This window comes from Barbus barbus (assembly GCF_936440315.1).
Source record: "Barbus barbus genome assembly, chromosome: 43".
NCBI lineage: Eukaryota > Metazoa > Chordata > Actinopteri > Cypriniformes > Cyprinidae > Barbus > Barbus barbus.
Genome location: NC_136721.1, coordinates 2,768,558 through 2,840,646, shown reverse-complemented (window position 1 = coordinate 2,840,646; position 72,089 = coordinate 2,768,558). Strand labels below are relative to the sequence as shown.

Sequence of the window (72,089 nt, the reverse complement as noted above, 5' to 3'; positions counted from 1 at the left end):
AGGGATTGTAGATGGGGGAGTGAATAACCAACACTCTCTCCACTCTCAATACCATGACTGAGGTGAGAGCCTTGAGCAAGGCACCAAACCCCCAACTGCTCCCTGGGCGCCGCAGCAATGGCTGCCCACTGGTCCGGGTATGTTCACTACTGTGTGTACACTTGGATGGGTTAAATGCAGAGCACAAATTCCGAGTATGGGTCACCATACTTGGCCACACACCACTTGCCTTTCCCCATTTTATAATATATATTTGTTTGTTTAATATATATTTTAATTTTAAATTTTAATTTTATATAATTTATAGTTTAATTCATTTAATATATTTATGTTGTATATATATATATATATATATATATATCCAACAACAAAACACCTGTCTTCCCCTGCACAGAAGTCGACACGATGAGACAGCTCTCAGCTCACTCAGGGCGGGTCTAAGGTAAGACTGTCTTGTCAGTCAACTATTGTGGGGGGGCCTGTACAGAACTACTTAATTCTGACAGGGCTCTCAGAACAGCCTGATTTGAGAAAGGGGATTTTAAAATAGGGATTTTAATCAAAACTACTGGGTGGATTTTTATCATTATTGGATGGATGTGTACACACACTTCCAACACACATTTATGTTCAAACAACTTGGGACCTCATTGTATGATGTGGGACTTGTGTAAATAATAATTGTAAATAATAATTACAGCTGAGTTCAATCATATTCAATTACATGGGCAAACAGGGCTTCCAGTTTGCATTTCATAATGAAAAAAATAAAATACCATTCCTCCTTTTTCAAGTTGACTTGCAAAGTCTAAATTATTAAAGCCATTCTTGTTAACATTCATTCTATTATGCCATGAGAACAGAAACATATTTTGTTAAATAAACCAAACTAAAAATGCTCAGTCAAGCATTCACAATTCAAGAATTGTCTAGCTTGAAAAGTAATTATTAGTGACCCTGGCACCCAGCGATGGTTTTCCTCCATCAGGGAACGAGGGTTACGTACGTAACCGAGATGTTCCCTATCTGTCGGTCACTACGAGTTATGTCGTGACGACATTAGGGGTCCATGGAAAGCGCCACAACCTGAACCCCGCCACAACCTTAGGCATGCAAATGTTGGCAAGCCAGCGCGTGACAGACAGATGCCATGCAAAGGTCGCAACCTTCCCATCGCCCAAGCGCAAATTCGCTGACCTTGGTACCCGCAGGGACCAGAGGTGAGTACATCAGTGCTGGAGATAGCCAAGCCGCTATTCCTTTCCCCACAGAGTCTGGAAGGGATTTCGACCTTCAATGAAAGATAGCTTCAAGTCTTTCCTATTTGTTGTTACAGCTTGGCAGTAATGACGGGGAAGCGGTCCTTCCGGAGAAGGGCGCTACGGAGACCACATCCTGCCCGTAGGGAGGTCCATGTGGAGACACTGATATGGACTGACCCGTGATTGTAGATAACAATGCTGGTTGATGTACGAGACAGCCGCAGTGTTGTCCGTGCGGACCAACAGTGCTAGCCAAGCTAGCATGCTAGGCTGGACCGCTGCAAAGCTAGTAGCACTGCCACCAAATCGAGGCAGTCGATGTGCCAAAGCAGTCGAGGCCCTGTCCAGAACCCCGAAGCTGTCTGCCCGTTGGAGGCGTCCATCTACAACATGCCGAGACACTTGTTCTAAGGGCACTCCAATCCGTAGAAAGACAAGGTCCGTCCAGGGGCTGAATGAGCAGCAATGTGTTGGCGTGAGGGTTACGCAAACTATGCTGCAGCGCCATGCCATCTCGGGACTCTATCGGCGTGCCGAATGAAACGCTGGGCACGCCGTAAGACAGCACAGCAGAATCACCGGGGAGCCGCACAGAGCAGCTGCTGCGGGGAGAGTGAAAGATCCGTGGGGACTGGCCCGGTGGAAAGGCTCTCACTGTAACCCTCAGATCGCCCAGAGCACTAGCCAGAGCCCCTCCCATCCCCATGAGGAGAGAGGCGCGATCGCAGCGCTGCCATGGTTACACGCTCAAAACAAACGCATAAACCATCCACAAACGCAGCTTCAGCGTGCTGGATGCCCAGACAACGATTGTGGCTGTCGACAGAGGATAGGAAACAACCACAACCAAGAGGACACGGCCGGACCAACCGTGATTTTCTCTTTTAGGAAATCTGCTCTCTTAGTTGAAGTGCCCATGGGAATCGCTGCAGACAGGGACATCGCTGTTCGCACCATGACGCCAACCAGAACAGCTTCCAGACAGATGATGAATGGCTTTATGGAGATCAACACATTCAAGCAAAAATCGGATGAGTGGATGCACCTGTCGCCTATTTATACTGGGTGTGGCTCAGGTATGCAAAATCCACCAGCCAATATTCATTGGCGTTTTCTCTTCATATCAGAGGTGATTGGGGCTCCCAAGTAAATCCCCTAATGTCGTCACGACATAACTCGTAGTGACCGACAGATAGGGAATCGTGGTTACAGTCATAACCTGAGATATTTTCTGCATTTAAAGTCTTTTATGCTAATTAAAACCTATGTGCCGGAACACTTAGGCAAAATAAAGGATATATTTTTTTTACTGGTTTTATAATCTGATTCTTACATTTCTCCACTTCACAAGTTTTGCTGTTGTTTTTATGCTAACATGTTGTGTCATAAGGATGAAAAATTGTTGCTAGAGGAAATTTGGCTTGCTGGTGACTTCTAATTAACAGCCTTGCTCTGTGATTTCAAGCTAGCAAATCTGTTCTAAAATGTTTAAGGGTTTTTTTCTTTAAGGGTTTAGGAATGTCTTTGAGCCCCTTGTCCAATGAAATGATGCTAGTGATTGTACCAAACCTCTGTCAGACCTGTGTTTCCACTTATTTGTGAGCCGCATACAGTAATGATGAAACAGACTAATTAACTACATAACCTACCCAAAAAACATGCCACATCACATTTCTTTTTTCCATAAATGTTTGGCCATTATTTCTAAAAAATAAAGCAATATTCCATTCTGCTATAGCAGAAGCAGAAGTCATTACCTCCATAATTTAGCCATGTACTAAAAATATTTTTTCTTTAAACAGTTTTTGTTGATAACAGGGATAACTTCTTTGTTGTTATTTTTCGCTTTCCCTAATTTACAGTATGTCTAACTTGTTAGGTGTTTTCAACTTGAAGCATTGCTGTGCGGACTGATTTGTATGACATCAAAATCCTGTGAGAGCGATTCAAAAACATATGGAGCCTCTCTATAGCTCTCACTGTACTTTGATGTCACACACCGATCAGTCCACACAAATAAGTCACAATACATAAGGTTTTCATTTCCCACACTCTGATGAAGGTTTGCTAGCCACGATGTGTGGGTGTGTGGCATTAGTACTTGTTTTTAATATTCCTAGCCATGATATAATAAAGGCTTTTTAACCCTTGTGCATCAATAAAAAAAAGTTACACTTAGGTCCATAGTGGACAAAAATGCCCATGTCAAAAAAAACGGTCATAAAAATTGGAAGGTTGTTTGCAAGCAAACTTATGTTTGGTCTCATTTTAAAGAAGACCCATGGCAGAATATTGTTGAAGTAAAAAAAGTTTAAACCAAACAAAAGTTATACAGGTTTAAGTTTATGAAAATGATTTATGAACAATATTGTATTTTTTATTTTATGAATATTTTATATATGAAACATGTTGAACTCTATACCTGCTAGAAAATCAAAGCCATAAATCTAAACAAGTTGGGTTCCAAGTGTGAGGTTGATATCTCAAAAAATCATCTTTCAGTAAAATTTAATTTGGGCGCAGTACCAAATTTTCCCCATTAGATGCCAGCAAAACTCCGCTGGTGCACACAGTGCTTGGATTTGTGATTTGCAGTAGAGTTTCTCTCTCAAATTTTACAAGAACAGACATGCACATATATACAATTTTTTTTATGACACCCATACAAACCACACTCTGACATCTATACCAACACACCTACACAATTATAGCTGCATTATTTATCCAATTGGCTCTATAATATGCAGAAGCAGAAAACAGGAATAAAGTGAGTATTTGCTTTATAGACCCTTTATAGACCAAACCTGAAAAATGGCACCATCTGGTAAAAAAATTCTAAAAAAAATAAATTTTGAAGCCTTACCAACAGAATGAAAGCCTATTAACAAAAATTGCATCATTTTACAGTTAAACGGCACTACGATTAAAAATAGCAGTTTTAATGGGTTTCAGTTGGGACATTTTTGTCCAAAAGGTGCTGAGTGTTTCACTTTTTTGTACCTAGTATAAAATAGATTTATTAAAGGAAATGAGGGTGGAATATTAAAATTCCAGTAAAAATAGATACCTGAGCCAAAATTTATGCAGTCAGCATTAACCCAGGCAAAATTATCCAAAAGAAACCTAAAATGTCCATAAGGGTGCACAAGGGTTAAACAATTTTTGGACTTGACTGCCTTGGCTTAAAAAAATTGTGCAATTATTTATCCCATTTCCAAAGAGCACCAACAGATATGGACATCTACACCTAAGAAGAACTCTCTGCATTCCTTTTTTATTTATTTGCCAGTCAGCTCAAGGTATTCATTTGGCTCTAGACTAATTACTATATATGGCATTCAGGTTGTGTACTTCCGTTGTTGCATGCACACAATGAGCAAATGCCATTGAGATGAATGAGAATGCTAATGGATAGCTGTTCCAGATCATCTAGACCTTCTTGAAAAAAGCATGAAAAAAGGCATGAAAAAAGGTCCCACTTTATATTAGGTGGCCTTAACTACTATGTACTTACATTTAAATGAATCATTTGATACAATACACTTGTTGTATACATACATGTTTTTACTTTGTACTTATATTTTTTAAAAATACCTATATGTAGTTACATCTGTAATTAATTTCTGTAATTACATTTATAATTACACTGTTGACCTAAACCTTAGACCTTAACCCACCCTTAAACCTACCCATACCACCAAATCTGTCCCTAACCTTACCCGTATCCCTCCTCAATAGCAGCAAAAGTGTTTTGCAATACAATATGACCACAATAAATACATTGTACTTATTTTTGATGTAAGTACATAGTAGTTAAGGCCACCTAATATAAAGTGTGACCAAAAATATATATATGAGCCGGATTGGATACTGGTACCTGGCCGTTCCATAGGGGCTCTGTATGCTTTTACTCCTCAAAACTTGCTGCTTCAAATAGAGACTTTTGTGTGAAATATTGCTAAAATGACAGCTTTCATGGGTGGACATTTCCTGATCTAACAGTAGATCTAACAGATCTATATAGTCTACTATTACTATAATGATCTCAATATTAATTAATTACTAAATTAGGCAATGAGTCGGTTAATATTATATGTTCTATACTGCAATTTCAAAGTTTCTCTAAAGCATTCTGTGTTTCACACACAGTTCTTTTGGCTCCTCTGCAGCTCCCCCTTACGTCTGACTACTTGAGATAGGAATACCTAAGGCCCCTGCTTGCAGCATTAGCCCCAGAATTCTCCACAAGCAAAGTACATTTACAAGACCGGGTCTTAGTGACCTAGATTTGTCAGGTTGGATTCATCAAGTCACTTGCATTACAGCCGCCATGTCAAGAAGTAATACTCATATTCACAACATGACAACTCATTTTAGAGCAAGTTGTGCAGATTCATATTCTGTCTTGGATTGGGGGAGGCATGGACAGGTCATAGTTAAGAACGTGGGCTAGTGAACTTCGAAAAGTGAGGGATATGTTATCTGTGGCCTGCGGCGTATTCAATTCACTGTCACTCCTGTTGCGCTTCACATCTTAAACCCGGTATGTCAAGAAACCTCAGTTGTATTGGTTTTAACTGGACTACTTTTTGAGTTCAAAATGGTTCTCTCTTTCTGTTGCTCTCCTCCCGGTAATTTCTTATTGTACCTTGACACAATTTTTTATTGGTCCCTTGTGGCCTGGGGCATATTTCAAACAGAGGCCAAAACAGTGGATGACAAATTGCTCCAAGGTATTGTTTATTCACTCTCTTGCTTTTACAGCAATTTCAGCCAATTATTTTGAAGTCTGACACTTAAAGCGCAATCAGCGGTGGATCATTATCTGGCGGGAGTGATAGCCAGCAGCCTCCTTCCCTGGTTTGCCCAATTTGGCAGGGAGATTGCAATTAAGGGAGCACAACTCTTCCCTGTCTCAAACTATCTTCACCCAGTTATCGCTCTTGAAATGTTGACTGTCCCTTACAACTTCTAAGCATGAGAGATTGTGCTTGAATACGGATAAGGCAGCCTGGAACTTATAACCAATCCATCCTGATGACATGCACAGTTGAGACATCTGATTTCTGGCAGAGTTTGATGTTCTCTCGGTGTGATTTACGAGGTAATGCTGTTGTTCAGAACACTCACAGGTGAGAAAGGGAAAAAATGCAGACCACGCAAGCTGGTCTTTCCACAATGTCACCTAACCTGTTGGAGATAGCATTTGGATATAGATGTTAAACCTTGGATTATTTGTGCAACAATAACCTCAGGCATCCCGCTGCTAAGACAGGCGTCCCTCATGGAACAAAATCCAACAGCTGTGCAATGTCCTTGGGCTGAGGGAAGTCAGGAGAGGACGACAAGGAGTGGGAGGAGCATACTTGAATAAACAACCAATGAATATTCACTATTGTTGTATCCATGTCATGCTCCCCAGCCGTTCAGTAAACATACTCATTTCCCATCAAAAGAGCCCAATAGTATTATATAATAGACATTTGTATTCTACCGATGAGCGAACAACTTTTGCACTTCCAGAAATAAAATATGAAAACCCATTTGTTTTGCAAAATATTAAAAATTTGTTTGCATCCACTGAGATTTTTAAAATGTCTCAGATTACTGGAACTCATCAAGCACAGAGTTCCCATAAAACCTGCTTACAGCAGTCTAAACAGAAGACTAATTACTCTCACAACTGTCACACACATTACTAATTACTTATCAGATCATTAGCCCATTGTCAGAGCTGAATAAAGATTTTGATATTACAGATTAAACTTGGTACGAGAAACTCAACTTCTAATGATGACAGCCTATTGGTAGAAGTAGTATGGTCTGTAGTGTTGAAGTTACTACAGCTCTCTTGCCCTACGTCTTCCTTCGGGAATAGCATGCATGATTCTGCTCCATGACTGCTTTGCAAACATGACTGATGTTTAGCTGACTATCCTTGAGTGATTCCTGAATACAAAACCTCTTCGAAACTACTTTTTTAACTTGGCAAGTTGTGGTTGCCCACAGGTGTCCAGTTTTACTGTGGGCCTCAGAGAGGCTAGATTAGGATTTTTATTTTTTTATACCAATTTACAAAAAAAAAGTCCAAAGGAACTATGAATATCTACTGTTGAGTCAACCTGTCAAATGCTTTGCTTTTTGCTTTCACTGTAATTTTATGCATTTCAAAAGAAGCATCACATGAATGCTTTTCACTTGAAAAGGAAATCAATCTTTTTTACCTTGTTTTGGAAGATAGATTAAAACTGCTTCAGGTCAGTGGTACAGTTGTTTCATTTTCAGCAGCAGCAATTTTTACCCGGCTACAGTCTCATGTTAAACTGCCCTCTACAATATCATCAAAAATAAAAACATTTAGCAAGATCTTGGATGTGTAACAAGGAACTCTTGATGCACCAAAGTAATTTTATCTAGGTAAGAGCGGACCAGAAAGAAGACGCTTGAACGGAAGTCTACAAACACAACACAGAGCAATAGCAGCATCTTCTGGTAGGATGTATCTACTAGCTACAACCCAGCACTGTGAGCAAATGTCATTTAAAAAAAAAAAAAAAGGAAAAGAATTACACCTTCAGGGACTAAATGCAAATTTTGAAGCACTCAATCATCAATCAAAATGCAACAGGAGATCTTTAGCTACATCTTCATAATTATTGTCCCAGAGGAAAAAAAAATTAGATCCTTTTAACATCTGAAATGCTTCTCCTAGACATGAATATCAAATTAAGTATTTTGCCTCACACTTGTTTCACATGAAAAATACTTCAAAAGCCACACATTTTGTTTTAGAAGATTTAGAAGAGCTCTCAAGAAAATGACGCATTGTGCTCAGACTTTTCTCCTTCGCTAGAGACTGGTGCTCCCATATTTTTCTCATCTCAAGTTCATTAAAGATCTCAACAAAACCACATACTCTGCTCAGATGTTACATTTTTAAAACAAGTGGGTATTTTAATCTTTCCTTGTAAAAAGGGAACAAAAGAACAAAAAAAGTTTATATAATGAAGTCTTGAAAGAAATTACAGCAAAATAATACCTCCCATGTTTTTCACGCTACATTCTCATTTTTGACTATTTTCTGCTCAGAACTTTCTCATGAAATTTGTGTCTACTTTTATTGCTCCTGGAGAATTTTAGAAGAAACCAGTCAAGACACTGTTGAAGCTAAAACGAGATCTGAAAACCCCCTCTAAGTCTTCTGAGTTTAGGAAAAGGTACCTCTGAGCAATGAATATTTACTCTGAGGTGCCATGTTTGTGGGAAAGATGTAGAGAAAATAGGTGAATGTCAGCAATAAGTAGAATATAAGTGTAATAAGAGAATATGATAGATCAAAAATCACAGACTGCAGGACTATAATACCTTAACCAACTTAAAAATTAACAAAATGACTAACAGTATGGAATTAAAGACATAAAGTTGGCCACTGCTCAGTAAGTGATCATATGGGTGTCAGAAGATAATTTTCAAATGACTTTAATTGTGTTTGGTAATTCTGTGTTGATTTGTTTCTCTGCATACCACTGCACACTGACAACCACCATGACTTGTGTGACATCTCATGCATCCAACCGCCAGAGGGAGCCCTCTCTGGAATATTGACAGAACCCTTCTCTGCACCACCCACTTCCTGTTTACAGCATATTCAAACCAGGGGCCTGTACTATGAAGCCGGTTTAGCTGGCTAGCCAGGTAAGTTTCAGTTTAGTTTGCACCAACTCTAGGTTTTAGGTACCATGAAAGTGGTTTGGCTTTTAGCAGTGTTCATTGCCACAGTAACTTATGCTCCTCAGCTAACCTGCTCTGGGACAGGCTATGTTCTGGTTTAGAGATCTCAAAACGAAATTTGACGAATCAGCTTCAAACAAAGTGACACATGTCTGACACAATAAAACCATTCCTCCAGTTTATGTTACTCTACAGGACTCTAAAGGACGCTACATAGTAAAACGTTTTTAGAGATTACTAGCCTACTAACAGACTCTGCTTATTGTATTGTCGTTTTCCTTTTGGGTAAGAACTTCTTGTCTGTTTTGACCACTGCTTTTGTTTAATTGCCTTTTGGAGTGTTATTGTCTTCTTGATTTGGATTGGATTTGTTTACCCTTTTGGTTCTTCAGTAAATGACTGCACATGGATTCTACAACCTCTCATACTGTACTGGACTATACTGTAAGAAGACTTCACTAGAACTGAATCCAGCCATTTCAAAGCTTCAAAAGCAGCTTTCTCCTGCCAAAGTAAGATGATAAAAGAATTTCAAGACCAACTTACCAATCTTGCTTATCGGTAGAATGTTTGTTGATCAATGTGCTTACCAACTGAATCCCCTGACGCAATGTAGATTATTCACATATGAATGACAGCAGCTAGCGTGGTGATACCAAACTCTGCTACTTCGCTTTGCTTCGTAGACAGAGTCTGGAAGGGCATAATTGACAAGCATTTACTTTCTCTTGGGGGGGGGGTGCGCTTGTCTGAAGTTTAAAATCATTGGTGTACCCGTAAGCCAATCACATAACGTTTGGTTATGACGTATGTTATGCACCGACTCAGCCGCCTCGAACTTCCGCTGTAAACACAGGTATGCGGCGAAAACAAAACCATTGAGTGAAATACCGGAGTGAAGATGGCTGTGAACGACTTTTGCAGATGGCATGGCAATATTCAAGGACTGGAAAAGAAAGGAGACACTGACCTGTCAAAAGGGTGCCAGTTCGAGCTTGACAGATAAAAGAGACCGAGATACACCCTCTAAAACTCCAAGGAACTACATAGATTTCTGGGATTTGCCCATTTCAACAGATGGTCAGAAACTATAGAAACCATCAGAAATGGCACTATAGCACTACTTACCTCACTTCTCAAGGGCAATCCTAAGAGGTTACAATGGATAGAATCAGCACAAACTTCATTCAACAATCTTAACTCTTTCACCGCAAGCATTTTTAAAGAAGTTGTGTAAATGTAGACTATGTAACTGATCACCTTAACTCTAATTAGCATACTATCATTTCCCTCAAAGGTTTCCCCACAGCAATCGAAATCTTTTCACAGTTTTCACAAAAGTTTTCACAATCTGGATTACCAGGTGACACCGCTTCGGCCTGGGGACCCCGGTTCACATCCAGAATATGGCAAGCCTTTTGCAAACATATAACATTAAAACAAATGAAGCATGTGCAATTCTGTCATTAATGTAATTTACATTACACAGTTAAATGATCTTGGAAGTCATCTGTAACCCTGGTAGATGGAATTTCTTTTTTATTCCTTTAACCCAATTTTGCTTCTCTGTTTGTGGTGAGATCATTTTAAGATGCTAATCTCTGGTACAGTTTTCATTCCAATGATCCAGTAAGTGAACGCATTCAAACAATCAGTCCAAAACAGCGCTAGGGTAAAGAAAACCAGGCTGATTACATCAGAAACAGCATGAGAGAATATAATTGTTTTTTTAAGTGAATTCAATCCAGTGATTCTGTGATTGTTTGTAAAGAGTGTGAGTCCTCACACATCACGTTGTGTGAAAAACAGGCTGAACAGAACATCAAAGTATCCCACAGATGTATGGCCAGATGATATGCAAACTACGTTTTTCGGATGGATAAAGCAAACTAGCGTTTCACTAATAAAGTTTTTATGGATAAGGACTGCAATCAAGGCAAAGATGTTTGCAGTGATGTACAGAAGTTGTACTGTATGCATGCATGATATATTGATACACAAACAAACCATGTATGCTGTTGATGCCTTGATCGCACATTGTATTTATGCACAGACACATTTCAGTACAATTCAATACATTCTGTGTAATGTAGTAGGTATATGCAGTCAGGTAAAGGTGGTTGGATTAGGGGTTTTTCTTTTTTCTTTTTTTGGCATCTCCATGTGGTCTGTTCGGCAACTAGACATGTAAACAAGTTCTTTGCTGCTGTACTGTACACATAATGTAAACTGTGAATTCTTAAAGGTGACCATTTATGTCTCTTTTTACAAGATGTAAAATAAGTATCTGATGTCCCTAGAGTGTGTATGTTAAGTTTTAGCTCAAAATAGCCAACAGATTATATTTTATAGTTTGTTAAATTTGCCACTTTTAGGGTATGAGCCAAAGCGTGCCATTTTTGTGTTTGTCCCTTTAAATGCTGGTACTCCTTGCCCCCTTTTCAGCACTGAAAATGTTGGAAACTCACAAGTGGTCGACTTCACATTTGCAGTTTTTACACACATTTGCACATTTTCAACATTAATTTGCAATTTTTAACTACCACATTCCAATTTATGATTATTCTGGTAGCACATGAAAGCAGCATGATGCTGTCTTCAAACATCTTATAAAAGTAATTTTTTTATAATATGTCCCCTTTAAAAGTTTTTTTTTCCTCATGTGTTCTGGTGTGCATAGATTTATGAATTATATGGACACTGGAGCATGATCTGGAGCCCCAAGCACAAAGGCATGATTTAGCACGTTATAGATTTCCACACTGGATTTTTATGACCTATAAATCCTGAGACATTGAAGCCAGTCTTGTTTATAAAACCAAGTGCTATAAAATCTGCTAATCTCAGTGAACTAAAATAAATATAATTAATTACATTTTATGCTTCATTGAGGGCATCACTACAGGGTTAAAGGTCAACAGTGATTTGAACATGTGCCAAACAGGAGTCAACTGCGGCACAAGTGATGATGCGAACCAAATGTGTAGGTTTAATGTACAGTGGACATGTCCACAGGGTTTGACTCAGAACCAGGCAGAACTGAGCTTCTCCTTTGAGCGCACTAGCAGCAAAGCAGTTGAGCTGAAAGTGCCATAACCGCCAAAGCCCTTGAGCAAGAGGGCAAGACTTGCTGAAATATTTATCAGTGAGAGCCACATTCACAGTTTAAATGCTGAATATGGCACATCAAATAGGGTAAACTGAAGCTCAACCGTATATGCTTGATGCAAGAGAACAATCCTCATTGGTTCTTATGGAAGCTCAAACTGGTTTGCAAGCACACACAAGCATGCATGCACAAGCTTTTTGTTTACCATATTTGAAGTGCTATATGAATGTGTATTGATCAATGTGCAAACCTTGAATTAAATGTGTTAATATATTTGCATCATATAAAGTGATTGTCTCTTCAGAAGACTTAGATTGAAATGGATTACTCTTACAATGTTTTTATATACTGTATATTCTGAAGCTTGAAAATTTTGGTTGCATGGATTTTCAAACAGATGGACAAAAATGGTAAGAGAATATATAAAATATCATTATTTGTGTTCCAAAGATGAACATAAGTCTTATAGGTTTGCAATGGTATGTGGCTGCGGAAGGTCACAGTAGACACGTCAGTGCTGGAAGCTTCTTCAGCATTCTGATCCTCTTATTCAGTGCCTCTCAAATCTGTTCTGGGGACCCCACACCACTTTTTGAAGTCCCCAGGACAGATTTTAGAAGCTCTGCTCTAATTGGGCTCCAATAAAGTGTCCTCAAACACACTTCAGCCAGCATTGCCAGTCTGGACCTGTTCCAGACAAAATATAAAAGGGGCCAGTCAAGACAAAGTACATCAGTGTTAAGAATTAGAACAAGGCTACTTTCTGTCTAGTCCCAGAAACTTTTTAAGTTTTAAATGCACAGATACAAACAGACTCTCCCTTTACAGAGATTGTCACCTTAAAAAAAAGTGTGTAATAGATCTAACTTTCCGATGTAAGATCCTTTTCTTCTTTACACCATCCATCATTATTTAATTCAACAATACTGAATGCAAACAATTAGCATACAGTACATGAGCAGGCTGCCCAATGGCTCTCTGATTAAATGAATGTTTTAGGATTGAGCTACTGTAAATCTCCCCCATACTCTATTCCTCATGGACAGACATGCAAATAATAGATGGCTGTGGAATCCGTTCTAATGAGAGACTACATTCTGATTCTCACAAATATAGAACAGGCCTAACAGAGCACTCACGTATTGTGTGCTGGCCTAAAAACCTTCTGATGTGCTGACCACAACATGCAACATGGCCAAATTTCATGGATTACATGGTGTTTAGCTCACAATACTTCACATTTGAGAGGTTGAGGCTCTCTGGAAGAGCAGTAGTTTCTGAACCAGGTCCCCAATGGTTCCCTGCAACTTTCCTGTCTGCCTGCAGAGTAAGGCTGGGAGACCTGTCTTAAAGGATTCACCAGAGCAGAAATAAAGACAAAACCATTGTGTAGATAGTTTGGTCTAGTTTAGAGAACACAAATATGAAAAGGGAGAGTGTTAAGAATTTCACTGGGCACTTTTATTGTTTTTAGCCTTAATTTAAGCACTCATGAAAGTACACTATGGACAGGGCTGGAAATTAGTCCAGGGAGTGAATTTAGAGGAGGGGCAGCCTTCCAGAGAATGAGATGAGGAAACATGTGCTTCCCATACCCAATTTCATGAGTTTAAAATATAGCTGAGTTTATTGGCGTAGGTTCTTGATGCCTGAACATGCACATTATTGTATGCACAACTTTTTGAATGATTCTGCTTTGTCAGTATTACAGCTAACTCTAGCAGTAGTTTAGTAACCACTGTGATTTCGGAGAGGATCTATCGGCTTAATGTTTTAGAATAGCTGAAGTTACTGTTTACAAGCTCTTGGTGACCGTACCTCTCAATTCTTCAGGCAGAACAGAGCTGTTTTAAGCTTCTGTTTTAAGCCCCTCAGGATCAGTGGATTAGCACAAAATCATGATTTTACACAAATTATGGTAATTAATTTCAGGATATCTGACAAACCTGAAAGTAAATGTCTGATTTTACATTTTAAACCACAGCCATGGTGACAAATAGTATTTTTAAATTCTACAAATATTATCAAATAATTTATATATTTTTCAAATATTTTTTAACAAGATTATTTATTTATTCTATTGCGCAATATGACATGCATAAACTATATGCAAAACCAGGGTTTGCAGAATTACAAATTTAAAAAAAAGAAGGTACACTGTACGCCTATAGGATACTGCTCCCTCTTTTCCTTGCTCAATAAAGCAAAAAGTGTATGACCCTAAATATACTCAGCTGCCCTATTGAGATATAAAAGAATTTCTCAATAAATTCTGGCCATACCTTAATTGTTCTTGGTTTTGCTTTATTAATTCTCACAGTTGAGCCCCCGAACAGGGCAATATTTTTGAGTTCTAAAAGCCACATTTTGTCTGCCCAAAATGTAGGTTAATTTTAAACATGACTTTCTTGGCAGCAGTTAGTACAGTGTGAAAAATCCTATGTTAATTTAGCATTCAAATTAAGGTCAGCATCATCATTCAACAAACAAAGACTTGGCTGTCTAGAAATAACCCTCTCATAACTGACATTTATGAAAGATTTGGCAATCATAGAGTAGACAGATATAATTTTGTGGAACACGTGTAGTAGCATAAGCCTGTGGAGAAGTTTGTTGTATAAAAGTTGATGGGCAGGGTTTTTAGACATTATAGGTATACTTTCCCATATCCAGTCGCAGTGGAGTGTGCTGGAGGCATGATTGAGTAATCTGTTATAGATAAATGACACAGCTCTTGAGAGAAATTCACACAGTCCATTAAAGAATGAGAGTCCAGGTTACAGTTCCATGATATTCTATACTCTATAACCTTCTAAACCTTAAATACAAAAAAAAATAATAGGAATGTCCAGGAAGATCATAACAATCTTTCAAATCCTGAAAGGGCTTTAGGCACTGATTAGAAGCAAAAACAAAGGCAATACCATGCAATTTGCTTTAAAAAAAAAAAAACAGGTTTATTGAAACAATCCAAAATAATGTTTCCTTCATTTCATCTTCTTTTTCTGTTTTCTCATCCTTTCCCACTACACACTGAATTGCAATCATCAAATTCCATTATCATCATCTTCCTTAACTGCCTCATCACCCTGATCCAGTCACAAACCAGTTTATGCCGTTGACACTAACCGATTGAATCCTCACTCGTGTCAGGCTATGTCTACTTAATCGGGATACATTTGAAAACAGCGTTTTCCTTTTAAAACACTCTCCATTCACACTTCCATTTCCAAGGATTTTCCAACAGTTTCTCATGCACACTGAAATGTCAGAAAACGTAAAAATTCACTTTATTGCGCATGCATAAAGCCTATAAAAAAAATTCACTGAGATGATACAGACGGAGCAGACATGATACGTTTTCATATAATTCTTCTAAATATCTCACCATTCACCGATGCGTTCAGGTAGCACTCACTCACGATTGTATGCCTGATCTAAAACGCAACTGCCCTCATGTTTTGCCAAAAACAGCAATCGCGAGTCAAATTTTATCTTTGCAGGACTGTGATATGAAGAGTGTACAAAGTAATAAATCTGTAGCAATAGCGTAAAAGTAAATAGTATGGAATAAGCACAATACCGGTATAAATAAATATATATAGGCTATATTGACATAATATGTCACATGACTAAACATGCATCATCAAAAGCTTCCGTTTTCACAGTCCACCCTACAGTGTAAAAACAGTGTTTTCAAATTTATCCACTTTTATCCATTTTCCTTGACAAAAACACCATCTCAGTGTAGATGGAAGACCAAAACAGAGAGAAAATAATGCGTTTTCAAACTAAAATGTATTAGTGTGGACAAGGCCTCAGCCAACAGATCCTGCGACCACCATAAAACCCTGCCTGCTGATCAATTTATATGATTTTTTCAAGAAGTTAGTGGCGGTCATCTGATTTTACTTTTGCAATGACCCAAACGCTAACTTACGAAGCGGTATGAGACCTTAAAATCCACCTGTCCTGTTATCCTACCCACCCTTGAAGAAACAGCACCCTCATTCTTGTCAGTGTTACGTGTTTGATATTTTTGGGGACGTTTCGTAACATTTAAGTGAGACACAACTGACGCTGGAACAAACCATGGAAGAAAATGACCGGGAGGCAAGTAAGCACATTTAACAAGTTCAATTTATTTTTGAGATGTACTATTACAATGATTAAAGAAATGTTATTTAAATAAATCATTGGAAAAAGGAGAAACATTAGTGACACCAAATCAAAGAAATTATCAAAAGCAAAACAACCCTAATTACTAAACCCCATCCCAACTAAGAAAAATGTAGAAATAAGCTTCGGCATATACGACACCCAAACTAAACTACTCTCATTACTAACAAAAATACACAGATGGCTGTCACTCCTTACCTGACACTAACAAGAAAAGGAAACTAAACTTAAATACAAAAGCTTACCTATCTCCTTTTCCCAGAGTTATTCTAACATGTCGCAGGTGACAAAGGCCATACTGGTCTGACTTAGATAATCTGTATTACACAGCATGTTAAGATAATAATTAAAGTAGCCTAATAATCATTCAGTACCAGGTGTTCTCAAGTTCTGACAAACAAGGAGTCTAGGTAACAACTGAAAAGTCTCAAATTAAGAATAACGAAAAGAGTAACGGATCAACTACACAATTCAGCAGAACTTAAACTAAACCAAATTAACTCAGTTGAACAACAGAATGAACGCGGTTGACGAAAATGGACAGCCGCCCGCTGGCTGGAACGCAGGACAAACAGCCAAGGAAACCCGGCCCCTTTTTATGACAGGTAGGTCCAACGTAATTGGTCGACAGGTGAACTGAGTCAGCCAATAGACGAAACCTAAGAATCAAGAAGAAGAAAACTATACGACAAAGAGGAAAAAAGAACAAAAAATACAAGGGCAGACAAATACAAACAAGGAACGTAACATCAGTATTATTACATGGTTCTCTGGAATACTTGATTTTAATTGGTCAACTATAGCACTAAGAGGTCAAATATTTTTTTTTTATCCTAGTTTCTGACATTCTGTTGCTTATTTCATATATTGTGTATGTACATTTCGTTTCCAGCTCCAAACCTAATCAAACCCACTTGAACCAGCTAATCGAGGTGTTCAGGGTGTGTTGGAGCAGGGTCTGCAGGAGCAGGGTTGGAGATTCCTGCCCTACCTCTTTCTTATGTCGCAACTCATAACTATCAGATGAGACAAGGGAGACCCTCCTCAAATATTGGATGAGAAAATAAAAGATGAAAGTATTGTGAAATATGGCATTAAAAAGTGTATAAATCACTAGTTCTTCTAAAAAGACATTGTCCAACACCAGTGGTTCTTGCCTCCCTTTAATCCATTGAGTTTTAATAAAACCACTAAGGCGTGCCAGGGTGAAAATCACATGAGTGGAGGCAATGCATCCATCATGCTATGATTAGCCTATTACTCTGTTCACATGATTCACACGGCCAAGAATCTGTCAGAATGAAAAAATAAAGATGTTAATATGAAGACAAATTAAAAAGTAAATAAACAACTCACCCACAGATATCACTGCTTTATGTTGCGTCAGAATCAAATCTGAAATGGCTTGAAAACCAACTTGGAATTTGTTGTTATGATTATTATTTTGCAATAAATGTAAAAATACTTAAAAGGCACTAGCATGATAAGAACTGTAATTGATTTAAATAAATAGACCATTTACTGTTCATTTTTTTGGAGGTGAATAATGCCTATTTAACCTTGAAAATGTGTCAACATTAAATATAACAGGAACATGAATTCGCATTAGATTAAAAATAGTAAAGACTTTGCCTCCACGTTTCAGAATGTTGCACGCCACTGGAACCTATACTAACTAACTATAATATAACTGGCCTTGGAGGACAGTAATCATTTTAATTTACAGAATATAGTGAGCATGAAGCCTTTAACAGATGGCAAGAAGCTCAGCAGTCCTCTGTTAAAGCAAAAATTAAATATGTCTCAGAAGAACAAGTACCATAAAAAACACAAAAAGAGGTGGATGAGAGAGATGTTTTATTTTAGATCGTGTAAGCTAACTCATCCATAGAAAAAAGCAATTTTGAATGTTTATTATGATTTTTAATAATAAAGGTTATAAATTATTGTATGTAAATGTAATATTGTTTCAGTGTTAGTATAACACAATTTCAACTCAAATCATTATTTCTTGTTCATTTATTTATTTGGTATACATCCATGTAATAAGCAGAGTGATACAAACCCAGGTCTGGCTCATCCTGACTTTGTGATAATGATGGGCTTAATGTACAGTATAACCTATAGCAGCTGGTGTAACATTATGCATCTTTAAAAATCTATTATAAACAGAACGCAACTCTTGATGAGAGCAATTCTCAATTATGTTTAAAAACATATATATAATGTCTTTCAGTAACACACTGCTTACCACTAACACTCTGCACAAGTAAATCAAAGCCTGATAACTCTGCCTTCATAAGTGTAGGCAGAAGTTTGAAAAAAAATCAATGACATCACTCAGCATTTCTTTGCTCCACGGGAGCAGACGTTTCCTCGAGATGGGGTGTTCCACTATATTGAATTTAATTTGTCAAAAATGCCTGATACAGCAAAACATCTTTTACTTATCTGCTTGGTAAAGTCCCTTTTTATATGAGCAACTTAACCTGAGAATAGTCTGCCAGAATATCCTTCTTTTCACTCACTGTAAAATTCATTTTTATGCAGCTGCTGCTTCCCCCATGGAACCCACTGAAGGCGCTCATACAAAAATGCCAAAAAGGAACAATATGTGTGCTGCGCATTGACTGTCATCAGTATTATAGGGCTACATTAATGGTGCATTGTGCTGTCTAATGCAACATCATTTTGGTAGATGCATTCTATTTGTCTACTGTAAACCAGTACATCATTTATAAAGCCCTGTAACAGCAGACCATGTTTAATTTACCCACACCCAACACAACTTTAGTGAATGATATATTTGATATTTATTTATTATTTTGAGACTTAACCTCATAATACTTGTTGATACCTTAACCTATATATATTTTATAGAATGTCCCAAGCATACCTATAGGCATATAAAATGGCGCATCAAACTAATTCATAAGAGTAAATGTCAATAATAAATCAGCTCCATTGTGTATACCAAGTAATCAAGGACTTAGAACTTCCAGTTAAACCCATTGCAAGGGTCCTGCCGGTCATGCAATGTAAGCAATGATATGCATCCGAGTCCACAACATGAAAGGAAAGTAGTGAGAGAAGGGCATAAAAAGTGAAAAAGAGTGTATTATCTGCAATCACTCAATTATTTATTGCCTCTTTAAACCACACCCACTAACATGTTATATGGGCAGACAGAAATTACAACTACAACAACACTGGACTAAAAATAGCATTACCTTTCAAAGGATTCTACAGAGCCCTGGACGTGACATACAGTGGAAAAATTAAAGACAACATTGTCACAAATTATGAATTTGTTCCCATGACTTGTTCATTTGTTCCCTAGTTTAGTTAAATTGTGGCTCACTGTACTACTTCATTCGCTTGTTTTAATTTAGTTAAATTGCGATCATGAGGGAATTTTTCCACTTACATTCCACTGTGGAATCTTTGGTAAACCGGTCGTACTTTGATGTAAGTTTTCCAAGCAGACTTCATGCAGCAACATGTAAACGTGTTCATTTTAACAGCTTTAACCAGTAGGTGGCGCTATGCTCATGTACCCTCAGATTAAAGGTACCAAGTTTGGTCTAAATATACTAAAGTGTTGCAGAGATACAGCCTAATGTCCATTTTGGTGTGCTCTTTGTCACATTTGTTGATGCGCTATACGTAAACTGTTTGGTCTATTGAAAATCTTTTCATAACTTTTTGAAGGTTTGAAAAAGGTTGAAGATGTTCTGAGACAATTTTGGTGAAAATCAGACAAACTTTCTAGGACAAGTTTAAAAAGTAGGTTTTTCTGAAAATTCAAAATGGCGGGAAAAATGTATTGATGGAAAATGACATCAAAGGGTTAATTCGTCATGAGCCAATAAGAGGACACAATTATTTTGTTTCTAGCCTTTGTGGTTCAGAGGTTATTTGCATAAACATGAGTAGCAATTTTTGGGCACTAGAGGGTTTGGCTTAAAGACCACAAATTTGCTGTGTTTAATGTGCAGACTATCCTCCATCTGTGTGCCAAATTTAATAACTTTCCTGTAAGTGGTTCTATGGGCTACCATAGATTCAGTAGTGGAAAAAGATAGAAAGAAGTGGAACAAAACACTAAAAATTACAATAGGTGCCTTTGCACCCATCTTTTTTGCATTCTGATTTTGATATCCAAAGGCACAAGACTTTACGTTTTTCCTTATTCAGTGGATCTCTCCTGTTTTCTTCCACTTGTTACCACTCTTCGTCTTCCATGATAGTGTGTGCAGTATTGCAGTGATGTAACTGTGATGTGTTTTCCCAAATGGTCTATTGGTAAAGTCATCACTTCACTGCATCTGCTGTCAGAAGCTCCGGTTGCTAACAGTCAGTGTCCTTAGACACACTAAAAGGACTGAACACACACATTGGCTTGTGCACTGACTCGGTCAAAATTCTGCATTAGGATGTATTGAACATAGAATCAACAACTCTGTTAAATGACCCCAAAAGAAATGCTGTCCCATCACCACTAGCCCACAACAATTAGCCAATCAAGATTCAGTACTCACTACCAAACCCACCCTCCCAACTATGTAACTACGGCTCTTGCCTATAACTGCCACATTCATCTTTTTTGTACCAATGCATACTATGATTTATTGAATCAGCACAGGTTATTACACAGAAGGGCGCTGGGGTGGTGATGTATTCTGTGATTCCTCTGAGTCGGCTGTTATGATCATCAAAATAAGAACTCTTTGTATTAGGCAAATAAATCTTGGAGCAGAATTGAAGATGTAAATACTCTCCAAGTGTGGGAGGTAAGGAGGAGTGGATCAGGAGCAGGACTGACATGAGCAATGAGCGTGCCCACCCTGCATAGTGATGTTAATTGAAACACTCAGGGAATTACATATCTGAAATGATTGACAGCTGTAGAACAGATTTAGGATGCAGAACTCTAGATGTACTTGTTTGATGAAATAAATATTTCAAGCTTGTCCCTATACCACTCTCTTTGAAATCAAAATCTATTTGCATAGTACTTCTTTCTTAAAATCATGACAATACATTTATGTTTGTCACATCATGAGTTATTATGAGTCACCTTACCATGTAAACCTGGCCAGCCTCTCATATGTGAACTACTCATACATGCCTTTTATCTGTGGTTCAGTGGTTTTCAAACCGGTCCTACGAGCACCCCCAGCACATTTTCTGTGTCTCCCTCATCTATCACACCTGAGCTCATTAGTAGAGACGTCAAGCCCTGAAATGGGTGCGTCAGATATAGGGAGACATACAAAATGTGAGGTGCCAGGGGTGCTTGCAGGACCGGTTTGAAAACCACTGATCTACATAAACGTTTCTTTTTTTTTTTTTTTATAGACTCTCAAATGTACAGTACAATTATGGCCATATCAACAGCATCTAAAATGTAAAGGTGTTTAAGGTATGTACAACTTTATAAGTCTTTGCAAATCCCTTATATTATAAACATATTTGCATACATTTTGTATAAACAAAGGGTACCAAGAGAAGGCAAGGGAGGTAGTGCCCCTCAAAAAATTTAATAAGAAAATAACTCACAGTACAAAAAAACAACACAAATATTGAAAATACAATATTTAAAAAGTGTATAAATCACAAATTTGTCCAACACTTTCCAACAGCGGCCCCAGTGGTTAAAGTTACAGTGGGAGGCAGCATCTCTTTTGCCTCCCCAAGCCATTTGAGTTTTAACAGGCCCCCTAATGCGCAATGACCTAGAATACTCTCTAGCAATGGCAGCTCTTCGTTGTCTTCATTGCCATTTAGGAATCTGGGTGTGCTCTTTGATAGCATTCTTTCATTTGAAAGCCACATCTCTAGCATCTCAAGGCTAGATTATTATAATGCTTTATTGGGTGGTTGCCCTGCGTGCATAATAAACAAACTCCAGCTGGTCCGAAATGCAGCAGCTAGAGTTCTCCAGGTCTCCAACAGCTGTACTTTTCCCTGGTCTACTTGAGTACCCTATTTGGACATAACATGCCCTAGAAACTTGACTCTTTTCTTGAATAGAGAGCGTGTCTATCGTCAAATGTCCAAGTACCACCCCCATTAGGCATTGAAATGTTGCGGAGGCATTGCATAACCTAAATGGCCTGCAGGTCCACTCAAATAACCCAAATAGGGTAGTCACTGCTGTCTTTATTTGATCATGGCATTTCTTAGGGCATCAAATTATTACTCCACTTGAGGGAGAGCGTACGCATTTTTACAGGTTACCTGATTCAGCCTTCTGCAATCACAGAAAAATCCTTCTCAACAACAATTATTGTAGGGAAAACACATGGACTGCAACTTAAGGATGCGCTGGGAAAAAAGGTCCTGTGCATGTTGATTTCTTGAAACACTAGTGGTTGGATATGCCTGTGGTGTCATTTTATGGGCTGGGCATCACCAGTAGAGATGCAATGAGTAAAGGCAATGGTTTGGCCAATAGTCACTCTCTGGCTTAAAAAATACATTGTTTCTCTAGAAATGCCATCAATTTCAACACACGTTTGGCCAACAAAAGATCCAGATTAACCTCTCTTGGGATTGGTAAAGGGATAATCCATCATGAGAACTGGATTGCTCATTTTTAACCAGTACACAGAGAGCATCCTGTTACTCCTCAGAAATGATCGGGTCTTTCAGGTAGATCCCTGCCGGTTTAATGAACTTCATCGAGCCTAGCTCTGAGTGGAAGCCTAACTAACTTTCTAGTGACATTTAATATCCAAACTGGCACCTTCTTTTGCCTGGGTCACGGCATTAGCAACCAGAACCCCACTTGGCAGACTTACCCCTGTTGTGGACTCCACTAAGCTTGACAATGGCTCTTAACTGGAGTTCGGCAACACCCTTGTACAATTACCCAAGTGTATGGCAGAATGGTAACTTTCTTGCACCCTGCCACCTTGACATAACCTATTCTACCTGTTGGAGCAATATTGTTTGTCTCCCTCTGAGTGTTTGCCAGTACCCTCTTCACACAGGCATCCTCTCCAGACACTCTATGGCGGTTTAGCTTGGTCACCTCTTTGTGTGCCATAAGTAGTCCCATAAGGTCCCCCAATATGTTCATGCCAATGATGCCAGGAACTCCCACCTCTCCTTGCTGTTCTGAATCCTTAAAAACAAACACACATTTGCATGAAACCTGCCCCATACACTCCACACTGGTCTCCAGACAATCAAACACTGGGATCTCCAATCCATTTTTGCATAAATAGCAAGCAGGTATCGAATGCCTGACTAGTATCTGGGTGGCTCCAGGCCTCAGATGAGGCAGACTGAAGATGAATCAATGCTGACATATCTACACCCGTACTATCACCATGCTGACTCAATATGGTCAGAGTCCTTCTCGATTTTGGTCACAACAGCGATTTGTGTGGCCAGGCTGGCCACAGTAGTATCAAATATATCTACCATTACTATCATTCAGTGGGGACTGGAAGCTACATTTACGACTTTCCCTTGGCTCTACCCTCATTTCTTTACCTAGGTGGACCATTTTAAACAGCTCCTCTTGAGGGGCTGCTAATTTTTTTAATAACCCTATGCAGGCTTTTTAAGCTGAGTAAAGGTGATTTTTCCACAGCAGTAAAAGGACTCACTGTGGCTTTGGTCTTGCTACTACTTAAAGCTGGGGCTGGCACATTATTTTCACCTTCCTCTGACCAGGTGATTCCAGCTTCTTTCCCATCTATGAAAGACATTTCCCTTTTCTTAACAGTCCTTTTTCATTTCCGAGTGTTCAAACAAACCCAATACTAGCTGTTCCTTATCAACAACTTCTGGTTGAGGTGCATGACTGTGGTCTCTTTTCAAAATCATCTCCAACTTTTCCTTGAGAGCACAAGCATATGTCCTAACAGTTTCTGAGTGGTTTCAATTAACCCATTTTGGCCTTTTTGACATATCAGTGATAAAATACGTTTGTACTGTAGCTCTGAAATTAGTCAGCCCCCACCACAGCAGCATAGGAGGTTAATCACTAAGGCTAACTTTGAGGCAACTGACTGCAGAACTTTGCATGATACAGTGCAGAACATTAAAACGTCCACCTGCTATCTTGACCCACATATTTCTTTAAAAGTGTGTTTAGTTGTCTGGGATCTGACCTACTAGAGTAAATTCTTCACTTCATTCTGACATTTTTCCAAGGTCTTTTAAAAAATTTGTTTTTAGGTATCTCCTAAAGAGCAACAACCCAGATAACTCCATTTTGAACAACAATAGATTTATCACAAATTCCCACTTAATTGGGAAGGTAACAGAGAAAGTTGCTTTCAATCAGTTTCAACCTTGGTATTATTTGATCTAATTGCGGTATTTGATACTGTTGACCAGAACATATTCCTCAACAGGCTGGAAAAAGTGGGTAAAGCTGTCTGAGACAGTGCTTAGATGATTCAGATCATGTTTAGAAGGCACAGGCTACTTTGTGATCATAAGGAATTACGAATTTAACTAGACTGCCACAACACACGGAGTTTCACAAGGCTCAATCCTTGCACCTCTACTGTTTAATTTGTATATGCTCCCACTAGGCTACATAATTCGAAACAACATTACTTATCACGGATATGCAGATGACATTCAAATCTACCTTTGTCTATCACCGAATGACTTCAATCCCATAGACTGCCTGTGCCAGTGCCTAAATGAAATAAACAGCTGGATGTGCAAAACTTTATTCAGTTAAATAAAGACAAAGTCATTGCTTTTGGCAATAAAGATGAAATACCAAAGGTGAATGCATACCTTGACTCCAGGGGTCTAAAAAGCGATGTCAGAAAACTTGGTGTCATTCTGGATTCTGAGCTTAACTTCAGAAGCCACATCAAAGCAATTATTAAATCAGCCTATTACCATCTAAAAAAACATATCCAGATCCTTTGTGACCAAGCAAGACCTAGAGAAACTTACTCATGCATTCATTACCAGCAGAATAGATTCCTTCGATGGACTTATTACTGGCCTTCCCAAAAAGTCTAGTTGCAGCTAATACAAAACGCTTCGGCCAAGCATCTGACCAAAACCAGGAAAACTGAACATATCACACCAGTCCTTAGGTTATTACACTGGCTTACAGTTTTATTCAGAATCCATTTTAAAATACTTTTAATTGTATATAAATCCCATAATGGCCCTGGACCAAAATACCTAGCAGATATGTTGGCTGGTCAGATATAAATGAAATAGCGCTCTCAGATGGAAAAGATCAAGTCAATTAACAACACCTACGGTTCATACAAAACATGGTGAGATGCTGTTAAGCTATTATACCACCTGCAGCTGGAATCAGCTTCCAGTGGATGTCAGATGTGCCCTGTTAGTCACTTCCTTTAAGTCCAGATTGAAACACATTTGTTTGACTGTGTATTTCCTAATTAAATACTGTTTATGTGCTGTACTGATTGCTCTGCATCTCCTGTTTATGTTCTATTAATGTATAATCTTAATTTAATTTGAGCTAATATATTTATTTTACTATTTTTTTATTCTCTTTATCATTATGATTTACCACTATGTATGAAATGTGCTATATAAATAAACTTGCCTTACCTAAAACAGTTGTGTAAAAAAGCAATTAGCAACGAGATGAACATTGCAATACTACATTATATTCATAATCTGAGGTCATTTTCACAGTCGATAGATGTAAGATGGCACCGGTTATGAGAGAAAGCAAGTCTGCAGTGTGATACATGAGACACGAGAGTAGTGAAACTGTTTGGCAAAACTGTCTAACTTCTATCTACATAGTTTACAATACCTTTTAAATGTACATTTTTGAGAAAATAAAAAATAATAATTCAACAAATGCACAAAATATTAAGTATTTATAAGCCTTTTTATTTTGTGTTGATTGGTTTTAAAATGCTTTCCTTTGGAGGTTTACTCAGAGTTGAGGTCTGAAATCCTTCACTTGCTCACTATTCACTATATAGTGTTATAACCAATTCCTTACAACATTGTGAGTTAACAATGCAACCTCAGTGAATTAGTTGAAGAAATAAATGACATTAAGCAATTTATTATCCATATAATTTCAAAATGCATCTATATTATCACTCTATATTTAAAATATTTGTAATCAAGTGTTGAGTCATGGAATGATAAAAAATAAAGCCAGCTCAAAATATATTTTAAACCAATTTTAAGCTGCGTATCTCCTTCTAACTCGCTCATTCTTTCATGCTCTCTCTCTCTTCCAGCTCATCAGTCCTGTCCATGTTGGATTTTAAGAAACAGTGCTTTGGTGAGTGTACTCTAATCAGAGTGCACTGTGGGTATAAACGAGTAAACAATTGTAGGGAATTACTTTAGAACCACTACAAAAAACTGATTCCCAAAATAGCCACCAAAAATTCCCCATTTCAGATCAATGTTTTGAAAGCACCACAGAGTTTGCACTGTTCAGAAAGTCATCCTACTTACGGTTGTCTCTGCATATTGAGCTAGAATAGGAAAATGTATTTTAACATACATTATGCACAGCAGCTTTAAAAAGGAGTGAGACACATCTCATATGTCCAGACCACAAGATCCAAACCACCAGCCTATTTGGTGGGCTGGTGAAACAGTATGAGCTCTGTCCTGCCTATTTTGGAGGTGTTAATTAAACACTGTCAGCCTCTGGGATGTCATTGTCCACTGCCTCATTGGCCCCTCTGCCATAAATATATCCAGGGGCCCAAGGTCCCTTAGGCATCTCATCAAACACACTGCCCTCCAAACACACACTCATAAACTCGCTTCCTGCACACAGACAGACAGAACCCCTTCCCCCAGCCACCATTTCAGATTTATAGAGGCTTCAGGTTTACTCAACTTGCCTTCACACTCAATAAATGACAGTGTTCTGCCAGGAGTAATAACCAGTATGTTGATGCGCAAGGAGGGAGAGACGTCTTTGCTCGCTCCATCAGTCTCAGAGCACATCTTTAATATTATCTGCTAGCTTCCAATCCCAGGATAAGTGCTTTTACACACACACACACAAGCCATTCTATTTTAGTGGAGTGTTAGACCTCGCCTTGATTCAAAATGGTATAACTTTACGGTCCACTGTACGTAGCAATATCGGATCAAATAAATCTATTTACTCTATATGAGAATTTGCACTTCCATATGTTGGACAATATCTAGAGACATGCTTCAGTGCCTGAGATGTCATTTCTCAAGGAAAAGAAATGCTGTAAAAATATTGTCAGAGTATGTGAGCATGAGGGCCATTTCCATAATCCACTGTCACCACAAGAGCAATGTGAGATCGCTTCAGACTGATCGCATCAAAACACAGCTCATTTTACAACAATAAATATCATGAAGAAACTCGACTGCACTCATATCGGTTTGGTAAACGATATAGCCCAGCCTTGAGTGACTTACTGTTTTTATACAACAGTAAATACAACAAATATTAAAGATAGAAAATGTTATTATTACTTATCATGTATAATTATATTTTTATACACCTCTAGGTAAGCGTATTCTGTCTGCTTTGCTTGACCAGTTTCACATCTAAAAGATAAAGGTCTGTCTGTTCAATAAAACTGTCTGCAGTTCAACAAGGGACACCTGTGCCACCTAGTGACAACAAATAAAACAACATGTGACTATTGGGTTTTCAGTTGGGTTCATATTTTATTGCCACACATAATGATGCTATGCAATTAGTTTTACATTAATACAGTAAGGCAAGATTAGTCAGCAGCACTAGTGTGGCTTAACTTGTAAAAAAAATCTTGTGTTGGACAGGACTACAGTTAAAAACTACCAGCTAAAATATTCATATCTGTATTTCATCTGGAAAAGTTCATCTTTATGACACCACCTCTACTTATAGTCTAAGTGCCAGACTGTTCAACCAGGAAGCTACTTGACATTCACAAACATTCAGCAACAAGTCTAGACTCTGAAAATCTGCATATAAATGACAAAAAGGAGTTTAAGATGTTAGAGGTTTGATGTCTAAACACAGATTCCAAACAGAATTTAGCTAAGGAGAGAAAAGTGAGAAAATAAATATTCTGTAATTATAATGCAAGTCACTCTAGATTTCATGATCATATTGTTTAGAGAATCATAATATTTAGAGATTCTCCCTTTTATTTCACGCTGTCAATTTAAATTGGCATGTATGTACATTCAGAGATTTACAGCTTTTATTAAAATAATAGCATCAGTAAATAATCAAATCCGTAAAAGAGAAAAAAAGGGGGAAAAAAAACAACCAACCTTTTTAAGAATATTCAGTGAGTGTACATACTACTACTACAAAGAAACAAAAGCTACAAAAGCATTACAAATGTGCTGAGGTGACAAAATGTCAAATTACAGACATCCTGTCTTTGTCCTCCCAGTGATTCCTGATCAAAATGTGGCAGCAGGCCAGAAAAAAACAGTGCTTTCAGTGCAAAAACGTAAATGCAAAACAAAAAAAAGAACTATTCTCCTTATAATGAAGCCAGTTCTTGTGTCAGTTGCTCTTTCTCTTCCTGGAGTTTGATGATGCTTTGTTTGTTCTGTTCCAGTCGATCTTCCAGCCACTGCAGCAGCGGGCCGCTAATGGCCGACATCTGACTGCACAGGTTTTTAGTGAACACTGAGAAGCAAATTACAAAGGCACAACTGTAAACATGGTTAGACACTTCACATTTGTGAAATAAACAAGGTTAGTCCCACACTATACACAACAATATAAATAATCTTTTAATTGACAAAGTATCATTTGAACACTGATTTGCATTATTAATAGAATAACTGATCTTCTATGCAGTTTGCATATGGAATGTGTTTGATTGACCTTATTTAACAATCTACAGCTGCTTCACACTGAAAAGATGCTGTAACACATTCAATTGTGTGCAAATGAGAAAACAGCTCTGATTTTATTTACACAAAACCACTACTAATTCCTTCAGGAAATACAAAGTAGATTTCATAATTACCTGATCCATTATGTATCTTTGTGATTGGATCCAGATGAGTTAAACTGAAATATTGGTGCAAAAAAAATATTGCATGAGGTCCCGAGTAACCATTTACTAAGTTAAACAATCTGAAACATATCCACAAGGAATACCTGTGAATCCTTCTGTATGTATCCTGTTCTTCTTGACAGAGGATTCTGGGCAGTTCCACGGCAGACTCCAGGCATACTTTCCCGATGGCTTCATGTGGGACTACATGAATGGGGATCTCAATCCGCTCATACCTTGTCATAAGCAAAGAATGCAATTTCCATATTTATGAGCAAAAACATTGCACAAAAACTATTTCTCATCAAATACTGAGAGATATCAGTATGCTTGCATGAAATTAGTTTGTAGACAAATATACATTATGTCTGAGTTTCAGTTATTCATTAAAATAAAAAGCAGATAATTTACTCTGAGCCTTTCTGGGCTTGTACTGACTGGAAACAGGTGTACAGGACTCTACCAGTCTACAAGAGAAATAGAAAGAAAAGTCATGGTAAAAACGTGACAAAATAATAACGCTTCAAGATGATGGGCTTAACATACCTTTGTGTTTTTATCTTCTATAAAGCATGAGAAGATGAGTCCTACGAAACCCTGATCCATCATCTGATACATTGCTTGAGTCCTAACATCTGTATAAAGCAAGAATAATTGGAATTTTATTCAAATACAGGGAAGATGATAATGCATTAATTTAAAAAAACAACAACTTACCAACATGTGATGGCCAGACAGTGATGTGTGGATGAGAGTGGTACCAGCCCACAACCCTCATGGGACGTCCCGTCATCTCAGCCAACCTGTGCCTCATATTAAGAAAATGGGCTACAATAACATCAGGATTACTCTTGATGATCCATTTCATTAAGAATCATTTAAACATTATATTAAGGCTTCATGAATCAGTAAATGATGTGCATTGATATATGAACATAATGGGGTCCAAATGTCTGAAAGCACTAGTCAACTAGTGATCAATCTTTTAATTAAAATCTTTTTTTTATTATTATATTATGAGCTTATCAGTTTGAGTGAAATTTTAAACATGTACAAGTATTTCAGAAGGTCTTGAAATGTATTGGGTTTAATAACCGCAGCACCCAAATTTATGCAAAACCTCATGGTCTGTATTGTTCAGCGTGATCTGTACATTTTCCAAAGAATATATTGTGATTTTACCAAATAATTTGATAATGTTACAAATTTGCTTGACTGGTGACCTAGAAATAGTGCAGAATACTGCTTCAGAGTTATTTTTTTTTATTATTATAATTATTGTTTCAAAATGCAAAATGTTTCTTTATTTACAAGCATAAATTACATTTTGAATATTAGATTTTTATGTAGAACCCCGTTTTCAGAAAAGTTGGGACATTTTGTAAAATGCAATCAAAATTAGAATTTGTGATTTGTTCATTCTCTTTAAATTTTAATAAACTGACAAAAGTTCAGAGAAAACATCTCCCAAGTTTTCACTCACCAACTTAATTGTATTTTGTAAATATGAAAAAAAAAAAATTATTGAAATGGCTGCAACACACGCCAAAAAAGTTGGCACACAGGCATGCTTTTATGTTGCATCACTGCTCCTTTTAGTTCCATTTTTAATTGTTTCTGAACTGAGGATACTAGTTGCTGCAATATTGCAAGTGAAATGTTCGCCCGGTACAAGACTTCACCAGCTCAACAGCCCGTGGTCAATATTGTTCTCCTCTTCATGAGGCTCCATACATTTTTAATAGGAGACAGATCTGGATTTTTATTGTATTTTTTTCAGTTAAATTGAGGTTAAAAATAATTAACTAATCACAGATTCTTACTTTTATTGCATGTTACAAAATGTCCCAAATGGAGTTCAAAGGAGTCAAAATTTCATGACTTTCTGCTGAAAAAGTATTATAGCAATGTATGGTATTGAAAGCTATTATTGAAACGGTTACCCAGAACATACATACATATATATATATATATATATAAAAATGTAATTAAATATCATTTCAAAACAAATCACTGGGAGTATTTGATGCATGCCATGGTACTGAATGATTACCACATTTAAAGGAACACTCCACTTTTTTTGAAAATAGGCTTATTTTACAACTCCCCAAGAGTTACCTAGCTGGGGACTACTTTCAGGCGCTGCGTAATATCACTGCGCCTGCTGGCTGTTCCTTGATTATTACGCCGGAATGAGAGTATAGTTCCTAGCCATATCAGCCTAGAAAATCAACTTTTCATTTTCCGTCTGTTTTAGTGCACGATGTAACTACAGAAGACTCAAGCTTTAAATAGGAAAATTATCGAAACCCTTTAGTCATTTTTGATGACCAAATGCTAATGGTCTAATCCGATTCAATGATCTATGCTGAGCTAAACTAAAAGTGCTAGCGCCAGACCCGGAGATCAACTAAATAGATTAAATAATGGTAAAACTCAACTGTTTATCTCTAGGGGAGTTGTAAAATGAGCCTATTTCTAAAAAAAAAAAAGTGGAGTGTTCCTTTAAGTAATGTAGTTACATGGTTCTTCAGCCTACGAAATACCACTTGTCCAAAAGCATGCTACTGCTATAGAACCAGGTTTTTACTACAATGTTTATGTCTTGGGGCCCCATAACTAATCATAAAAAATGTGAAAAGGTTATTAAAGAAAAGAATAATGCATATATGTAAGAGTGTGTGAAGGATATCTCCGCCTCGGTGGACGCTGCTGACAGCTGCTCTGGAGAAATCTCCACTCTGTCTTTCCTCTTGTCTGATCGACGCAGAATTATGACAGAATGAATGTGCACAATGCGGTTTGTGTCCACCTGTTGGTCATTTACAGAGTCTCATAAACACAGCTGTTGTCGTTCACGCACATTTATACAAAACAACAAGAAATCCAAACCTCGCCGATGCAGAGCCCCATCACTTCCTCTTTCTCCGTGCTCAGAGCATGATTCATACAGACTAGAAATGCGTCTGACTCTAAATGCACAGCGATCACTGCCATTATATGAAGTACAGTCTAACAGTTTATGTTTTCTCTGATTTGTTTGCTTGTTTATCACTGTACACACTTCCACATCAGCAAAGCGCATGCGCTACATTCAATTCCTTCCGACAGGAAACAGGAAAAACCACGTGGCAAGCAGCTGATTTACGGTGACCGGGAAGGGACATGTTTCTCCAATTAAAATTATAATTCTTGATTTCAGGAATGAAATCTTTACTAGTTACATAATGGTAATTCTTGATATCACCAGCAAAAAAAAACCCCCCACAAATTCTTGATATCAAAAATGTAATCACTGCACTCTTCATATCAAAATTAGAATTGAATCTAGTAAAAAGTGCAATTATTAATTCACTAGTAAATAGTAACTTGCCATTCAAATGCATTCTGACATACCAAGAATGTTATTTGTATAGCACACTTTTTACAATACAGACAGAGATGGGTAATTACTAACAAATTATAGTTGATCAGTGTAAGTGAAAATTGTAGTTTGTATTCTGACTACTTTTTAGATTACATTTTATTTACCTGTTTTAGTTTTACTATTAAACATACCATATTGATATAAAAAGAAAATATATTCCATTATATATATATATATATATGTCAACATCATAAAATGCATTAAACATTACATTAAACCAGGGTTTCCAAAAAACTGCAGTGTGAGTTGATAAAAACAACTAATAATTATATCATAAAAATGTCAAATAAATGTAAACACTTGAACCGTGTGGCAATGTGACCATTAAGCGACATCGAACTGTAAACCTGTGAATGTGTGGTTAAATGATTAAACTTTTCTCATTCTTAAACTTAAATATTTCAAGTAAATAGTTCAAAGGGGTTTGACATTATATGACCCTGCATTATATGAACAAACATTATTAAAAATTAAAACAGCAATGGCATTACTACATGCCCAAAGTCTTTTAGGTCTGAAACAAAGTCACTGGATCACTCGTTGTCTGCGATTTTAGATAAAGACTAAACACTAATGAAATAACCATTGTGAGAATTTAAAGCAGGGATGGATTTGGAGTGAAATACTTTAAAATTATAGGCTACACTTAATGTATCCAACAAACAAGCTCCTATATATATATATAAATATTACACAAAACTCATCTTCCTGAATCTCATGTAGGCAACACTGGTACAGAAGTGTTTTGTTTGTTTGTTTTTTGCTTTTTTCTCTCTATATAATCCAGTATACATGTAGGCTATACCCTGATTTACCTTCTTTCTTTCTCTTTCCTCTTTATTTGTGTAGGCTATTCTTATTATTATGACCAATCATTTTTATGGTCAATAAAAATGCTATGGATGTTAACACATCTCCTGCACTAAAGCACAACACAGAGCCACTGCACCGAATGTGAAACATCCTGCATTTGTGATATGAATATTAATAATAATAATTTATTACATTTGTATAGTGCTTTTCTGCTTTTTCTAAGCACTCCAGGTGCTCTACATTGTCAGGGGGTATCTCCTCATCCACCATGCTCTGTTTATTTCGCTGATAATAAAGCATATACGCTTAAAACACCACTAAAAAGGAGTTTTTATTTCCCTCAACACAAATCGAGAGCACTATTTTACATCATCTGACCGGAAATGGTTTTATTACTGGGCTATACCAACTTCAGCGGCTGTAATGTCGCAAAACTGTCCGTGACTTCTCTTATAAAAAGCATTTGTTTTTCCTTGTAAACACTAAAAACAGATCGATCTGAAAAAGAATGGCTAATGTCAAGCATGTTGAAGATGAGGGTGTTTCTAACCGGAAGACATTTAGAGTTGCACAGCAGTCAGCTGCACGCTGTTCATGTGTTTAACTGGAATTATTCCTCGAAGCTGCACTTTATTTTAAAACAAGATGCCACAGAAAGAGCCTTGCCAAAAACAGGCATGTGCCATACAGAAATGTCTACAAGGTAGCTTTATGATCTCAATGTTAGTTTAACCTTGCTTTGCATGAAGACTACAGGCTAGCAGTTTAACCTTTTTATGACTTTTGTATTTTTTACAGCCAACAAATACATTGAAAGCCTTTGTGAGGATGTGATTCAAGCCATGAGGAAGTGTTGTGAAGTCCATGCAGGAGAAAACTCTGTCTGCTGCTCTGGATTTGCCAAGGAACACAAATCTACAGACACAAAGACAACCATTTAATAGAAAGCTAAACAGTACGCATGTATATTTGCTGCAAGAGATCCCAGGAGACTTTCATGGACATATAGAACATATTCTTCATCTTCCACTTGTTTCTTCTTAATCAAACTTTCATTAAATCATCAAGCTGTCTCTGGCTCTCACTGTTTACTCAACCTAACGTTAGTTATACAGTTTATTGTTATGAATTCAACACTAACTGGACTTAATAGAGGTGGAATATTATATCATGATGTGCTGAGCATCAGCTGAGATGATTTCATAAATATCAATACAACAATCAAAACAAAAAGGCAAACCAGAATTGTTTAAAACCTGATTGTCTATTTACTTTGAACATTTCTGTCATTATTAATTAAGATTACAACTTTATTGACCCCTTGGTCTTTGAAGTAATGTCCAGATTTATTACAAAAAGTTTGAACAATTAAATGCACTTAGCTTAATAACCATAAAACTGAAAGTTTTTAAGGGCCAATTTCAAATGTTTTAACTATTTACATGTTTAAACAAGTGACTTATCAAGTCTAGTGTCAAAAATAGTTTGTACCAAAATAATACAGCAAAACGTTCAAATAAACAATGTAACAGGGGCTTTAAGTACAAACTAAAGAAATGCACAATCAAAAAACCTGAAAGCATACATTCTTAAATGTTTCCTTATGATCACGTCCTAACAATCTAATGTTGATCTAATAAAGGAGTGCTGATTTAAATACATGCTGCAATGTCACACAAAAGCTGTGATCTGATGTTTGATGACATCCTCAAGACGTAACAATGAGAGAGATCCTATGAAGCCAGACCAAGCAGAAATCCACCAGCGAAACCTCCTGTGAGAACAATGTTTTTCTTGACAAAAACTTGCACCTGCGTGGAGAGAAAACATTTAAATGAATTCAACACAAGGTCACGGTCCCTGCTTAAAATCAATGGCATTAGGCATCAGCACACTCTTCATCCCAGTGACATCCATTCATACACACGTGAAGGCAAACTCATGTGAAGTTCATGCAAACTTCACTGTGCTCCAAAATTTATTTATGGTGAACTCAATGCAAATTCATATCACGTAAAGACGTGACCAAAGCTGCAAGTCTTGCAGTAAAGGCAAGGCAAGTTTATTTATATAGCACATTTCATACGCAGTGGTAATTCAAAGTGCTTTACATAAAAGGAAGTAAAATAATCATTTAATCACAACAATAATAATAATAAAAACAAGGAATTTAAAAACAAATATTCTCAAGCTTTGTTCAAACAAAAGTGAAAAAAACTTCCAAAACACCTAACTATTCCACTACTTCACCCACTACTTACTTTGACCATCATATCTGACCTATTTGCTAAAACTGTAATGGTAGGAATTTAGAGTTTGTAGAGCTCGATTTACAACTAGAACCTCCCTTCTAGCGTCTCACATAGGGATGCATCGATCTGATACTCAGGATCGGTATCGGCTCCGATACTGGAATTTCTGCCAGGGGTGATTTAAAACTGTTAAACGAAAAAGGATCAATAAACTATGCACAGATTTAATAAGGTACGCACCAATATTTCTTTCCTTTGTGCTTTGAACTTCTCTATGTGGAGCTGCGCACTGTGACTCCGTGCTGATTCAAGCACATCGTTCTGCGCTCGGGAAGCCATAATCGCTTTGTGCCACTCTCTATTGGAGCTTTTCCTATTATAATGCTTTTGCGCAATGAAAGATTATTTATAGCGTTTCTTGTTCTGTCCTATCAAGGCTATTAATAATCTGATGAATAGCACCGTAATGGAGGCAGCAACATATGATAGATAGGACTGCTCTATCATATGTCGCTGCCTTCATTGTGCTATACATTTAAAAGAAATGTCTTTTAATTTTGTAGTTTATATTTATAAATAAATATATTTACTTGTTTTCATTCATGTATTTTACAACAATATAAAGAGCAATGTGTAACGTTTTACCAGATATAGTCCTTGGCATATTCACTTTTATTAAATAATTTATATAAATAACACTAAATGTTTAGATTTTATAAAATTGTGCACTCGTGATTTTTCTAGAATAAATTTTGCTGCTAAATTATCCACTAACCTAATTTATAATAATATTTTTTGTCAGATTATGAATGGGCCTGTTTACACCTGGTCATTTCATGCGTTTTCGCTGATCGGGTATCTATCTATGGGGAACTCGTGGCCTAATGGTTAGCGAGTCGGACTCGTAATCGAAAGGTTGCGAGTTCGAGCCCCCGGCCGGCAGGGATTGTAGGTGGGGGGAGGGAATGTCCAGCGCTCTCTCCACCCTCAATACCACGACTGAGGTGCCCTTGAGCAAGGCACCGAACCCCAAACTGCTCCCCGGGCGCCGCCCACTGCTCCGGGTGTGTTTTCACGGTGTGTGTCTGGGTTCACAGAATTGGCCGATACTCCGAATTTTAAAGTAAAGTCGTGACGTATTGTCAAGTATGGTGACCCATACTCGAAATTGGTGCTCTGCGTTTAACCCATCCAAGTGCACACACACAGCAGTGAGTAGTGAACAAATGCACACACACACACACACACACACACCGTGAACACGCACCCAGAGCAGTGGGCAGCCATGCTGCGGCGCCCGGAGAGAGCGCTGGACATTCCCTCCCCCCACCTACAATTCCTGCCGGTCGGGGGCTCGAACTCGCAACCTTTCGATTACGAGTCCGACTCTCTAACCATTAGGCCACGACTTCTGGATCGGATCTGAAAAAATGATATTGTTGCATCCCTAGTCTCACATTCTCTCTGTATTTATACCTTCAAATGCACTTTTGCCTCTATGGCTCTTAGTGCCTTAGAGAATGCATTTGTGTTTTGAGTCTGGATTTAAATGTGGCTAATGTTTTAGCACATCTGATCTCTTCTGGAAGCTGGTTCCAACTACGGGCGGCATAATAGCGGACTCCCCTTGTTTTGTGTTAACTCTTGGTATTTCTAACTGACTCGATCCTAATGATCTGAGTGGTCTGTTAGGTTTATATTCAGTGAGCATATCTGCAATGTATTCAGGTCCTGGGTCATTGAGGGACTTATAAACAAGTAAAAGAACTTATTTATTAAAAACGCTGTACAGTGCATTTAAAATTGCACAAAGTATTCTTCAGCTTATCAACTTATCATGACATTAAAGACATACGTAAATCAATGATTAACAGTTAAAGTAAATAAGCTCCTCATTAGTGTTTTAGCTAATTAACAAACTGTAAACATTGGACAATTTTTCTGAGGTACATGTACATTTCTGGATTGGATTACTGGAAGCTTTACTCATGTAAAAAGGCACAGTCTAAAAGATTAGACTTGGGATTTAAGAACTGATATCAAGACACAAAGTTAAAATGAATATCTGTGTATTTTTGGGGTATCTAAAGTTACCTCACATCAGCCTCTCTGAAATTTTCTTCAATGCACACGTGCGTGTGTGTGTGTGTGTGTGTGTGTGTGTGTGTGTTTGGTGACTAGCAGTCGAGGGGAAAAAAGAAGTGCATACTATATTCTGCATTCAGCTGCATTTTTTCTCAATAGAATAAGCAAATATACAAAATTTTATATCAATTACAATACCATGATATACCGTGATAGTGGTTTACAATGAGTGTGTTTTGGTGCACATAACACAGAATATTGCAATTACATAAATGCAAATACAAATTCCAACAGTATTTTCTTACCTCATTAAACTTTGTTCTCATTTCTTTAGGAGGCTTGTCTGAATTCAGCTTCAGCTGCTGCTTTGCCTTGTTCACATCTCGCTCAACTCTTTTCCAATCTACTTGAATGTAGCCTGTGTGATGAGCAATCTGAAAGTGTATTGGAGATTGCTTACATTTTTAAGCAATCATAAATAATATACATAATTACGATAAGCACTTGGTCTTTACAGTTGTACAGTTTACCTGGAGCAAAAAGAAGCCGCCTCCTACAGCTGATGCGGCCAGCTTCCCAACTTTCTGAAACAAGTACCCTGCACACCTAACAGAAACACAAGAGCAAGCCGTTTACTTATACTCTACTCAGTGTTTTGATACGCATCAATGTTCATAATGACTTACCAGCCGCTCACTCCTCCGATGGCCAACTGTGTTGCAACGGAGTACTTCTCAGCAGCGGGTCCAGAGTTTTTGCCAAACATTTTGTTCCACCACCTTTGTTTCTTGACATGCTCTGCCAGTTCCATCACATCAAAGGTTTCGGTGTCTGTCAGAACACAGTAAGATCCATTTTATATAACATATTTAAATTAATCCCGACTGATTTACAAACCACAAGTTTCAATATTCCAGATAAGGCTGTTTCATGCTACAAAAAGGTGACAAATGAGACCACAATCAAGAAAAGCTAAATTTCTTCTTGCCTCTCTTTGATTCGGAGCACAAATGTTCTTAAAATAAATATGTATTTATTAATTTATTTAAATTATATTTTCATTTATTACTTTTTTGTAATTTTATGTATTTATGTTTGTTTTTTTGTAAAAGACTATACCAAACTACTTAGCAAGGTTTGTTTTTTTTGGAAGAATTTAATTTGAATGAGATTTTTTTTCTTCATTACACTTCATTACTTTATGCCTTAATAAAAATATCAATTAATTTTAAAACAGAAATTGAACACCTATTCAAATTTTTATATTGTATGTATATTATACATATATATTTATTTTACATTGCATGTATGTCATCGTTTCTGTTATGTTGAGTCATACTGAAGGCGTAGAAGCAAGTTTAAAGTAAGCAGTAAGTCTACTTTAATTTACTGTTGTGGGTAGAGACACTGGCGGATACAACACAAGGTCAAGGAGAAAAGCCATTAGAAAAACCAGAAAAACAAGCAGATTAAATGCAATGGCACTGTTCTCCATCCAGGTGGGATACAGGATCTCCCAGAGAGAACTATCACTGTGAGCACTCAGCATCTATACATGATAACCCTGGCTAATGAATTAACCTTGCTGGATTCCAGACATAAGCTAGACACAGAAATAGCACACGACTGCAGCCAACAGCCAGACGGACCACAGTATCGCTTTCACACGCATATGAAGTAGAGAGATGAGTTTGACAAGTCCTGAGTATGACTTGGCACACTCACACAGTGTCTATATTCTGCTAATAATGCAAAGCCTGAACTAAAAAGGTTTTGGAGATTTTGGTTGTATACTGATCTTTTTGGGTGTCAAGCAAATGTGTCTCTGTCCTCGACAGGATAATTCCAGCAGGCTTTTAGGAGCTCATTATGTTTACTGTTCTAGAAGACACATCCAAGGTTTCTCTTATATAATCACATATAAAGGGGTGTGTGGGTAACATGACTCATGACTCAAACATGTGCTTTGCTCGTGTTATGAATAAGTTACAACGTTTTAAATGCTATATAATTAAAAGAATCTCTCTTTATCGTTTAAACTGCTTCTATAGGCGGATAAAACGTGTTTTAATGTAAACTGTACTACATAGCCTACTGAAGGACGTGTGTTTACATGTGTCATCATAATTCAGCTACTCTGAAGGTCCTTTCGTGAGGAGTAGGCTTGTTATAAAGTCAAACACAGAAATTTGGTTACATGCAGTCGTAGTTAAATGTGTATTAAGTGATAAAACAAGAAAAGCATGGTGCTTACCCTTCTTAGACATTTTCCTGCGTGTTTTCTATCCGGACGATAATTTTCGTGCGCATCCTCTGCGTCACGTGATCTTTACAGTAGGCGTGTGTTCGGCTTGAAGCGGCGATCGGTGTTTGACATCAAAGCAACGCGAGAGCGATTCGAACGCTTCAAAGGAGCCGCATGCTCTCGCGGTGCTTTGATGTCAAACACCGATCGGTCTGCGCCGTTACATGTTTATTTTGGAGTGAGCTATATATTGAATAGTTGCACAACAGATAATATTCAGTTTTTAGGGCACTACTTCATTCATTTCTATGGTAAAATGTCAGAAAGCTGTATATTATTTAATTCATTTGTTTTATCTAATTGGAATAGCAAGGTTTTGAGTCAAAGTTTAATTGAGTCAAATCATAAAAATCAACAACAAAAGCAAATAAAATCGGCTAATAAAAAAAATATTAAACTTTCCAAACTAAATGTCCTTTTTCATAACTGTCATGTGGGCAAATTGTGTATTATTAAATGCAAATGCTATGCAAAATATGAGGATTCACTATAGGCTCTTTGCAGCAATATGATCAGATGTATTGTGTCTGTTACATTATTTATTTATATATTATTATTTTTATGATTTTTTTTTTTTCATGTTTTGGTGCAGTTTTCACAGGCAAGTTTTTAAAACTCTTACTAATCTCAAGTTTCCTTTTCACAACACAAATAAGTGACGACAAATCATCTATGCAAACTTTTCATTCACAGTAATTGCCTTTGTAAATGTAAATCATATTGCTATCAAACTTTTAATTTAGCTCTCTTCTCATTTAGTTTAATCGTTGTCTATGAAGGAATAATCCGTAGATAGAATCTGTAGATTTCTATACAGTTAGGTCCATATATATTTGGACACTGACACAATTTTCATAATTTTGGCTCTGTATGCCACCAGAATATAATTAAAATTAAACAATCCAGATAAAGCTGAAGTGCAGACCAAGGGGTTGAACAAAAATATAACATCAAATGTTCATTTTTAATATTTAGTTGAGAATCCTTTGCAGGCAATGACTGCCTTAAGTCTGGAACTCGTGAACATCAGCAGAGACTGGGTTCCCTGCTTTATGATGCTTTGCCAGGCCCTTATTGCAGCTGACTTCAGTTGTTGTTTGTTTGTGGGTCTTTAGTTTTGTCTTCACGAGTGAAATGCAGGCTTAATCGGGTTGAGATCAGGAAATTGACTTGGCCATTGCGATATATTCCACTTTTTTATCTTCAAAAGCTGCTGGGTTGCTTTTGCTGTATGTTTTGGGTCATTGTCCTATGTACTATGAAGCAGCGCCCAATCAACTTTGCTGCATTTGGCTGAATCTGGGCAGAGAGTATATCCCTATACACTTTAGGATTCATCTGGCTGCTTCACACCAGTAGCCCAGTGCCACTGGAAGCCATGCATGCTCATGCCATCACACTGCTCCACCATGTTTCACAGATGATGTTGAATGCTTTGTATCGTGAGCTGTTCCAAGCCTTCTCCATACTTTTTTCTTCCCGTCATTCTGCTACAGGTTGATCTTAATTTCAGTCATCCAAAGAATGCTATTTCAGAAGTGGTCTAGCTTTTTTAGATGTTTTGTGGCAAAGTCTAATCTGGCCTTGTTTGCATCTTGTGGTGAACCCTCTGTATTTGCTCTGGTGAAGTCTACCTCCTGGAGAGTGTTCTTCTCTTGGATGGATGTTGTGAAAGGGTTTTTATTTCCCATGGAGAGGGAAATCATCCACCACTGTTGTCCTCCGTGAACGTCCAGGGCTTTTTATGTTGCTGAGCTCACCAGTGCGTTCTATTTTTTTTCTCTGAATGTACCAAACTGTTGATTTGGCCGCTCCTAATGTTCCTGCTATCTCTCTGACGGATTTATTTAGTTTTTGAAGCTTAACAATTGTCCATTTCACTTGCATGGAGAGCTCCTTTAACTGCATGATGTGGGTTTACAGCAACAGCTTCCAAATGCAAATCCCACACTTAGAATCAATTCCAGACTTTTTACCTGCTTAATTGGTGTAGAAATAATGAAGGAATAGCCCACGACTGTCCATGAAATGGCTTTTGAGTCAACTGTCCAATTACTTATGGTCCCTTGAAAAAAGGGGGTGTACGTATTAAAGAGCTGTAATTCCTTTAACTTTCCTCCAATTTTGATGAGAATGCCCTCAAATGAATGCACAACACAGTGTGCACTTTAAGTCCATATTCATTATATAACTGTAACTTGGATATGTTTTAGTCAACAGCTAACATAACCAAAATTGTGCCTTTGTCCAAATATATATGGACCTAACTGTGTGATCCCATAGAACTGCATGGTGTGCAACATTTGAAACATTCAGTTTGCATTGTTTGCTGTTGAATAGCATTAAATATACTAAACTGAAAGAATATCATACTGTTGTGTTTTGGTGATTAAACCAAATGTTCTCACTATTACAAAGATCTTGTGCTTTGAAACAATTATACTGTGGACTGAATATATATCTATCTGCAATGAATGAATGAGATAAGGTTCTGAAAGAGTGACTAGCAATGTTAAAACACAGAAACAAATGAATGAATTACCCTTATACTTCACTTAATTGAAGAAAGTTTTTACACAGAGTTTAATTTAGTTCAGTTTAGTTGGGTCAACACGATTTAGTTGGTTTAGGCCAAACTGATTTAACAAGTTGAACATTCACTTCATTAGGTAACACTTTAAGGTGTCCTTGTTTCATGCCACATGTACTTACTATTATAATAACAATGAATTATGCATAATTACATGCAAGTAACCCTAAACCAAATCCTAATCCTAACCCTAACCATGTAATATTACTCAGTACTTAAATGTATAATTACACTGTAAGAAGGACACCTTCAAATAAAGTGAAACTCTTTATTATATTTGCCAAACTAAATTTTTCATGAGGGGAAAATTGTATTTATTTATTTATTAATATAGCCAGGTAACAATGAAGATGATAAATACTCCCTGAAGCAGTTCTCTAACCTGCCCATAAACTAAATCAATGAATTTAGATAAAGTGGGTTTTGGTTAAACTTGTAATTTAGATGCCCATGTTTATATTTAGATACGCACATTCATTCATTCTCTATCTATCTCTATCTACACAGAGACTGTGTCTGTTCCCTGAACTAGAAATGCATAACACTTTAGAATAGGGAACATTTATTCACTATTAACTTTTCCCTCAATAAATTCCTAATTTAAAATGCTTTTGCATTTATGCATTAATTTGCATTAATAGTCAGTAAGGTAGTTGTTAAGTTTAGGTATTATGTAGGATTAGGGATGTAGAATAAGGAATTAATATGTGCTTAATTACTACTAATAAATGGCTAATATTCCAGTAATATGCATGCTAATAAGCAATTCAGAGACCCTAAAATAAAGTGTTACTGCAAATACAAAAGAAAAACGTCCAAACCACGTTAAAAAAAAAAAAAAAAAAACCAGATATAATAAATGTAAACAATTGATAAAGCTTGGCTTAATGAATATTAGATCCCTTTCTATGAAAGTGCTTTTTGTAAAGGATATGATTACAGAGCATAACCTAGATGTATGTCTGACAGAAACCCGGCTAAAACCAGATGATTGAATGAGTCTACCCCTTCAACCTCATGCCTTGCCTTCCTTTCTGCTTTCTCTTTCTTTTCCTCTGTATCTTATATTCCTGACTGCATATTCATCTCTGTTATGTAAAAAGTCATTTATACATGTCAATTATTAAATAACAACTGATTGTCGGTTTATTAAATGAATGTGAGTAGAATTAGTGAAGGTTCAAGGTCATATTGGTTTACATATAGTGAGCAACCTTATAATCTAGAAATGAAAATACGAACATCAGAGGACTTGCTTCCTTTCATGATGAGGGAGTCCTTCTTTGAGGTGTAGCCACAATCACCAGGGCCATATTGCTTCAGCCAAATTTATTTTATCATTTAAATAAATAGTGTCCATTTAATTAAAGACCATTGTTATACTCTGAATGTGCAAACCCATTGAGTACAGTACAATCAAGTTTAAAGGCCCACTACATGAATTCACACACTGTAAATAAAATAAAAAAATTAAGGCAACAAACTTCATCAGATTTTTGAGTTTTCTCAACTTGTTGTTTTAAGTTTATACAACAAAAAGTTGAGAATCTCCTATAAAAGAGAACTCAAAAATCTGCAAAAAGCTGCTTGCCTTAAAATTTTAAGTTGGCTCAACTTTTTTTTTTTTTTTTTTACATATAATTACATATAAAAAGCTTTGCATTTAAGATTTAAGAGTAATATTATTTAAGAGTTGTATTTTGTTTTGCTTGTACGTGTTATTTATTAATTTATCTATTTATTTTTTATTGACATATTTGTCGGAATCTCTCAAACCCCTTGCAGTTTTATTATAAACCTGTTGGGGTTGTGGGAATTCCCTTCATTCATGTCCACAATTTCCCTAATTTTACATCATGATACAGTCAAGACTGGTTTACAGAATGTACCTTCACCGTGTCTGTAACCATATTGTTTGGGTATGTAATATGTAACCATATTGGTTCAAAGATTTAATCACAAAGTCAAGCATCAAACACCAAAAGGGGTTTTCAAGCATCAAAGCAATAAAAGTTTAATACAGCTTTAAAAGGTTTCCCCGTATATTTGAACGTGTCCTGTTTAATTTGTATTTTTTCCTGTGCAAAAATAATGGCACTTTATATTAAGTGGCCTTAACTAATATGTACTTACACTTATCATTTGGTACAATGCACTTATTGTGTACATGTTTTTATATTGTACTTATATTAAAAATACCTAATATGTAATTACATCTGTAACTACATTTATAATTACACTGTTGACCCAACTCTTAAACCTACCCATACCACCAAACCTGTCCCTAACCTTACCCGTATCCCTCCTCAATAGTATTTTGCAATAAAATATTTATTTATTTACATATTTATTTAGTTTTGATGTTAGTAGATAGTAGTTAAGGCCACCTAATATAAAGTGTGACCAAATAGTGACTATCACACATTTTTACCATGATTTTCAGAAGACACAAACTATGGAAAAAACTGAACCAGAATCATTAGAAGACATTAAAAGTCTCTATTTCAGCATCACAGTACAGCCCCTAAAAACTAATTCATTGTCATTTTAAATCTTTGTCAGTCTTTACAATTATCCTTCAAATCGCTTGGTTTTACCCATCAGCAAGTGGTTTTTAATCATTTTAATCATTTATTTTAATAAGTACAGGTCAGAATGATGTTGTTTCATTTTTACAAATATATCAGTTACACTGAATGACGATGGAACATTAGCTATTTCACCCATATTTTGACATTTTATTTTCACAAAAGTTTCTTTAAACCTTAAAGTAGACACGGTACTTGCAAAAAATGGGACGTTTCATCTTTGACCCTTCGTGATCAGTTTTTCCGTTTTCAGAGAGGCCTCCATATCAGTCACACAATGAGGGAATGAAACATTTGCTGTTATTAATATTATTTGTTTTTCAACTGCAATTACCAAAGCAGTCTGATTGTCATATGATCATCTGGCTTGTCAGTTTTAAACAATATCTTTAATTTGATCAATTATTACTTTAACAAAACAATCTAGAACAATAATTTCTTCATTTGCTTGTTTGATTTAGTAGTTGACTTTTTTCTTTCAGAGATGTGTTATTAAATGTAAAGAGAAATGAGTATGATGCTTCTAAAACCAAAGGGTTCCTTGAACATTTGTCTGTTTAATTGGGATTGTGAAATTTAGAATCAACATTTAAATGACTATAAGACTCGTTTTTGACAACATTTTATTTTGTTACATGACCTGTATGGAATATAAAGCATAATCACTCTACAAAAGCAGTCCTGGTAACTTTATTCATGTTGAAATATGTTTAAAGAAAGAAAGAAATATAGTTTGTAGTTTTCTTTTGAAGCGTGTGAAATCAGTACTGACCCAGTAATCAGATGTAGCTGCATTTTGATATCAGACAGACTCTACACTGAGTACTGAGTAAGCAAATGATATCAGTGCAATCCTTGATAATATCCAGCACATATTCTTTTCTCCATTAGATAATAGTAGCTTTGTATTCCACAAAACGTCCTTTAATCATGCAACGAATGTATTTGTAAATAATTAACATGCAGGTCGGCTAACAGTAATCCACCTCGACAGCTATTGAAATCTCACATATTCTTCTATGGCTGCTGTCTGTTTTTTTTTTCTTTCTCTTTTTGAAAGAGCTTTTCAGAAAAAGTGAAACTGATGGTGTCTGTTAGGGGGAATACCATGTCCTTATTATGCATGCATATAAGGTTATTTCCCAAAAGCATCCACGCTTAATACAAACTAAACAGAAAAAGTTTTCTTCATGGCTCTGTCACAACACTTGTCACATGGAGATATAATGTAGAGGAAACATTGCTCAAATGATGGAAAACTCTTTTCTTTGTTTACAAACTAAAAGTGTCTGTTTTCAGAAATGGTTGTGTAGGAAGTTACCAAAGATATAGATATGTGCAGCTATAATCAACAGAGCTCTCAAAAAGGTAAAACAGCAATTTGATGACTAGCAACTACATTTTAAATTGTATTTAGTAGTTCATTTTCTGAGGATAGTAGATGAGGTCTTTTAAGTCCCTCTATAATGACTTACTTCATCTCAGTGAGTCATCCAGTGTTGCGACGTCTTGTTCCTGCAGCGCTGCACATCTCTGAGCTCTTAACTGCTTGTTCAAGCGCTATAACAAAGACATTTTTTGGCTCAGAACCCTACCTTTTACCACCATACCGATTTCCACTGAACTCCTCACTTGACGTCTCATGCAAACTGTCTATTGCTCCACATCCTTCCTCTGCTGTAGTCTACTCCGAATTCTAAGAATACGGAAAAAGCGACTTCCTTGGTTGCAGAAGAGCTTGACAGCGTGTTGTGTCTGCACATGGCAGAGCTTAGTGCTTGTCTGTTCGTCTTATGAGAGCGTGTCGTGTGTGCGGTTGGCCAGAGTTTATCTGCCCTCTATAAATTTCCCCTGGGTCTCTCCCTTCACCTGGCTGGGAATTGTGTGTGTGTTAGTCACCTTACAAGGGACAGTCCCTTTAGATAGCAACACTTTCAATAAGCATTGCAGGCAATACCTTGGACAGGGGACTCTTGCAAACTTCTAAAGATGAATGGACCCGGGGTCCATGCTGAGATACCTCCTGCAAGAGTTATCAACCAAAGAGTCAAAGAGTTTTAGCAAAATACAAAAGAATTCCATCTCTTTTTTTTCCTAATTTTTTACATCTGGAGGTCGAGGAGTATTTATTTTGTGTTTATATGTATGCATTTATTTGGATGAAGAAACAAACTCGTTAAAATGAAAGACAATCTCTTTTTAAATGCAATAAATTATCTTTATATGATTATTTACAGAAAGAAGACAAGAACTGTATCATATTAAATAAAAAATAAATGTACAAAAATAATTATGAATAACCAAACCGATTGAAATGAAAGATATGCTCGTTTTCAATCAACTATTTTCATATGATACTTTTATCGAAAGATGACAAGAATTGTAGCATTAACAAAATAATAATAAATGGACAAAAATAATTATGAATAAACAAACTAATTGAAATGAAAGACATTCTCTTTTTCACAATAAACTATTTTCATATGATTATTTTATCGAATAAAGACAAGAATTGTATCACATTAAATAAATACATGTACAAAAATAATTATGAATAAATAAACTAATTAAAATAAAATAAATGATCTTATTAAATACAATAAACTCTTTTCATATATGATAATTTTTATGGAAAGAAGGCAAGAATTGTGTCACATTAAATAAATACAAATAAATGTATAAAAATAGGCTAAACAAACTGAAATGAAAGATTCTCTTTTTACATACAATAAACTATTTTATATGATCATTTTAACGAAAGAAGACAAGAATTGCATGTCATTAAATAAATAAATGTAAAAAATAATTATGAATAAACAAACTAATTGAAAAGAAAGACATTCTCTTTTTAAATGCAATAAATTCAATAAAGAAGATAAGAACTGGATCACGTTAAATAAACACAAAAATGTTGGTATGAAATTTATATTTCATTGTTTTTTCTACTTTTTTTCTGTTAATTGAGACAACAGAACAAAGAATAAACCCATGCTTAAAACTATTTTGTTATCTAATGTGCTTGATGATGAAAGCACTTTCGATTTTGTCTCATACCGAAGGTAAAGAAAGGCATGAGAAACAATTATATCTCCTGTCCAATGTATATGTCTTGTGTGAGACCATTACATCATTCTGTATCTCATCATTCTGTACTTATTTGACCTTCTGTGGGTTCTGCACTGATGTCATCATTTTGCTTAAAAACTCTAACCTTAACTGTCCCCAAAAAGGCTTCAATTTGCATAAACATTTTGGTGAATCATAAAGTTCCTTGCCATCTAAAAGAGGGAGTGTGGCATACAGGAAGTCAGAGCAAAGTTTGTGAGTACGGCATACAGGAAATCAGCGCAATGTTCATCACCACCCGTCATCCTAACTTGCAGGCGGGGCCTTTTTTTGTTTATTTGCGTATTGTCTTTGATGTTGCCTGGACAGATTTCAAGTCAGGTTCATTTAGATAATGCATTTCACAATACACATAGTTTCAAAGCAGATTTACAGATTGGATTTCTATAGTGTAATACTGTATGCATCATTACTGTGATCTTGTGATCAGCTTTCTGTCCGAAAGTTATTCCATAATTCTTTAGTCCTCTAGTGAACCAGAGGCGATCGTGGCAAGGACCCCCAAAAAAGTAAAAGATAAATGATGTATCTCCATTTTATGCAGATGTCAAATTGCACATGCATTCTCTAAATAGGGACTTATTTTTACATTTTAAAATAGGCAATTAATTTATTAATTGTAAAATAAATATTTTTTTATTTTTTATTTGAAAGTATGAATGTATGTAATATTATGTAGACATACTACATTCTTCATGTGCTCATTATCCTCTATTGTGACCTTCTGTGGTAATAAAGTATCTAAAAAGTAGTAATTAGTAAGTCTTTAATAAATAAATATGTATTTGTTTGCATGGAGCTACCGGATGGGTAGCTATATTTGTGAATTCTGACATACTGCTCTTCTCACATACTGTTTTCCTCCAACTAGTCAGGGAAGAAAAAAGCAGCCAAGAAAAAAAAAACTTTACTTTTGTGAGTAAACAGCTGATCACTATGAATTGACAACCTGTTTAATCTTCAGTGTGTTTAAACACTATTTGGAAATGACAGCGTATACAAATATAAGCTGTTTCATAAGTCTCAGAAAATTTAATTTTATTAATAAAATGTTTATCTGGTGAAATCCGGTCAAGACTCTTGACAGACTTTTTAGTTTTATCCTATATGTCTTTTCTTTAGCATATATGCATCAGTGGTAGTAATTGACAGTATAGGCTAAAACCAACTAAATCAAGAAGATTCAGCAGTGCAGTGGGCAACTCCCCCCCCCCCCCCCCAGACTTTCCCAGCTCAAATTAGGGGCAGATTTGTGGTTTCAATGAAATCTACAAGACGAAAGAACGAAAAAAAAAAAAAACAATAACACAGTATTCTCCCCACCCAAGAGGAGCCAATGCCAGTAAACTCAATGCTGGTCATATTTACTGTTGAAGAAACTGAACTCCCACAATTTACAATGTACTCGCTTGCTTTTTTGCTGTTTAATTAATGGACTATTAAAAGTACTGAACTGTTCTCATTAGCCTACATATTACAAAGATGTTTTTGTTTGTTTGTTTGTTTGTTTTGAAATTAAACAAAGGATTATGTGGACTGAAATATACATAACTTTAATGAAAGAGTTTTGAAAGATAGCAGTGTGATCAGTTTGGGATTTTTGTTGCAAATAGCTTTGAAAATATAGCTACACCTTTCATGTTAAAATTGCACCAAATTGAAGTAAGTACTGTAAATAAGCAAGTAAGTAAATAAATAATAAATAAATACGTTAAATTCTGGTTTGACATTTATTACAAACACATTGAAGATCTACAATAAATTATGAGAAAGCTTTGGTGATAAATAAATTACTATTTAATTACTTCAATACTAATTTGTTGGTAGAAATTACAGCGAAAAAAAATTGAAATTTATTTTGGGGGAAATTGGTCAGAAACCAAGATTGTGGGAAATCATAGGCAGCGAAGAATACATCTATGCTGCCTACATTAAAAAGATACATTTTTATTTCATTTATGCAAGCAGAGACTGAATCAGTTTGAGTGGATGGTGCAGATTTACAGGGAGTGCAAATTTGAATGTTATCTGCGTAACAGTGGTAGTTGAAACAGCATCAGTGAGGTAGTATATAGATAAAAATATTAACGGCCTGAGAACAGATCCTTGAGGAACACCTTGCTTCAGAGAGGCAGCAGGCAACTGAAAAGTATGCACTGAGATGTAGATCTCTCTATCAGAGAGACAGGTGGAAAACAAGAAAGAGCAACACCTGTACATCTACATCTGAGAGGCGGGAGAGAAGTAAATAACAACAAATGGTTTCAAAGGCGAACTGAGGTCTAGTAATATAAGAATATCAATCCTTGAAAACCCCATTTTATCAACAATGAAATTACAATGAAAAAATTACATTAGACCAAATATTGGACTGAAGTGTTACTACATTTACCACAAGGGGTCGCTTTTGAATCAATGTATCATGAATCTATTAGGATTGTTCTTTGTAAAACGCCCCAAACACGTCTAACGTAAAAAGACTGGTCTTCTCTAATAACAGTCAGCGGTTATGCAAATAGACTACTTAAGGAACCAATGTGTGCTGCGTGTTTAATTCATGATTCAATAATTTAAATACCAAAGCTTGTCATCAATTATGATGATGAATAAGAAGTATAGGTTATAAGTGTTTTAATTCATGATTCATTATGTTAAAAACCAAAGCGTATCATCAATTGTGATGATGAATAAGAAGTGAATAAGATGAAATCATCTCAATCTTAAGCAAGGTCCTAGCTGGTTTAAACAGGTTTTAGCTAGTTTAGATAGGAGGTCACAGTCTGGTCAAATCCCTTCTATAACAAGGCTGGGAGACCATCTTCTAGGACCATCAGTCTAGTTTAGGCTAGTTTAAGATGTTTTTAACCAGAATGTTAACATGTACGTGTACAAATTTCTATAATTATTTGTTTCTCTTTGGGTCTTTTTTCATTATTTTATTTTAATTTATTGTTTTAATTTAAGAGTTGCACATATTTCAGAATTAAATTAAAAATGTCTTTTGAATTCCAGTTCTAGTAAATTTGAATTTGATGTTCATTTTCATTTTAGATGTAAAATATATTATGTTGTGCTTTACAAACTAAAGTAAGTCATCGGGGTTTCTGAAAACATGAGGGTGAGTGAAAGATGACAGGTTTACAGGCAGTGAATGTCATCTGCATAACAGTGGTAGTTAAAACAGGTTGATGTAAAAACTTATTTAGGTGCTGTGTATACATAAAAAATAGTAACTGTCCAAGAACAGATCCTTGAGGAACACCTTGCTTAAGAGAGACAGTAGGCAACTGAAAAGTATTCATTGAGATGTAGATCTCTCTATCAGAGAAGAGCAACACCTGTGACACCTCCATCTGAGAGGCGGGAGAGAAGTAAACAATGACAAATGGTTTTTAAGGCGAATTGAGGTCTAGTAATATAAGATTATTAATAAAATAATAGTTTATTATATTAAATTGAATTATATATTTATATTTCTGGGTGAACTATCCCTACAAGAAGGATAAAAAATGTTGCATCAAGTGGAGAGAAAACGTGTCTGTATTTCGTTAGGCTCCTTCAGCTTTCGTTGATATAGGCTAATTTAAGTAAGGTTTTACTCGTCTAAATCTCTTTTCTAGACTGCGCAGTGGGCTTTTTCTGGACTACATACTTTATGTATTTTTTATTACTCTCTTGTCCGGTAGTTTACCTTCCTTTTTTAAATTTTATTTGTGAGGTATCATTTCATTTACGAAAATTTAACCATCACATGTACAGCTACACCGGCAGTGAGGGAGTTAACAAGTACATACTTGTCTTGCGTAAAGAAGGCGGGGCCCTGCGCTCTGGCCCTTTTGCCGGAAATGAACGGCATATCAATATGCTGCTGATGGTTTTCTGGAGAAACTAAACGCGCACGCGTGTTGCTGTGTGGGAGGATTTGGGGGCCCTCGTGAACAGGGCGGCGTTTCTATGGTGAGGAGGTCTTTAATACGCCACATGGACCCAGACACATCGCACCTTCTGCGTCTGCTTTTATCGCATTTCTCGAGTGATACATTGCAACATCTCTTACGCATCGGTCGCAGTCGGGTTTTTTTAGTTGTGTTTATAAATTGAAGGCCTCTCGGCGCTAATCAAGGGTCTCTTTGAAGCTTTTATGTAATGATCCGCTCTGGCAAGGAATATTCTGGACTCTTGTTTTAGCCGAGAATCGGTTTCCAGTCAAGACGTCACTTTGGAGATGCGTCTTCCTCCTTGGATAGCTACAACTTGACCATCTGTGAATAATCCATCGCATCATATAGTCTCCAGAGCTCTCCCACAGGTGTCTTTGACATAAAGGATGTGGATCTGATTAAACAGCTCCTCGGTCATTTCATCTTTCGCTCACCGAAGACAGATTTGACGTTAATGTTTCGCCAGGAGGTCGGTGTCCTGTCTTTTATTCCGTCTTGTTCGTACCTTTTCCAATACGAGCAGAGGAACATGTCTCGGTATAATATCTACAGTCTGCTGGACTGGATGTATGGAGGGGTGGACCCCATGTTTGAGGGCAATGGAGGCCCTGAGTGCGCAGCCTTCCTCTCTCCGCGCCAGAGAATATTTGAGACTCTGATCATTGTGTTCTTTTCTATCCTGGAAGTGGTGGTGTCCATCAAAAAGCTGAATGTCCCTAAAGAGGTCAGAGATGTGGGGAAAGATGGCAGGAGGAGTAAGGAAGACACCTGGGGCAAGAACCTGTTGCTTGTGGCTCTGTGCATGACTTTTGGAGTTGAGGTTGGGTTTAAGTTTGCCACAAAGACTGTCATCTACCTCCTCAATCCATGTCATGTGGTCACAATGGTGCAAGTAAGTATATTTCTGATAAAATCATTAAAAAAAGATATGGGCTGATAACTGAAAAGCTCTGTAGTTTCAGAATCCCTTGAACAAAGCATTCAACTTCAGATTACTTCATTGAGCAGCATCTGTATTTAGTGAGTAGTAAGTTGCTTTGGGTGAGCTAGTTTGAAGCTAGTACTGAAGCTAGTTTTTTTCCAAGCAGTGCATGCCCTGCTAATTTAAGAAACATGTTCCTACATTGCACAACACATACCTAGGTGCAGTTCTGAACTTGTTATCATTTGTGGTTCCTCTCTGCAGTTAGCTGGCTCTCAAACATAGGAAGGAAATGAGAGCTGTCACCATAGATCAGTTCTGAAAAGGAGGAAGTAGATCAGAGATCAGTTCTGAAAAGGAGGAAGTATTGAAATTAGTTGTGCCTCTTTTTTTGCAGCTGTTTAAACCAATGTACAGTTTAGATGTACCAGGTGGATTAAGAGCAATCTGTTTCACATTCAGTCATATAACCTAGACATGTTTTGGAAGATTCATGTCAATTAAAAAAAAAAAAAAAAACACACTATATTACATCCCAAAATTAAAATAAAGAAATATACTGGTCCTTAAAGGTATACATCACCCAAAAATGAAAATTGTGTCATTTATTCACATTATGAACATTTGCACATTATGAAGCCTTATGTAAAAGCGCCGTGAAGGTCCTTTATGCTTGCGCACCACTTCTAACGGGCATGGAGGGGTGAGTAAAATGAATTTTCATTTTTGGGTGGAGCATCACTTTGAATATATTTAAAGCATGCATAATGTTGGGAGGTCTTAAAAAAATGTCAATGAAATATTTAAAAGTCAGCAACCAAACATCTGAACTCATATGAGCCATAAATTTGATGGAGACTCATTTAAAACCAGTTTTGATTGACAACGATTTATTTGACTTGCTATAATTTTTTGAGAAGTTTTTTTTATTTTTATGATTATTTTTTTTCAGACAGTTGAAGGGTACAGTGAGTATAGTACAAAGGGATATGATTTTCTTGTTAATGGATTTAATAGTTACAAATACAATTAAAAATACACATTTTTGAATGTTGTGTGCAACTGGTAGGGCCATCATGATGAGTATTTTAAAATTATACACAAAGGGCTGTAGTCAAAATATTGTATTGTGCTGGGACTGGGAGCCTATAAATATAGGCCTGTAATTGACGACACATTGATGGTAAATTTTCTTAGGATATTTGTCCACATTCATCACTGCTGCTCTATCTCCTCACAGCATTTGCACAAGAAAATCATATATGTTTGGCAAAAATAATTACAGAGGCTGTTTGGGTATTTAACAAATAACATTAACTTTTATTCACCATAAAGATTTTAGATTAAAAAAATCAAAGTGTTTTATTTCATTAAGAAGCAATGAGAGGCAGTCTTGTATGATGAATTTAGTCACAGTTAAAGCCATGCTTAAGCACAATGTGCAGCTGAGTGACAATGTTCACTAATATAGTTAGATCTATTGATTTTTTGTCTTATTGTAAGTGGTTATTACATGGTAAAATGTTGAAGACACGCATGCATTATGCAAATGCATTAAAAGGACACTTGACCCAAAAAATGAAAATTCTATCATTTACTCTACTTGATCCAAACCCATATGAGTTTCTTCTTTGTTGAACACAAAGGAAGACATTTTGAAGAACGTTGGTAACTAAATTGTTGATGTTAATATGGACACTATGTAAGTCAATCTCTAAAGTTTGGTAACCAATATTCTGCTAAATATCTGTGACTGATTAACATCCACTTTCGCATAATTTCCAACATATTTGTTGACAGAAATCTGCACGCAGCACTTCACTAATATTCAGTCAAAATGAAAGCTGGAGGATTTGGCATGTTAAAAACGTAAGAGTTTGAAAGTGACAAATTCAAGACATAAATATTTGTATTGGAGCTTGCTGGTATTTGGGAAGACTGGTGGATGAATATCCTTTCCATTCGCAGTAGAGTCTTTGTGCATTGTGTTCGAATGTGTCATCACAGCAGTAGCAAGACTTTTCATAAGAATTAAAAGCCCGGTCTCATGAAAATGCGTATAAATAGCACGCCAAAATAAAAATGAAAACACATGGTGTTGATACGAAAAAATGGACTTTGGTGTATGACACGTGCATGTTTGGCGTGCATATAATACGCAATTTTCACGTACATATGATACGCATCTACCTCACAAGCCTAACCCTACCCATCGCGTAGCATATACACGCCAAAGTCCATTTTTGCGCATCAATACCACAAGTTTTCGGTTTTATTTGGTGTACTATTTATACGCATAAAATACTTTTAATCATTCATAAACACTGTAATAATACATAATAGTATTATATATAATAATATCTGGAAATTGCCTCATGCAAACCTTTGGCACATCTCTCTGTCTTGACGTTATCATACTTGTTGCACGTTCATGGCCACTAATAAGCCAGCGCTTTGTTACTAGTTTAATGACCTTCATGTTTGAATGACACTATTGTCATTTTAGAGCTGCTTGACAGCAGGATTTTGATTTGTCAAATAAGTTTGCATCATTGCTTCTATCGCTTCTCTGTTTACTGTAAACACTGCTTTGAAACAATCTCTACTGTATAAAGCACTATAAAGGTGAAGAGAAGCACAGGTCTCAAATCTGTGAAAGTTAATGGTCAAATAAGAATCACCATCGTCAGTGTTGCTTAATCACCTTCTAAATCAGGTGTAAATATTTGATATATTGCCCAATCTACTCAGGCATATGCATTTTTTTTATTGTAACATGACAGGTTTCTGAGAAGGTTCCTGTTCTCAAGGTGAGCCTTTCCCATATTAAGCAACTAGATAAATCCTTGCTTCATTTGTGGAGTCCTTCTGAGATTGCCTGTGTTTTCGGCATTCTATGATGTCACTCTACCAGGCTTCAAATATGCAAACTCAGCATCTGTTCTCAAGCGCAGTATAAACTTATTTGTGCAAGTCTTACGGTATTTGAACAAGGTCACAGGCTTATCATTTGGTAAATATTAAAGCCGGAATAGTTGGGAAGTGTAAATAAATAGCCTGAATGGAACTCTCACACAATTTTAGCGCAAAACCAATAATAACAGTAATACACAGGGAGATATGTGGAAAGTAACATGCTTTATAAATCCTTCAGTGCATACAGAATGTAATGAAACAGCAATAGCTAAATAGTAGGTTTTTAATGCAAGTACATTTTTCCTGCAAACCTTATTGTTGCAATATTTTCTCCTCTGCCTTGTGAAAAAAAAAAAATCTATATTATTTGACAGGACATATTAGGCAGACTTACTTTAGCCTCAATAAATGCCAAATGCATTAAGAAGAAGACATTGATGTACAGGAGATACAAGGACTCAGTAATAAAGATAATTGCTATGTGTTGTCTTGTAGGATGAGATCAATATAATGCTCAGCAGAGTTCATCCAGCTGTTCAGTAAAATGAATAAATAAAAAGAATATAAAACTAGTTTGTTGCCTAGATATCCTGAAATTTGTGTTGAATGTCAATGCCATGATCAGTTAGGAGACATGAGATGGCACACCAATGATGTTTGCATTTATTTGAATATGTGCGAACAGGATTTGATGAAGGAGAAGATTAGGAGGGAATAATAACTTACATTTCAGTCTGTTTCTGGCATTAATTATTAATAGGCCTGGTGTATGGAAAAGAACATGCACAAACAAAACAAAACAAATATGGTTAGAAACAACATGAGAGTGAGAAATGCATTACCAAATTTTAATTTTGGGTTAACAACTCCTCCAACCAGCAAAAAAAGAGTTTTGATATTTCTTTAAAATGTAATATCTTTAAAATTATTTGTGCAGTAGTTATGGTATTGAGAAGATTCTGATTTATGAGGGAGATAGTTGTGTAGGCATCTTTTTAATTTTTTTAAGAGGTCTAGACTGAATAAAATACTTTCCTACTCATACTAATGTAGACATGACTCACTTCAGTGTTTTCTGCTTTTAAATTGTTATATTGTTACATTAGTGGTCAAATAAACCTATTGAACAGTTATACACATACATAACATTCTTACATCACATTGCACTAAAAAATTTGAATATCGTGATTTTTTTTTTTTTTGGGAGTAACATTTCAAGAAGTTTCATATATTCTAGATTCTAAACTTTCATATATTCTAGATTCATTACATGTAAAGTAAAACATTTCAAAATATATATATATTTTGATGATTAGAGCTTACAGCTCATGAAAGTCAAAAATCCAGTATCTCAGAATATTAGAATATTTACGTTTGAGTTTCATTTAATGACCATCCCTACAGTATACATTCCGGGTATCTCTTGTTCTTTGAAACCACAATGAGGAAGAATGATGACTTGGCAATGATCCAGAAGACAATCATTGACGCCCTCCACAAAGAGGGTAAGTCACAGAGGGTCATTACTGAAAGGGGTGGATGTTCACAGAGTGCTGTATCAAAGCATATTAAATGCAAAGTTGACTGGAAGGAAGAATTTGGATAGGAAAATGTGTACAAGCAACAAGGATGACCGCAAGCTTGAGAGTATAGTTAAGCAAAGCCGGTTCAAACACTTGTGAGAGCTTCATAAGGAGTGGACTGAAGCTGGAGTCAGTGCATCAAGAGTCACCACGCTCAGTCGTCTTCAGGAAAAGGGCTACCAAGCCACTTCTGAACCAGAGACAACGTCAGAAGCATCTTACCTGGGCTACGGAGAAAAAGAACTGGACTGTTGCTCAGTGGTCCAAAGTCCTCTTTTCAGATAAAAGTAAATTTTGCATTTCATTTGGAAATGAAGGTCTGGAGTCTAGAGGAAGACTGGAGAGGCACAGAATCCAAGTTGCTTTAAGTCCAGTGTGAAATTTCCAAAGTCTGTAATGATTTGGGGTGACTTGACGTCTGCTGGTGTTGGTTCATTGTGTTTTATCAAGTCCAAAGTCAATGCAGCCGTCTACCAGGAGATTTTGGAGCACTTTATGCTTCCATCTGCTGACAAGCTTTATGGAGATGCTGATTTCCTTTTCCAGGAGGACTTTAGCACCTGCCCACAGTGCCAAAACCACTTCCAAGTGGTTTACTGACCATGATATTACTGTGCTTGATTGGCCAGCCAACTCGCCTGACCTGAACCCCATAGAGAATCTATGGGGTATTGTCAAAAGGAAGATAAGTAACATCCGACCAAACAATACAGACGAGCTGAAGGCCGCTATCAAAGTAACCTGGGCTTCACTAACGCTTCAGCAGTGCCACAGGCTGATCACCTCCATGCCGCATTGAGGCAGTAATTCGTGCAAAAACAGCCCCAACCAAGTATTTGGTGCATAATTAAACCTACTTTGGAGATTTTGAACATTTCTGGTTTGGAAATCTTTTTTTGATTGATCTTTGAGAAAATATTCAAATTTTTTGAGATACTGAATTTTTAAATGTTCCTAAGCTGTAAATCAAATTAAATCTGTTCATCATATTAAACAGGTGTTGTATGGGCAAACACCACTCACATATTCTTCAGAAAATGTCCAAATCTAGTTTAGACTATAATTTAATTGAATAAGTGCTTGCGGGGGGGGGGGGGGGGGGGGGGGGAATCATTAGAAGTTTCTGTATTTGAATTGCTGTAACAGTATTATCCTAATTGTTCACTCTGCCTTGGAGTGAGCATATTACACGAGACTGAACGTGTTCTCATCTTCTTACTCAATGTCAGATTCTTCTGTAGTTTGACTCCATGGGATAAGGATAGCTGCTGACAGGATTCAACTTCCTTCTTGTGTCCTGCTCCCAGACTGCTCTTTCTATCAAAAGAGGGAAATACTGGCTACCCTCCCAACAGATGCTAAATTGTCAATTTGTGATCTCTTTAACCCTAGATTAGATATGGTTTTTGGCCGTCCTTAGTTGCCTTTATCTCTACCGAGAGAACATTCTCACTAGTGATCAAAACAACAGCACAGTACAAAATTGTTGTATCATAAACAAATATCTCTATAATTTTAAGTTGCTTGCAATATTTATATGAAACAAAAAGATTATTCAAACGCTCAGTTTTCAGAGCTGTAATTTTAACCATTTATGTTGATGGTATTGTCAAAATGGTGTGTTTGCATTACAGAGAATAAATAAGGAAAATAAAGATGACCAGAGAAAAAAAGGAGTAGTTCTTAATGCAACACTGAACTGGTCCAAAATTGTGTCATGTTATCTCCAGGTCTCCATTTTTCAGTAGCTGCATGTCTGTTTGATTGACACTCAGCCACTGAAAATGTGATAAACTTGTTCTGATAAGATATGCACGGCTTGGCGCTTGTTCAAAAGACTGCATTGATATACCGCCAATACCTAGGTGCACAGTACGTGACCATGAATAGAGCCTTCATTTTCAGCAGTTATAATGGCTTGAATGAGCATCCTTCTCTTTGCAGCAATGGTTGTTCTGTTCTATTTTAAGAGTTGTATTCCAGCATTTATTTGGAATTGCTGTCCTCTTGTTGACTTAGTAAAATTTCTGTTATCAGTTACTCTCATGACTAGTTTGCATTACTAGTTTCACTGCTTGATGTAATATGTGCTTTGTCCAAAAGAGTCATTGTTATTGAGCCTATCACTTTATCTTTTGCAGATCTTCCTGCTTGCATGTCCCCCTTGTAAAACTGCCATGGTTATCTTTAGGTAAGTACTCAGTAACAGATTGCACTGCAGAGAGCTCGGAGTTTTCTTGTTACCTTCACTCTTGGTCTTCATGTGCAATTTGTCTAGTGACAGTAACTACTATAGTGTGTGGCCTCTTCAGCATATGAGGAATGCAAACCTATGCATATCACAAGACTCTTCCCAAAATAGCCTTTCAACACCTGTGAATGCTTAGGGTACTCAGCAGTATTGGGGGGTAACGCCATATCAGGAAAAAGTAAAGCAAAAATAGCATAATACTGTATATTACTTTCCATAAAAATTTACCATTTACATTTTATGGAGTAAAGAAATATTGTAATGCATTGCTTTTAATAGTATCTTTCCCCAACACGGTTTATCAGTTGCTGAGTTGGAAAGAACCATATCTCTTATATATTTTTGGCAGCAGTATAATCTTTTCTGACAATCTAGGTAACATGTTTCTTAATCATATTAATTATATAATCACCTCTTTCAATAATGTGCCCTTGAAATAGTTGCTGTAGACTAAGAAGGTAGTAAGCAATCAATAATATGCCCTTGAGCAAAAGCACTTAACGAATGAAACCGCAAACAACACTGTTATACTGTAAATCGCTTTGGATTGGATGTCTACTTAAATGGCTTAAAAGGACTAAAACTTAATTTGGTTTTTAATTTTGAGAATTGGCTGACTCTATGGCCGAGTGATCCTTCTCAGACTCAAAAGTGTAATGATTTTAGACTTAAATATTAATATTGAGTTTTTGGTCACATGTCACTTAAGGCGAGTGTGAGAGTGTCCGATAATTCCTTTCTATTTTGCGGGGCACCAGCCAGGCATTTCACCTTGACCAGTAAAGAACAATCAAGGAAGATTGTTGAATAAACAACTATATAAATTAGAGGTAGTTGTTAGCTGACCAATCTTTTGGGATTTGTGACCATTAACTCATAGAACCTATTACTCTATAATCAACACAAGGAAGGCACAAGTGTAATAAAAGGGATTTCATTAACAAAATGATAGACGAGAGTAACTAACAACTACTAGATGGATATCAGGGATGGATAAAGTGCAGAAGATTAAAAATGCAAGTGACTGCTATAGTAACATCCAACTCAGTTACATATTTTCTTATTGATAAGATAAACTGTAGATTCTCTGGAAGTAATAAACCTTATTCTGGATTCATGTTTCGTCTGAATGCAAAAGGCATTTGTTTGTTGTCCACAAATGCCTGATCACATCAAAATGAAACTTCATGAAACAATTCTTGAGATACATGAATCATTTTTGTTGACATAACTAACGGGGCAGTAGATCTAAGTGTAAGATCTAAATGTTGCTTGTCATTGGAATTTTATCACATGCATCTAATTAGGACATCTAATTAAAACGATCACTATTCTAGAAAGTGATATAAATAAACATGACTTGATAATTAACATTGTATCACACGTAGTGAATAATTGCTATGATGCATACTCACTAATATGAAATCATAAACATAAGGCCTTTTGTAAATCCTTTGTAATTTTAACAGAGCGGTGCTAATGTCCGTGTTTTGACTGAAGTGACAGGATGGGGCTAAGTTCCTCACAGGAGCTGTTAATGTCCTGAATGTGAGACATGCTGAATTGGTAATGTCACCAGATGGCAATAAATGATAAACAACCCCAGAGATGACCTGAATTTTAGATTCATCACATTATAAATGGATTTCTTTCAAAATGAATCGCATGATCCTTGCGTCTACATTTTAATGTGAAAAACTGGAGATGTTTGCTGCTTAAGTGACTGCTTTTCAGAACAGATTGTGACTCAACTCTTAGTGCAGTGCTTTGTACGAAACTGAGAAGCTAAGACCAGGAGACTCCGGTATCTCTTCAGCACGATTTTTTATTGAGAACAAACTGTTTCACATTGTCGTCATCAAGTTTAACTAAAGGCCGGGTCACACCAAGGCAGCAGTCAGTCATCAGTCTGTCGAGCTGTTTTTTTTTTGGTGTGCTCCACACATAGACTCTCGTTGACGGCAGTTGCCCGATTCACCATGTTTTATAACAACATGAGCCGCTTAATATAAAGTTATCAACATAACTGATATTCAAAATGGTAAGCGCTGCTTTGTTTATGTTTCGTATATCTGCGTGTATCTTGTATATCTCGTATATCCTTGTTTCGGTGTCTCCTTTTGAATGAAGAGTATTGATAGCCGCTGATATACGTTAATTCCTCACACGCAGGCGCTAGTTTGCAGTCAGCTGTAGAATGCGACAACACCGTCGGCTTTCATTGCCGCTAGTTCTTGGTGTGTCCTGGCCTTAAGGGAAGCAGGCTTTAAAGGTGGTGCTCATATACACAGATTCAGCGGTGACAACTTAACCACAGCATTTGTATTCCCACAGTCTCCCTGCTGTAGTAAATTTCGTATAATGCAAATTTAAACCAGTAGTCCATTTGCCTATATTGTTGTTTTTTGTAACATTACCATCTTCCAGTTTTGTAACTTTAAATAGTTACACACAATTTTTTCTGTCACAAAGTTTGTTAAAAGATGGATAGTCCAAATGTACTACATACAAACTCATATCATGTAAACTACATGATGCATATACTACAAAGAACCATGTAGCTTAAAAGTGGAAGCACTAAATGTCCATGAAGCTGAAATGAAATCCCTTGTGTGGGCAGGGCTAGCAGCGGTCAGTTTGCATTGGCTACTGAGTTTTTGATTGACAGTGAAGAAGAGAAGACATCAATGTTGTTTAGAAGTACGATTGTGAGAATCTGCAAGCGGTTTCCTATTTCTTTTAGTGATAAATTTAGGAAGTTTTGTTTTTAAATTTAAAAACTGCTTCCTCTTCTGCATACAACTAGTGATACTTGGACCAGTCTACCCTCAGACCAATTAATGTTTTCTAAATCATAGTAATCTCTTTTTGCAAACATGTTTTGCTTCCTTGCTGAAACTCTTTCTACAATAGATTCAAAATCATTGAATTCTGACTCCGTCAGCAGGAATGTGATTTTTTTTTTTGTATTTATTTATTATTTGAAGCACTGGATTCATTTTCAGTTTTGATTCACAGTAAATCCTTCTCCTCTTGAACTCTGCCAGTGCTGTGAGTCGCTTATAATTTATAATTAAGGCAGTCATAAATGTTAGTATTGTATGTTTACTGTTGTTCTGTAAAATTCTAATAATAACAATATAGCTGCAAGCTGGAATTATCAGGCTCCAAGCACCAGTGGCCCGTGTGGATGATTTGCGATCCAACTGAAATGTGTCTAATGATGTGGTTTTTACAGCAAAGTCCATCTTGAATCTTCGTTAATAGATTAGGGTTTAATGGAACCACTTACAACAACACACTGGTGTCAAAAGAGACAAGTGACTTGAAGCCAAAACCCCTCTGTTTCATAAGATATGTGATCATAAGATATTTGGTGTATGTGTGGACTCATATTAGACATTTAAATGTAGATAATAAATCACATCATAAGATGTCATCAGACAATTTCAAATTAATATGAAGTTTTGTGCAGCTCAACTTTTAAATGGAATTATTTAGCTTAAACTCTAATGTGCAGTTTTTTGTAGAACTGGGGGATTTCAGCTAGTGACGTGTAAAAGTGTCGCATTTTTGGACAATGATCTGCTAAGAAAAAAATGAATGTGCTTAATTTTTTCAGCAAGTCTTATGGTTACCTCAGGACGGAGAGCTGTATTGACACGGGGGTTGCAGATGAAATCGTGTCAACCCTTTCTAGTCTACTTTGAGCCTTTTTTCTCGCTCCACACATTTCAACTCCGTTTACAGCTTTATCTACCAATCCACTATTGCCATTGTACTCTTCTCAGTGTAAAGACTCAGTGTAACTCTTGGAAGTGAGGTATTTTAATGGCTCCAGTGATTCAACACCCAGCTAAAATAATTTCCTGTCCAACTGGAAAACAACTTCTGTTTTGTTAGAAAATAGAGGCAGTTGTTGGGTTTGAAACTTATAGTCAGACTGTAATTTCATCGTGTGATTATCTCTCTCTAACATTTACAATTAGGGGTGCCAAGGGGCGGAAAATGTCCTGTACATTTCCGAAAACCTTCCATGGGAAATTAAACTGGCGAATTTTGGAAATATTCCAAGTTTTGGAATTTACAGGAATTAAAGGCAATTAATTGGAAATTTGGGGTAATTTATACAAACTGTATCAAATACAAACATAAATATAAAAAGGTCCCATTAAAAATGTCATTTGGCACATGTGGCATTATGTAGAATAAGATTAGGAAAAACACTAATGCAATGCCATGCACAGATATATGAATAGCTAAACAATTGGAAGATTCTGAAATGGTAAAAATATTTCATAAATAAGCCACAGTTCGTTATCAATACATGAACATTGCATAGGCAGCATGGACATGAATGACAGAAGACAATGCATTTGATTTTGCCTGGCAATCACCTGGTTGCAAAATATACATCTTAAGTGTGTAAAATATTAACACAATGAAGGTATGAATCTAGCCGCATTTAGAAGCAAAGACCAAAATCAGAACGAACGTCTACCTACATAGGCAGTTGCCTTTTAAAGCAGCATCCTAATTGGAATCTGATAAGTTATCGAATGCTCTACATATAGGCAGCAGCAAGTGTCATACAAACAGCACTCCTCATGGACACCGTTCATTTCTATCCACTTTATTTTTAACGAGCGAGCATGGGCATGTTTAAAATGAGTGTACAAGGATTCCGGTGACAGCCACTTCCACTTATTTTAGCTGTTCAGAAACAGTCTGATATGCTGATTTATGCTGTAAACTGGTCCAGATTGCAACATCAAGCAGCATAGCAGTATAACCGGAATCTGTGTGAGTGTAGGGATTGGGATTGTAGAATATGGTCATGCAGAATGTGTTTTATAAGTACTAATAAACAGCCAATGTGTTATTAATAGGTATGCTAATAACAACTAGTTAATAGTGAGAATTGGTCCCTATACTAAAGTGTTACCATCTATATAAATTTATATTGTTTATTGATACTTTTCAGTATTGCATGAATTAGATGTGTAAATTTCAGTAATGTGAATATTTTTCGTTTCATACCATCAATTTAAATTTTTAGAGATTGCCTTCTCTGTGCAGGATGCATATATTGTTGCTTTAAGGCAGCATACGATGAATAGGTATGTTTTTGATTGAAGTATTTTTGTTTTACAGTTGCCTTTGACCTATAATAGCTTCATGTTTTGATATCTGACATTTCTTTGTCAGTTTAATAGAATGTCACGGTTTTCTCTTGTTCAGGTGATATTTAGATCAGTTTCAGATATATTGTTGCTGTGAGCTTTCTTTCTTTTTTTGTTTTGAAGGCTTCAGGTCCATATGCTGAATGGAGCCCTTCTAGCTCTTCTCTTCCCAGTAGTCAACACTCGACTGGTGAGTGTATTCCCATCTCTAGTATTCATACTTCACCAAATAATAAGGCTGGAACATGTCCGTATGTTTTGTCTTCTAAACATATTTTTTTTCTCCCATCACAGCTTCCATTTGAGAAGGAGATCTATTATATTCAGCACTCCATGCTGTATCTTGTGCCAGTCTACCTCTTCAGAAAAGGAGGTGAGTTTCTGAAGTTCGGGCAAACAGTCGTAGTCCTGGAGCTTTTACCGCACATCATCATATCTGCCGTTGTCCACGTGCACAATATCATTTCAGCTTCCATGTTTCAGTTGAAAAGTGAGCACTAGTACTCTTGAAATTGGTGCTGTTATTTATAGAGCTCATCCAACCGATATTTCAGTTGTGAAATGAGTTATGTTGATGTGAGGAGGACACTTCACATGCCCTGAGTAAAGTATATATCAGAACATCGATGGCGCTCCGGGAGAAATGAGTAAACCCAGAGTGTCATCTAATGTTCAGAAAGGATTACTACAGCTCCTCATTGATAAGAACAACTATTAACGTGTCTAGTTGTTTTGTTTTTTGGTTGGGATATTGTAAGGATATGCCCTTAAGTAGAGTACAGGAGTAACTATGTTTCAACAGGGGGCAAGGTTTGTGTATCACTGCAAAAAAAATAATATTTTGGCTTGTTTTCCAGAACAAATCTCTAAACATTCTTGAAAATAGAGATATTTACTTTAGCAGCAAAATGACTTAAAATATTAAGCTTTGTTTTCTGAAAAATTGATCAAAATATTGTTCCGTTTTTTATTAAAACAAGAAAAAATATCTGGAAATTGGGTAAGAAAAATCATTTTGACTCGAAGGGAAAACACGATTATTTTTCTCGCCCCATTGGCAGATATGTTTTTTAGATTCAAGAATGTTTCGATATTTGTACTGGAAAATAAGCATATACAAAATAATGATGTGTCATTTAATAAATTATTAGGGAAAATAAACAGACATTTGCAAATATAGTTGTAATAGCAAAGTTGTGAAAAGGTCTAAACTGTAATTTGATAAATATGAATGTAAATCAATCATTCATAAATATAAAAGGGTATTATTAATAAAATATTACATTAAATATTTAGTTGGATAGAAGAATCAGTCCAGAAGATACAGGCCTATATTTTAATTGAAAGGATAGCATAATAAATTAAGTTCAACAGGTTATGATTAATGATGTATATGTTTAAGATACACATGTAATTTATGGGAATAATATATAATTCCCTGATTTATCTTTTTTTTTAAATCAAATCAGCTACAGCGTCACTCTGGACCAATTCTTTTAGAGATTTATAACCTCACGTTAACTTGTCACAACAAAATAAAGCAGTATTTGTGACCATCTTATCCCATCTTACCCTATAATGCTCAAGTTTTGTGGTGATATTTTTGAAACACTAATGTTTATCCAGGTGCATTGTCTTGCCCCCATTCTAAGTGCTTTCCTGTAATCACAATTTTGTGGACGAGTTGAAATTCTGCATGGTAACAGATGCAGCGTACCCTCTGCTGAACCCAGCATATTCCTTTAAAAGAAGATCTGGGCTCCACATGCATCTTTAAAGACTGTTTCATGTGTCTCCTCTGTCAGGTGTGTATAAGCCAGAGCCGCTCGGAGACATGTGGTGGGCACTGCTGTCCACGGGCATCCTCTTCCTCTACCACTTTGTGTTCCTCCAGGGCCTTGGAATGGTACGACAATCAAACACTATTGTGAAAATCAGAATAGCATCCTAGTATTCTACTTTGTATTTCCGTCATACAAATATGGAAGAAATACAAAGAGTTGGTAGCTTATGACTGTGTTAGAAATAGAATGCTAGCTCACTACTTACTGAATACGGTGTAGTATACACTGCATACTTCCCACTGTTTTTAAGTGAAACGGTAGACATTGTTCTACAACATTCCACTGCTTTGTCACATGACCTCATGGCTTTGTGTGTACAGTAATCTAAGTGGTACAGTAAGCAGTACATTATGCAGAACAAACTCGATGGTATTTTTCTAGTTTTTATATGGAAGCCCATTTCCGCCGCTGAATAAAAAAGGTAATTGCAACTTTATCTCATCATTCAGACTTTTTATTCTCGCAATTTATTTTTTTCTTAGAATTGCATGATGTAAACTCGCAATTGCAAGAAAAAAAAGTAAAATTGTGAGATTTGAACTCGCATTTGTGAGGAAAAAAAGTGAGAATTGAGATATAAATTTGAAATTGCAAGTTATAAAGTGAAAACTGCATGATATAAACACAGTTCGGAGAAATAAAGTCAGAATTAGATATATAAACTCGGAATTGCAAGTCTTTTTTCCTCAGAATTGGACTTTATAACTCTCAATTGTGAGTTTATATCTCACAGTTAGTCAGAATTAGAAAAATTGAGGGAAAACAATTGCAAGAAAAAAGTAAGAATTCCAAACCATGAATAAACCACTGAAAGGTCAAGTGAATAACACTGATCCACTTTAACAAGGGCCAAATAGTGATGGACCGGGTAGAAGACTGGGTCAGAGCGTCTTCAAACTGGCAGGCCTTGTGGGGTATAGTCTGCATAGCCACAGACTGATGGTGCTCATGGTGACCCCTGTCCAACGTCGAAAACACCTTAAGGGCCAGGATTTACTAAACAAGGCAAATTAGAATTAGAGCGCAATTCCATACTGTGGGAGGGGAAAATTCTGCAGGTGATTTACTATCAATGCGCACATTAAAGAACACCGACGCAGCCAGATCATTTCCATAATGATCAGCGCAATCTACCAAATTACCACCTGCTTTAAGACATGCTTTTTGGGGGGCGTTAAATAATGGCGCAAATACCAGTAATTTGACGAGCGCAAATGTTAGTAAATTGCATTGCGTGATTCATTTTAATACTCTCCTCCCATAAATTTTGCGTCTGAAGGGGAAACTCCTACAAATGCATATTCAGTAAGGTCAGGCTCAAAAATAACTGTCACAGCGTGTCTTTAGTAAATCCTGACAGTACTATTTTAACGCCAAAAGATGGTTAGCACTGCCGCAAGCTGTTAGTAAATCTGGCCCATAATGGGCAAGTGGGCAGCTGGACCAAAAACAGTGGAAGGAGACTTTGGGTGTGTTAACATCATTAACCTAGAAGAAATGGCAGCATGATGTCTATGCCTATGGAGGCAGGCTGGTGGAGGCAGTGTTCTGTTTGGGCACCACCTACCTACAAACTGTTACAGACCACGTTCATCTCTTCATGGCAATGGTTTTACTTGATGGCACTGGCCTCTTTCAGCTCTATAATGCACCTGCCACAATGCAAAAATTGTTCAGGAATGGCTTGAGGAACATGACAGAGTTTAATGTAGCCTCCAAATTCTCCAGATCTTAATCCGATTGAGCGTCTATGGGATGTGCTGGACCAACAAATGTGGTCCATGGAGGCCCCACCTCACAACTTGCAGGATCTGCTGCTAATGTCTTGGTGTTAGATACCACAGGACACGTCCAGATGTCTTATGGAGTTCATGCCTTGATGCATCAGAGCTGTTTTGACAGCATGAGGGGGACCTACACAATATTAATTAGGTCATTTTAATGTTGTGGTGGCTTGTCAGTTTAACTGCACCCAAACCGGGAGTACACAACTTGTTTTAGATGATCAAACCAGTTATTTTTGAATAATCCTCTCTGGACTGGAAATATTACTTTTGTTTAAAAACATTAATTGGTTCCCGATTGTATCAAAAACTAAAGTGCATGCATGCAATTTGCAGTCTTTACTCTTTAATGGACGTATAACTTCTTAAATATGAAATGTTTGCATTCTATTCTTGCAGTCACACTTTTTAAGGTCTATTTTGCCTCAGTAGACTCCTAATTTGCTGCTTATTAATAGTTAGGAAGGTAATTGATCGGTTTAGGTATGTGGTGGATTAAGGGATCTAAAACATGATCATGCAGATTAAGGCATTAATATGTGCTTTATAAATACTAATAAACAGCCAATATGCTAGTAATATGCATGCTATTAAACAACTAGTTAATTTTGTGAATCCCTAAAGTGTTACCGTTCTATGCATGTTTTGCTTTAGTTGTTGTGGCCCTATGCTAACTCAATCTCGTATTTTGCTTCCCGCCAGTTGACAGAAGTCAATCTGAATAACATGCTGTGTCCTGCTGTCTCTGACCCCTTCTATGGACCATGGTACCGGGTGTGGGCGACGGGCCACCAGACGGCCCTGACGTTAGTGCACGGCAAGGCTCTGACCATCCTCTCGCAGCACACCGCTCCCACGTGCCGCTATTTACTGGATATAGTACGTCTACGCAACAAGAAGTTGGACTAGTGTTTTTATCAGCAGTCTTGCATGGACAAAACCTCAACTGGAACTTGTCCAGCATTCTAGACTAAAATGTAGTACAACTTTAGCACCTTTTTTCTGTTTGTTGTTTGGTCCAAACCTGGTTTCTCAAAGCTGGATCATTAGATCGAAAGACTGTTTTAACACTGTAGGAGCAGGACTCGAGCAACATTAACCTTGCCTTGTTTTTTTAGTTTTAGTGTTTAGCAAAATGAACACTCACTGAACTCGGAACACACGTAACCTTTCTTCTCAAGTTGCCTTCTTTAGTTACATTCAACAGGGGGCCAACCCAGTTCCTTTTACTTGTTTGCCGAATAGCTGATGTGCGGTTAAAAACACTGCATTTCAAGGCGGTTTTAAAAAGACGGTCTCAAAACGACATTTTGTTAATATTGTAGACCTGTTGTGGAAAGTGTAAATGGTACTGTATGTCTAGGAGATTTTCCAGTGTTTCCAGCCCATGGCAGTCTCTTTTGTATGTAAATAGAACTACAATTTTAGCTGAACTTATTAGCTGTTGTCATATCCACAACATATTTTATGTTTGATTCCATTTGCTGTTTGATCAAGTACACACACTCTACCGATGATATTATCTAAGGGAATGGACAGTGTTCTATCATAGCAAATTGACCGTTGTTTGTAGAATGACCATTTTAAAGGTTATCTGTTTTTATTTGTACAACTGAGTTACTCTATAGATGTTTCTTCTTGGGGGAAGTTAAAAAGGTTCTTTTCCCTTAATTTTTTTTTTCCATCTCAATTTTAAGCTTACAATTATCTAGAAATGGGTGAATAAACATACACAAACAATTCCAGTATGTAGTCAAATGAAGGAAAAATAAGTTCTATTACCAGCCACACGAGAGCTGCATCTTTCGTCCAATCCCAAAAACTGCTCTGTTTCAAGTGTAGTCAGTTGTTTGCATGTCAAACCCAGAAACGAAGATTTGCTGAACCATTTCGTGGTTGTTGCAGTCATGTATTAAATACTGATTTGAGCATTCTAGTGAATTATGGGATCATTGTCATTTCAATGGAAGTAACTTGACTAAAAGGGAAACCGGTCTTGGTGTCATTTTTGTACATATGTTTTTACATATGTCTATATATTAAAGGTCTTCAACATGTAACATTGATGATTGTCTTGGTTTATCAAAAAAAAAAAAAAAATCAAAAGTTCATTTGTGAAGCATAAAGAGACACCCAGTGCTTCTTTCAGAATTTATTTTTATTGGATAAATGATTTAAAAGGTAATAACAATAATGTTTTGAAACTACATTATCATTGCCACAGCCATAGCTCACATATAACCCATCTATTTGCCGCCACCCACCCCCCCCCAACACATTTTTTTTTCTTTTTTGTATATTTTGTCATTTTTTTTGGAGCCATACTACCATATTCATAATAAATGACCATTTCAAGTCTCATCACACTAACAGCAATTCAGTGGGGTAAAGGATCTAGTTCTACAGAGGTGTTTTTTCGATTTCTTTGTTTTTTTTGCCAAGTCGTTACTTTAACATTTTTAAGTTCTGAAAGGAAGAAAGAATCCAAAACTGAAAAACAGAAACAAAAAGTGGTGGGCATACGGGGCAACACCAGGCAACCCCGATGCCTGCAATGACAACACTGCAAGCTGTCAGTCGTTCAAAACTCATCTTCTCAAAGTTCCAGAACATAGAAAACCACTAAAACAATTTAGAAACTAGGTCCAAAATATTTTTTTTTGAAAAGAATTAACTCGATATACAAAAACAGTCAGTTTACTTGTTTTTTTTTACATTTTTTTTTTTTTTTTTTACAAAAAAAGTTTTCAAATTTATTGTAGTTCTTACATTGTTTTTTTTTTTTATCATCATCATCATTATTATTATTATTAGTTATACCCCCCCCCCCCCACCCCACCCCCCCCACCCCACCCCACCCCACCCCACCCCCAATATCTATCAGTGCGATTGTATGCCAGTGCAGCTACTGGGTCCAGAGTAAAGAAAAGAGGCTTTTTTTTTCTTCTTCTTTGAATGGCATTTAAAAATAAGGATTAACTCATCTTTTGTATAAAGTATAACTGCTGGTCTTAGGAAAAAAAACATTAAGAAACCCATAAATCTAAGAGGCACGCTATGGGGTTTTCTTTCTTTACAAAAATATATAATAATAACAACAATGATGAAAACAAAATAAAAAGTGCAACCTCGCATTACGGTCATTGACACCGTGCAAGGTCTCAAAGACGGCTACAATGAAAATTCATTCAACTTAGGTA

At 36.6% G+C, this 72,089-nt stretch overlaps 4 protein-coding genes across 4 annotated transcripts; 2 read left to right on the top strand and 2 right to left on the bottom strand.

Annotated features, from left to right (window-relative positions):
• Nucleotides 1-27,919: 27,919 nt before the first annotated feature.
• On the bottom strand, nt 27,920-32,358 carry LOC306862546 (lys-63-specific deubiquitinase-like). Its single transcript, XM_079405402.1, has 8 exons — nt 32,172-32,358; nt 31,972-32,091; nt 29,997-30,084; nt 29,826-29,914; nt 29,691-29,746; nt 29,384-29,515; nt 29,250-29,293; nt 27,920-28,903 (listed from the first exon to the last, which is right to left on the bottom strand). The coding sequence occupies exons 1-8, from the start codon at nt 32,274-32,276 to the stop codon at nt 28,755-28,757; spliced, it is 783 nt and encodes a 260-aa protein (XP_079261528.1). The 5' UTR covers nt 32,277-32,358; the 3' UTR covers nt 27,920-28,754.
• A 1,473-nt stretch (nt 32,359-33,831) lies between these two features.
• Nucleotides 33,832-40,204, bottom strand: LOC306862332 (FUN14 domain-containing protein 1-like). The gene is made up of 5 exons (XM_079405084.1): nt 40,111-40,204; nt 38,543-38,687; nt 38,387-38,462; nt 38,162-38,290; nt 33,832-35,330 (listed from the first exon to the last, which is right to left on the bottom strand). The coding sequence occupies exons 1-5, from the start codon at nt 40,121-40,123 to the stop codon at nt 35,253-35,255; spliced, it is 441 nt and encodes a 146-aa protein (XP_079261210.1). The 5' UTR covers nt 40,124-40,204; the 3' UTR covers nt 33,832-35,252.
• Nucleotides 34,074-34,460, top strand: cmc4 (C-x(9)-C motif containing 4 homolog; the record flags this gene model as incomplete). The annotated part of the gene is made up of 2 exons (XM_079405085.1): nt 34,074-34,222; nt 34,318-34,460. Exons 1-2 carry the CDS (start codon nt 34,165-34,167, stop codon nt 34,458-34,460), a joined length of 201 nt encoding a protein of 66 aa, XP_079261211.1. The 5' UTR covers nt 34,074-34,164.
• Nucleotides 40,205-52,297: 12,093 nt separating the features above from the next.
• Nucleotides 52,298-70,954, top strand: LOC306862528 (transmembrane protein 164-like). The gene is made up of 6 exons (XM_079405364.1): nt 52,298-53,298; nt 59,969-60,018; nt 65,385-65,451; nt 65,556-65,634; nt 67,067-67,167; nt 69,592-70,954. The coding sequence occupies exons 1-6, from the start codon at nt 52,861-52,863 to the stop codon at nt 69,796-69,798; spliced, it is 942 nt and encodes a 313-aa protein (XP_079261490.1). The 5' UTR covers nt 52,298-52,860; the 3' UTR covers nt 69,799-70,954.
• The last annotated feature ends 1,135 nt before the right edge of the window (nt 70,955-72,089 follow it).

Bases quoted from the DNA above. Each gene is read 5' to 3' on its own strand.
- LOC306862528 (XM_079405364.1), top strand. From the start codon at position 52,861: ATGTTTCGCCAGGAGGTCGGTGTCCTGTCTTTTATTCCGTCTTGTTCG. The intron at 60,019-65,384 runs GTAAGTACTCAG...TTTGTTTTGAAG, and splicing joins ACTGCCATGGTTATCTTTAG to GCTTCAGGTCCATATGCTGA. The intron at 67,168-69,591 runs GTACGACAATCA...GCTTCCCGCCAG, and splicing joins TCCTCCAGGGCCTTGGAATG to TTGACAGAAGTCAATCTGAA.
- LOC306862332 (XM_079405084.1), bottom strand. The intron at 38,463-38,542 runs GTAAGTCATTAT...TGTTTCTGTTAG, and splicing joins ATCGGAGGAGTGAGCGGCTG to GTGTGCAGGGTACTTGTTTC. The intron at 38,291-38,386 runs GTAAACTGTACA...ATACACTTTCAG, and splicing joins GCGGCTTCTTTTTGCTCCAG to ATTGCTCATCACACAGGCTA.
- LOC306862546 (XM_079405402.1), bottom strand. From the start codon at position 32,276: ATGGCAGTGATCGCTGTGCATTTAGAGTCAGACGCATTTCTAGTCTGT. The intron at 29,516-29,690 runs GTAAATTATCTG...GCTTATGACAAG, and splicing joins CAAGCCCAGAAAGGCTCAGA to GTATGAGCGGATTGAGATCC. The intron at 28,904-29,249 runs GTAATTATGAAA...TTTGCTTCTCAG, and splicing joins AAAGATACATAATGGATCAG to TGTTCACTAAAAACCTGTGC.